Source organism: Netta rufina (genome assembly GCF_964035555.1).
Source record: "Netta rufina genome assembly, chromosome: 24".
Taxonomy (NCBI): Eukaryota; Metazoa; Chordata; class Aves; order Anseriformes; family Anatidae; genus Netta; species Netta rufina.
Genome location: NC_140148.1, coordinates 4,912,692 through 4,982,595, shown reverse-complemented (window position 1 = coordinate 4,982,595; position 69,904 = coordinate 4,912,692). Strand labels below are relative to the sequence as shown.

At 49.6% G+C, this 69,904-nt stretch overlaps 8 protein-coding genes and 1 pseudogene across 10 annotated transcripts in view; 4 read left to right on the top strand and 5 right to left on the bottom strand.

Moving 5' to 3' along the window:
* The window catches only part of GOSR2 (golgi SNAP receptor complex member 2), a 15,563-nt gene extending 12,841 nt beyond the window's left edge, over positions 1 to 2,722 (top strand). For both annotated transcript variants that reach the window (XM_084301312.1, XM_084301313.1), the window contains one exon: positions 1 to 2,722. This exon is cut by the window's left edge and continues 450 nt beyond it. The gene's annotated coding sequence lies outside the window, so the exon portion shown is untranslated.
* Positions 2,723 to 13,007: 10,285 nt separating this feature from the next.
* On the bottom strand, positions 13,008 to 22,752 carry GTSF1 (gametocyte specific factor 1; the record flags this gene model as incomplete). Its single annotated transcript, XM_084301146.1, has 7 exons — positions 13,008 to 13,045; positions 15,215 to 15,303; positions 16,277 to 16,337; positions 16,798 to 16,884; positions 17,829 to 17,955; positions 20,343 to 20,440; positions 22,731 to 22,752. 7 exons carry the CDS (start codon positions 22,750 to 22,752, stop codon positions 13,008 to 13,010), a joined length of 522 nt encoding a protein of 173 aa, XP_084157272.1.
* A 4,765-nt stretch (positions 22,753 to 27,517) lies between these two features.
* On the bottom strand, positions 27,518 to 27,832 carry LOC311218462 (feather keratin 1-like; the record flags this gene model as incomplete). Its single annotated transcript, XM_084301145.1, has 1 exon — positions 27,518 to 27,832. The coding sequence occupies one exon, from the start codon at positions 27,830 to 27,832 to the stop codon at positions 27,518 to 27,520; it is 315 nt and encodes a 104-aa protein (XP_084157271.1).
* A 3,909-nt stretch (positions 27,833 to 31,741) lies between these two features.
* On the bottom strand, positions 31,742 to 43,565 carry LOC311218460 (uncharacterized protein; the record flags this gene model as incomplete). The annotated part of the gene is given in 5 exon segments (XM_084301143.1): positions 31,742 to 32,077; positions 39,905 to 39,940; positions 39,942 to 40,037; positions 40,247 to 40,368; positions 43,406 to 43,565. Coding segments are annotated over 5 exon segments (750 nt in total).
* LOC311218292 (feather keratin Cos1-2-like) lies at positions 32,975 to 34,977 on the top strand (annotated as a pseudogene). Its single transcript has 4 exons — positions 32,975 to 33,041; positions 33,661 to 33,722; positions 34,155 to 34,286; positions 34,642 to 34,977. The product of its transcript is annotated as a feather keratin Cos1-2-like (transcript).
* A 6,794-nt stretch (positions 43,566 to 50,359) lies between the features above and the next one.
* On the bottom strand, positions 50,360 to 50,674 carry LOC311218459 (feather keratin 1-like; the record flags this gene model as incomplete). Its single annotated transcript, XM_084301142.1, has 1 exon — positions 50,360 to 50,674. One exon carries the CDS (start codon positions 50,672 to 50,674, stop codon positions 50,360 to 50,362), a length of 315 nt encoding a protein of 104 aa, XP_084157268.1.
* Positions 50,675 to 52,660: 1,986 nt separating this feature from the next.
* On the top strand, positions 52,661 to 53,602 carry LOC311218458 (feather keratin 1-like; the record flags this gene model as incomplete). The annotated part of the gene is made up of 3 exons (XM_084301141.1): positions 52,661 to 52,668; positions 52,785 to 52,884; positions 53,267 to 53,602. The coding sequence occupies 3 exons, from the start codon at positions 52,661 to 52,663 to the stop codon at positions 53,600 to 53,602; spliced, it is 444 nt and encodes a 147-aa protein (XP_084157267.1).
* Positions 53,603 to 63,120: 9,518 nt separating this feature from the next.
* Positions 63,121 to 63,435, bottom strand: LOC311218397 (feather keratin 1-like; the record flags this gene model as incomplete). The annotated part of the gene is made up of 1 exon (XM_084301075.1): positions 63,121 to 63,435. The coding sequence occupies one exon, from the start codon at positions 63,433 to 63,435 to the stop codon at positions 63,121 to 63,123; it is 315 nt and encodes a 104-aa protein (XP_084157201.1).
* Positions 63,436 to 66,498: 3,063 nt separating this feature from the next.
* Positions 66,499 to 66,813, top strand: LOC311218400 (feather keratin 1-like; the record flags this gene model as incomplete). Its single annotated transcript, XM_084301078.1, has 1 exon — positions 66,499 to 66,813. One exon carries the CDS (start codon positions 66,499 to 66,501, stop codon positions 66,811 to 66,813), a length of 315 nt encoding a protein of 104 aa, XP_084157204.1.
* Between the last annotated feature and the right edge of the window lie 3,091 nt (positions 66,814 to 69,904).

Genomic DNA, 69,904 nt, shown 5'->3' with positions numbered 1-69,904 from the left:
CAGCTGTTAGCAAGTCAGGAGTGTTGGGTAGATAGGGGAGAACAGGATACAAAGGCACAACATAAGATGAAGTGAGCCTTTCCTGTGATAGCTAGAAATGACCCTGGTGAGTGTATTTCCTTTTGAAAAAATGCCACTGTGGAGAATTCTGCAGTGTCTGTGGGCACGCTCCTACAGATTGTGCAAAAAGAGGAAGTGAAGGGTTCCCATTTGCAAATGTACTCTTCTGCTTGGAGGGAGAAGGACTTGTGGGGAAGGGTCTTAACTCTAAAAGCATGGTCATAACCTCTGCTACTTTTTTGTATACTCATACGGTTTTACCCAGCAATCTTCAGTTTAGACTGAAATGCTTCTCATCTTATCTGAAATAAGTTTTGGTATCTTTTTATGTCCGGCTGCTTCCCAGTGGAAGCTGAATGCTGTACTCCTCCCTGCTTCCAGTCAAGTGCAGATCAGTGAGTGCAGATCAGAGATCACTGCACCCAATACCAAATTCAGCCTCCAGAAAACTGGGAGCATTTTTGGTGCTAGTGCACATCGTGTTATAGTGAATTGTATTCATTATCTGAGGTGGTTGGTTGGGGTTTTCTGATCCATAGCTGGTATTTTTGAATTCAGTGAAGCAGGCACGTTCTTGCGGTGTTCAAACTGAAACTCGTGATATTTGTGTTTATAGAGCTGGAATGGGCTCTCTTTTTTTTTTTTTTTTTTTAACATTCAAAATAGCAGTGTGATCATCAGAAGAAGAAGAGTTCCCTTAACTTAGTGCCTTGGGATGGTAAACATGTCCCTTGTCCTTGAGAAGGGTATTTGCATTATTCTCTCTACCTGTGAATTTACTGTGAAAGACATTCTCATACAAATCATCTCACAGAGATGATAGCTTAGATTTTATATCTTCTTGGCTGTAGATATTTATCCACATTTAAACATACACAGTTAAGAAATGCCTCCTATGGTACACATTTCCCTGAAGATTGTGGGAATTCTGTTGGAATGGCCATCATGCAGTTTCAAACAGCCTTCCATTTCAAACATTATCCATTTCAGTCAGCCTTCAGATACATTCTCATTTTGTGTACAAGTCAGGAGCATTTCCAAATATCTGACAGTGTCACGTTCAGATAATGTGGCATTCTGTTGGGTGTTTGTTTTTTTTTCTTTTTTTTTCTCTCTGGAAAGGTTATGGGTCTTTTAATTAGTAACAGTTTACAAATCCTGCATTTCTTTGCTCCAATATGTTTTGTTTTTATAATTACATAGCTTGTTGCAGACTTTTTCTTTTCAGTTACTAATACCATTTCTTCAATTTCAGCTAATATGGGCAATATAAACAGGCTTCAGCAGTGCTTGTTTACATTTGCATGTTTAAAGTATTGACTGATCCATGTGCTGTGGCATAACTTTAAAGCCCAGAATGAGACTCCCCAGTTTGATCAGCTGTCACTATCCAGTCAGCTTTGTGTTTGGAATCCAGGGCAAGTAAAATGTCAGTAGTCAGAGCACTAGCTGCCGCCCTGCAGTGGAAGAGGCCAAGATGCTGTCAGTGCCTAAACAATCCTCTCAGGGGGTTCAGCAGGAGAAAGTGGAAAAGTGTCAGTGGTTGTTGAATATCCTATGTGCTGCACGCCTTCTGGCTGGCTGTTTTGTTCTTAATGTGTTTGATGTTTCCCAGGTATTTAAAGCTCTTTGTTTTCCTCAATCTGCTGCACTTTCTCAAGAAAACATGTTAGCAGACCATGTGCAGAATCACTTTGCATGTCAGCCACAAGGACTAAGGAATCAGAAAGTTGGTTATGAGAGATCATGTGTCTTACTTTATCTTTAATCTAAATTTAGCTTGAATTTATTTTAAATCTGAAATTTATCATGATAAATTTTAGCACAGAATGCACTTGTTAAAACACTTCCTATTAGATCAGTTAGGCACCTTGTGAGGATCCCTGGCAAATCTTCTGTCCTGATCCAACTCTACCTTGATTTTACAACTTTATTGTTTAAAGTTTATATAGTTGTGACTTGGTGTAGCAGGAATCGTCTTATACCAAGGTAAGGACTCTAGTCAATCTGTTTTCCTCTGTTCAGCTTGTGGTATGAGCCATAAAATAAAATTAATGGAACTGGATTTTCTCTGTTTTGGGACTAGACTAACATTTTTATTCATGTTTCTCTGTCCGCTTATTTTTGTCCTTTTAGAGTCTTCCTTGTGTAGGCTAATTTCCCTGTTGTATGCAATGTCCTTGCTATTCATTATTTGGACTTGGGATGTGGGCTTGAAGGGAAGCACTTAGATGACTGGATTTGATGACGTGTAACTTCAAACAAATTTGTACTAGATATTAAGTCCAAAATGACTTACAGGAGCACCTGTGTTATCTCAGATGGCTAATGTAAAACCCTCAAAACTTCTGTCATTAGTGTGGCACAGTAAAAGTACAGGTAGGATCAACGATCAACGTCCCTGCTACCATGGAATGACAGAGCTGAAACCCTGGTGGCTTGTCACGTGTTGCTGCTGCAGCTGCTGTCTCTGAAGTTTTCTTTCTTAAGACTGCTTCTTTCAGTGGAGCTGTTTGCCTGTGAACTTCTGTGGAACAGCAAGTGTTCCAGCTGTCGAGTGGAGTGCTCTCATGAGAGGGCGCTGTGGAAACTAACTAGTCTCTGGAAAAAAAAAAAAAAAACAACACACTTTTAACCAGTATTTTATACATAAGGGGACAAGGGTGGGACATGATGTGATTCATCTGTTGTGTTATGTAAATAAAGATTTTTTCAACTAGAAGTTTTTCTTTTTTATCTTGCCTAATGTTTGAAATGCCCAATTACTTAAGCTGGACAAATAACTTCTTCTGGACACAGGCAGGTGAGGCACTAGGTTTGCTTGGTTGAATGGGGAACCCGTGCCTGAGCTCATGTAAAACAGAAGTTCACGGAAAGTGCAAATGGGTGGCCTGCTCAGGAGGAATGGGTAAATGTTACTCAAGTGTTCAGGGATGGAGCAGCAAAGTCAATTTGAAATTGGCATTGAAACTAGTGAGATAAGGGTTTATATGAATGCACTGCTAGCAAGAGGAAGGTTATGGAAACCAGCCATGAACAGGGCAGGCGTATTTCAGGAAGTATCTGGGTCATGGTGTTTCCTCCTGCAGCCTCTGGGGCTGTTTGCCCACACAGGCAGGAGTGTGTTGGCAGGTTCCGTGAGGGCTGAAGCCACAGGAAGCACACAAGAACAACCCAGAAAAGTCCTACGTATGGAGGGTTGTGGTGCTTCCATCGTGATGGATGGCTACACTCCACCACATCCGCTTTCTCACTCCGTGCTCATCGAAAGAGGCGGGAGAAAAAGTATGATATGAAAGCAAGTAACTCACATGATGAGGTAAGGATAATTTAATTAAAAAAGCAAAGGTTGCAAAGAGAGAAAACAATTCTCAATTATTCATCAAGTGATGTTCAGCCATGTGTTGGGAAGCCAGGTCTCAATACACTTAGTATTCAGGACAGATGTCTTCATAATGGGAGCTTTCCCTTCTCCTCCCCCACCTTCCCAGCTTCTATTGCTGAGTGTAATGACACATCTGTTAACTGAAATGCTTCCTTTGATGTGTTGCCCCACATGATGATGCCATCAATGTATCACCCTGCAAGTGAAAGAAAACTGTGGCCTGCTCACTGCTGCCAAAGGGGTCATGAAAAATGCATTAGCAATATTGATGGTGTGTCGTGGTTCCGCTCGAGTGGGCAGCCAAGCTCCACCACAGCCGCTCTCTCACTCCCCCTCCTCAAAGAGGAATGGGGAGAAAATATGTGAAAAGGGCTCAAAGGTTGAGATAAGGATGAGAAAATCACTCAGTAATTATTGTAACGGGCAAAACAGACTCGGCATAAGGAGATAGTAAGATTTATTGCCTATTACTAACAAGCTAGAGAAGTGAGAAACAAAGGAAAGAAACCAAAAGCACCTTCCCCCCCATCCACCCTCTTCCACTTCCTCCCCCCCGAGCGGCACAGGGGAATGGGGGACTGGGGGTTATGGTCAGTCTACAGCGCTTCTCTGCCGCTCCTTCTTGGTCACTCTCGTCCCCTGTGCTGTGGGGTCCCACCCACGGGATACAGCCCTTGATGAACTGATCCAGCATGGGCTTCCCACAGGCAGCAGCTCTTCCAGAGCTGCTCCAGATATGGGTCCGTACCACGGGGTCCATCCCTCAGGAGGAAACTGCTCCAACCTGGCTCCCCCACGGGCAGCAGCTCCTGCCAGGTCACCTGCTCCTGTGTGGTCTCCTCTCCACAGGCTACAGGTCTGGCCCGGAATCTGCTCCGGCAGGGGTCTTCCACAGGCAGCAGCCTCCGTCGGTGCAGGGCCACCTGCTCCACCGTGGTCTCCTCCACGGGCTGCAGCATGGAACCCTGCTCCACCGTGGTACTCCATGGGCTGCAGGGGGACATCCTGCTTCACCATGGTCCTCACCACAGGCCGCAGGGGACTTCTGTTCCGGCGCCTGGAGCACCTCTCCTCCTCCTTCTACACTGACCTTGGTGCCTGCAAGGTCGTTCCTCACTCCTTTCACTCTCCCAGCTGCTGTGTGGCACAGTGTTTTTTTCCCTGTCTTAAATATGCTCTCACAGAGGCGCAAAACAACATCACTTATTGGCTCAGCTCTGGAAAACAATGGGACCCTTACCAAACATGGGGCAGCTTCTAGATCCTTCTCACAGAAACCACCCCTATGGCCCCCTGCTACCAAAACCTTGCCACGTAAACCCACTACACGGTGGCATACCACTTGGTTGCCTTTGACTCTAGTTCGTACTGAAGTTCTAGCATGTCCGGCACCACAGCACACAGTGGTGTTGTGACTTCATTCAGGCCGTGATAGTCCACTGTCGCCGTTAGACGTTTGCACTAGCCATATGGGACTACTAAGGGTGAGTGAGTCTTGCTGATCACTCCTTGGCTCTCCAGTCAACAAATCAGCAGCTTATGGATAGGACTCAGGGAATCTCAGTCAGTGCAATATTGCTGCTGGTGCACTGTTGAGGTAGTGATTGGCACCTGCTGTTCTTCGACCCTCAGCAACCCCACAACAGAAGGGTCTTCTGAGAGACTGGGCATGGTAGACAACTGTTTAATGTTCTTTATCTCCAAGACAGCTATGCCAAAAGCCATTTTGGGTCCCTGAAATACCCTCTCCTAACGTAGTCTATGCCAAGGATGCATGCAGCCTCTGGGCCAGTCACAATGGAGTGCTTTTGCCACTCATTCCCAGTCAGGCTCACTTTAGCCACCAATACAATTAGCTGTTGTGATCCCCCTGTCAAGCCAGAAATACAGATGGGTTCTGCCCCTGCATAGCTTGGTGGCATTAGAGTACACAGCAATGGTGCTCACTAGAGCCTTGCACTCCTGTGGGTCCTGTGGACCTGATTGATAATACAAAGTTTTCCTTGAGGGGATGCCTTTCCTTCATTCCTGACAGAGGTCACCTAGAGGTGGAGGACTGGTGCCCCTTTTCCCAGTTGCTTTGTCAATGATCCTTTCCCTAGAGAAAGATCCATCTTCTTGGCTTCTTTGCCTTCTAATTCCTGGATACTGGTGCTGGTATTCCAGCATTGGAGCAGGCAGGTGGCAACGTGCTCACCTGGGTGATGATTGAAATGCTTTCCTAGATCTTGCAACTCACTCAGGGATAAGGATCAGGTGGTTTCTGCCTTATGATTTCTCTCTCGTCTTCCTCCTGTTTATGTGACAGCCCTGCTCCAGAGCGGCCTGCCTCTTCCACTTCCTGCTCTGGAACCTCTTAGTGGAGCTACTTCTTCCCTTACTAAACAAGCTGACATCTGCGTCCATTGTTTTGTGTTAACTACAGGGGCCACTGATTCCATTGACAGTTGGCCCTCTGTTTTAGCTACTGTCTCTCTTATTTGCTTGTCAGATCCAGAGGCCTTGTCTTCCCCTTGCAGGTGCTGAATAGTGCTGACTATTGAATGATAAGTGCAGGCCAGGCCCCAGCACAGTGCAGCAAGCTGGAGTTCGCCAGCATTGCCAGGGTCAGGGCATATGTCTTTTAAACATTCTACCATTTTGTTTTAGGATTGCACTTGCTCAGAGGTGAAGTTTAAAACCACTGGCAGAGAGAACCATGACAGGTACCTGCCTGTATCTTCCCACACACCTTGCCACCCATCAACACACTGCCTAGGGGCAGATTCCTGGGTGGTATGCTTAATTAATTGTTTAACCTTAGGAGAAAAAAAAAAAAAAAAAAAAAAAGAAAAACAGAAACATTCTGGAAACCTAGCAATAGGACTATGTTGGTTACCTAACGATATTCAAAGTACTGGAAAGCTATTGTAATTAGCTCACAGGGAAAGGAGGAGGAGGCACCATTCCTGATATCCAATTCACTCCCAGAGGAGAAAAAGAGTGCAGTAGAGTGCAGTTGTTAAAATTCTCCAACAGATGGTTCCCAGTGTACAGAGATGACAACAATGCAGGGCCTGAACAGCAGATTAGGCTCAAGACCAGTGATTTACAGTACAGCAAACTGAAAAGAAAAAGAAAAACAAACAAGCAAACACAGCCTTTAAAAAGCTCTCAGATCTAACATATAGAGAGAGAACATGGCATAGATCACATACAGCAGAATGACATAGAACAATATCAAGAGCAAATCAGTCAGTATCATGACCAGCAACTGTTAGACAAATACACTAATTGTAAGTTCCCTCTGAAGTGCTCTGGTCAAATCTATAGTTATCTCAACCCTTCACCCCCTATGTCGGGCACCAAAAAAGGACTGTGGTGGTTTCACACTGATGGACTGCTAAACTCCACCACACTGGTCTCTAACTCCCCTCCTCAAAGGGAAAGAAGGGGGAGAAAACATGATGGAAAGAGGCTCATGGGTTTACGTAAGAATAAATTAAAGGAAAAAGAAAAGGAAAAACAAGCAAAGGCTGCATGGACGAGAAAAAAGTGTTATTCTCTCCTTTCCACCAGCAAGCAATGTTCAGCCATGTGTTGGGAAGCTGGGCCTCAATAAGCATAGCAGTTGTTCAGGAAGACAGATGTTTTCATAACGAGACCACCCCTTCCCCTTTTGCAGGTTTTATTGCTGGGTGTGATGATACATGGTGTGGAATAGCTCATTGGTTGGTTTAGCTCAGCTGCCTTGGCCATGTCCCCTCCCCACCTCTCGCCCACCCCCTGCCTCCTGCCCTTGGGGGGCTTGGACAGAGTCTTGATGCTGTGCCAGCACTGCTCCGCAACAGACCCAACATTGGTACGATGGCAATGCTGTTCTAGCTCCAAGTGCAGAGCACAGCACTCTAGGGGCTGCTGTGGGGAATGTTAACTCCATCCCAGGCAGCCTGAAGTACAGGGGTGAAAGTGTGTACTCAGGCTAGAGGGAAAACATGGGGTGCATTTTCTTTCTAATTCACTGATTGTGGATGGAAAACAGAGACGGGTTCTGTGGAGAAGAAGACAGCATCAGAGAAAGGCTCACAGGGGTGCTGAAGGGTAACACTGACTTTCAGCAGGAAGTTGGTCCCACTGCAGCATGTGGGAATGTGCATGTGCAGGCTGCAGGCCAGGTATCTACTGTGATGGATCTTGGTGGTGATACAGCAAATTCATATGGCACTGAAACTGGTGGTGGCTCAGAAGGGTGGAAGAAATGGTGTGGTCTCTGCTGGCTCCATGGTAGAAGAGGTGAGTGGGAGCTATGCTGTGGAGGAAGACACCCAGAACCTCCGCATGCTCTGCCTTACTCCTGGTTTGGCTCTGCAGTAGGGTCAGGCCTTCCCCTCTCATCTGCTACCAGCTAGTAATGCAGGTGGTGAGGTCTGGAATCCTGGTCTTCTGCTAACCCCTCCTTCCTGGCTCTCATTAAGGAGAGTAAAGGAACAACTTGGAGGGCAAAATGTATTAGATTATCTTTTTCTTGAAATTTGTTTTGTTTTGCAGTAATTCAAGTTTCCCACATTAACAAAACAATCGTTAAATCAGAAAATATCTAGCAAAGAATGGAAAAAAATAAAAATTGCATCTAATGAAGCAGATATAAACTAGATACATCAGATAGCCCTCTGGCAGTCTTCGTTAAAGCTTTGGAAAAAGAATTTTTAAAGGCATTTAATAACCTAAATGCTGAGACACGTTTTCATGGTTTATCTTCCAGGGTGGTCCCCTAAAAGATTTCAGTATGATAAGAGGTAGCTCAAGACTAGAAATAGTATTGTTGATTCAGCTGTCCTTTAAGGTGGTAAGTGTATGTGTAGGAGAAATCTAGGAGGGTATAAAACAGGTAAAAGTTTTGAAACAAAAGATACTAAGTGCAGTCAGTATTTCAGTAGTTAAAAGGAGAGTGAACTGTGCATAAGGTATTTGCAGCCTGGAGGCGAGCTAATGAATGACTGTATGTTTACAGAATCACAGAATCATCTAGGTTGGAAGAGACCTCCAAGATCACCAAGTCCAACCTTTGACCTAACACTAACAAGTCCTCCACTAAACCATATCACTAAGCTTTACATCTAAATGTCTTTTAAAGACCTCCAGGGATAGTGACTCAACCACTTCCCTGGGCAGCCCATTCCAATGCCTAACAACTATTTCAGTAAAGAAGTTGTTCCTAATATCCAACCTAAACCTCCCCTGGCACAACCTTAACCCATTCCCCCTCGTCCCGTAACCAGGCAGATGGGAGAACAGACCAACCCTCACCTTGCTACAGCCTCCTTTAAGGTATCTATAGAGTGCATTAGATGGGGTGGAATTAATTTAGAAGGAAGACAGTACAGGTAAGTACTAGAGGCTATTTATACTTGTCTGGTAACCAAAGCTTAAGCACTATGCCTATATATGTGTACTGTTTCCAAAGGTTAACCCTATGTATGATTACAACTGATAAGTGTTAGAAATCAACACCTGCTTTACAGTAAAACAAAAACAATGATAACATTACACATGACCATAGTAACAATATTGAATGTTTCAACCATAAAAGAGAAATAATTATCTTTGTAAGCTGTAATATTCCAAAGATAATAGCACGTTTTCACAATAACACCATGTAAATATAGCACTTTCAATAGCTGCTGTACAGAGGGTGCTCTTGCTTCACTCTGCTCTGCCTTGCCCCAGGGTCTGTGGGTATTCAAGCCCTTCCCTGTTCCCCAGCAGTTTCTTCTGCTTTCTGCTTTGTAGTGATGGCAGAGCCAAGACCCACCCCAAAACTTACCTGTCAGCAGTTTTCTCCTCCCTATCTCCCACGTACTCATTTGGTGTGGAAAGGATGGTCCAGACAGATTTAGCTTGATATGCTGTTATTGGTGCTTTTTCAGTTGAGATTGTGCTATCTCTACAGACCCTCGGCCCAATTCCAGCTCCCCCTGGACCTAGCAAACCAAAAACTGCTGCACACTCAGGTGGATTCCTGACAGCAACTTGCCCTCTCCCTCCCCTGGCAATCATTTGGCATTTATTCTTCCACTACTCTTCAGTTTCTTTGCACCATGATTTATGGAGGTGAAGAGCTAGGAGCAAAAGAGAGGGAGCAGAGGATAATAGAACAGTGACAGGGGACCAGAGCAGAACACTAAGTGATATCAATAGTCTAGAAATGGGCTGTAGAAACGACAATTGGGATGAACTTCAGATAATATCAGACTGGCAAAATCCAGGGCAGTTATATTGTCAGAGACATACAGCTATCCTGGCCAGAGTGAAGGCATGCTGCTGCCCTTGGCCATCCTAATATTTCACAAGTAACTCAGGTTCTGGCTCAGTGCTTCCCCTCTTTACTCAGAAGGAAGGAAGGGTGCCAGGCTGGCCAGCAGCAGGTGAGAAGAGCCCAGCAGAAAACTGCAGGGAGTTTGTCTGCAGAGCCTGGGATCCCACCTGGTTTGGTGACAGGGCTCCAGGATGAACACTCCTGCTATCCCAGTAGCTGACAGCAGCCTTCTTAGAAGAGGGACATCACAGCAGCAAGATGGGACACAGCCACTGTCCTTCTCACTGTCACCTATGCATTCCAAGGAAATAGGACAGCTGCCACATGGCAGTGAGACACTGTCAGGGCTGGGAGCTCCACGTAGGATGGCGCTTCCAAGACACTGCAGAGGAAGTCAATTGGCTCTTTCAATTTACCTGCTCTGGAACACGCACGTCAGGCCTGCACAACGAGACACCTCGTCTGCATGGTTTGGCTAACTCTTCAAAAGAAATGCTCAGCTCTGTGACTGCAGCCAATGTGTGGGCAGGCCAGGCAATCATTGCTTTGATTTTCAGCCTATTGCTGAGTCAGCAGTTAGAAAAGACCTACAAGTTGAGCTCGTGCTTTTGGTTTTATGGGTTATAACCTTGACTAAAAGCTGGGAAAGGGGAAACAACTTCTTGAATGTGGTTTTGTTTTAAAGTTGAGATCTGGGGCCAGAGCCTCATCTGCCAGAACAAGGAGACTCTGTGCTGCCTTCAGTAACCCCAGGCACTCTTACCTGCTGGAACTTGAAGCTTGGAAGCAGGTGTTAGTTCTCTACAGAGTTAAACAGGGACCAACAAATCAACGTAACCTCAGGTGACCTGCTGCTGCACAGCTGGGCTATACCTGGAGTGTGAGGGCTGTGATCTCTGGAGAGATTCCCTGGACAGCCTGGTCCCCACCACCACCTAGCCCTTTCTCCTCCAGGCTTCCTGACCACAGCACAGACAAAGGAGCTGGATACAGAAATCTGTAGGCAAAACAATACCAGGAGCTTGCTCACCTTCCAGAAGGCATAGAGGGACATTTTTTGCAGCCGGTGTTTCCCATTCTATTCTCCCTCCTACATCCAGCAATTCATTTGATTATTAGAGGACATGTGATGGAGAACTTTCCTCATCTTCCTCTCTTTTTCTCACCCTCTAGCTTCTACACTTGGTATGGGCCAACATAGTTCAAGACCCTGTATTTGTATGATGATTAGGTTACAACAGTGACTAAGCAGGATTTAACTGATCAGATTCAAAGCTTCTTTATTCACATGAACAAAGATCCCTGCACCTTTTGATGTGCATGTGTGACACTGGACATTGCTGTTCTCCTGGGCATCAGCTAGTAGCTAACACAACTACCTCAAATCCCCATTAGCCGAATATAGACCTGAGGAAAGCAATCATAATCTGAACTGGTGGGAGGGAGAGGAAGGAGATTGTGTTTTCCAGAGCTATGATGATTAATGTGAACTGTGGACGTGAACCATGCACATGGACACTTGTAATTGTGAATACATCTCTGTGGGGCTGTAGGCAGCAAGTATACATCTTGACTATAGCGAAAGTGGAATGGGACAGAAGGATAAAGAGGTATCACACGCTGTAAACGAAGACTGCATAGACTTCTAGGGTCTTCTAGTGCCACAAATAAAAAGCCCAGAGAACTAGGTAGTACAAACTGCTGAGTGCCAGAAGGACAGGTGCAGTAACTGAAGTCACCCCATCCAGACCTTGACCCTGAAAAGACGTGTAGCCGAAGGCAGAGCCCTCCTGCCTATGAAGTTAAAAAAAACAACACAAGTTCGCCTCCAAGTCTGCCTTGAGCCATTGGACTAGGGAGGAAAACACCTCCACAATGCTCTGGAGCTGAAGAGAGGAGGTGGAAGACTGGAGAAAGGACATTTTCCCTGTGCCAGTGTAGTTCTACTGAGGGAAAGCACGTGCTAAGTTCTGCAGATGAGAACAACAGGGACAAAGTGGGAAGTAGCAGAAAGAGCTGCTCATGGCATCCCTGCTCCAGCTGCAGTCTGTGGCCAAGAGGAGAGGAGCTGGGCATCCCAGCCCAGACCACCAAGGTGTGGAGAAGGGTCTTACTCTGCAGGATGCAGCAAGCAAGAGTCCCCACAAGGGGATGTGCAGGAATCTGGCTGACTTGATCACAGCCCATAGGGAACACAGAACCGGTAAGCAGACTGGCTCCCCGCTGATCCATGTAGGCCTGTGCTTCGTGCTGTGCTCCCATTACTGTGTAATGCATAGGTCCAGCCAGCGGGGTACAAAAATAGCACACGGCCATCCTGCAGTGCAGGCTCAACCCTTCAGTGGAAGAAAGGCTGGGCAGAACTGTAGGGAATGACAGGGATAGAGCAGAGATTTGGCGATCTGCTGGTATTGGAGCTGCACCAACAGCATGGGTATACCTTAACACTGAGCAGCTACACATCTGTGTCTGGGTGCTAATGAGGGGGTGGCGAGACCCATCAGACACCACACGGGCCCATGGGCACCAGGATGAATGGAAAGGAGCTCCCACATGTCCAGGCTCCCCAGCAGAGAAGAACTTGTGCCTAAAGGTAAATGCTACCTCCTCTCCTCCCTCCTGAGTCACCTGTGACAACTGCAAACACAACCATTTGTATCCCAAATTTCCATACGGATTTCTAGTCAGACTAGTTCTATTGCCCCAGAGCTGGTAGCTCAGGTAAGGCAGAAATGGCCCAGCAAGGAAGGTGTACACGTGCGAGTCCTCATGGAGTGAGTTTAACAGCATCTGTGCCACCAAGAAACTCGTGTTAGAGGAGAGTCACCCAGGCATACGCTCAGAAACCCTTCCTAGTGGGCCAAAATGTGCTATTTCTCTACATCCCATCAGCTTCTCTTGTGCAAGGAACACATCCAGCCTCCAGGAAAGTGGGAGAAAGCCCCAGCACTGCACAGCCCACCCATCATAAGAGAGACTAAGGACTTAAAGGATTAAGTGGCTGCAACCACAGTGATAGTCACAAGAAAGTCCTCTGCCACTTTGGAGAAGGTATCATTTGGCACGCTTATTCTTTAAATTATTCCTTGCTCTGTGGTAAATACAAAGTAGTCAGAGGGAGCTTTATCCCAACACCCCAACCATAAACGACATGGAGTTTTAAATAATCATTGCGCTGGAGGGAGGGTTATCTTTGTTTTACAACCATACAGCCAGTTAATCTTGCATTCCCGAATCACGATACGGAACAGAGAAACGATGGGTTTCTCACTCTTCACAGGCGGTGGCATGCTTGAGGAAGTTGCCTAGAAGGATACGGGATTTTAGATCTCAGAGCTATGTCATGCACCTAGGTGATGAGGCAAACCCACTTCTCGTGGTCCCTATGCCCTGATTACTGAGGCCAGGGGATATTTTGGAGTTGCAGCCATGACCTTCCAGGCTGTTTGCTTGTGGCCCTTTCCAGAAAGGCAGGCCTACTGAAGAACAGTGCTCTCCTCACCCTGAGGAAGAACAGGGTCCTAGAATAACGTGATTCCTCAGAGCAAGTACACCCAAAGCTCACCTCCTCTACTGCAGTCAAGTCACAAACGATCGAAAGCTGACATTTGTCACAGCTTCATTCATTTAAAAGAACAAAAAATAAAAATAAAATGAAGTGGAGATCTTACTTAGTAGCCATTTAGTTATTCAACAGAACAAGAACGTAACAAATAACTCCATTTGCCTTTTAGAAATATAACATAGGTCCAAGGCTATTCACAATCTTTTTATTGTAAATTGCCATTTTGAACAAGAACTTTGACAGAATCAAACTTTAAAATAATCTTAATTTTGCACGTGCTTGTCAACATGCCTTATTTTACATTGGTAGTCATACAAATTGTAAGAATCCATTGTTTTGAGGAGCACTTTTCAAAATGCCAATGACATTAATTTCTTCCTAGAGAAATACCCTATGCTGCTTCTTAATTGTGTCTGTGTATTTAGACCTCATTTTGTACTTTCAGTCATTTTTAAGATGCAAATCTGCTTAATCCAAACATTTACACAGCCCTAGATGTATATGATAGTGATCTAAACTCTTTCCCAGACTCAGGAAAAAAACATTACATCAGTGCTCTCCAACAGGTTTTAAGTGTTAGTAAACTTTTCTTTAAACGGGAACTACAAAACCCGAATGGGAACTAGAAAAGTAACTAAGCTTACTGTTTAAATTTAACCCGTGTACATGCATATAGTATGGATTACATATTGTAAGGAATTCACAGAGGATTCCCCATTATTAGATAAATCAAACGAACTGAAGCACCATGCACCAACACGACAAAGCGAAGGCTTAAGGCTTGAAGCTGTAAAGGCATGATCACGATGCTTTCTAGAAAGAAGACAGAAGTACCTATAAATTACAATGTACTAGCAAACCAAAGCTATCTACTTTACATATCTGAAGTGGACAAACTCAGATGCTGAAAAGATAAACAGCAAAAAGTACATGCATAGAAAAATACTACGTTTGGCTGGTCAAGATGATCTTTATTAATCCTTATGCAGGGATGCAGTAGGAAGTCTCAGCCTCCCTAAAGGCTGGAGAAACTCCCACATTGTATTTTATGCTCTGCAGGCTGTAATAGGCCCTTAAATATGACTTCACTAACTACAGATGACTACAGGCTGACTACTAACTACCTAACCACAGGTTGCTATAGAGTAAGTTTTCTGTACCTCTACAGCACACAGCCAAGAATTTTCCCAGGTATCCACTAAACTTCCACAGAGATCATTTCAGACACCTTATAATCCAGCTGTTTTGCAGGTACATGGCATATGCTTATGATACGTGGTAGAAATTCCTGGAAATTACGCTGTGGTTCCTGACTTCTACTGAAATGGGACTACAAACATTTCTGTTACATCAAGGCCTGAATTCACACAAAGCTGTAGTTTATGGAGGGCATTTCTACATCCCCCAGGATAACTTCATCCCTTCATTTATAGCTAGCACCAAACATTATTATTGTAAGTACACAACTCTGAGCGGGCCTCTTTTGCAAACGCACACACCTGTTTTAAAGCAACAATCTAAGGTACAAGATTTCAGTGGTACTTGCAATCCCCCCCTGTTGTTGTTTCCTATTATTTCTCCTCCTGTCCTCTCCTTGAACTTCTGACGCCTATGAAGTGTACAGAAGTTGTTTCATGTGCCAAGGACATTATACTTGCCACAATTTCTCAGAAGACTGGTCTGCTAATCAGTGTATACCTCAAAGAGGTTGAGAAGCACAGCTTGGAGCTCTGAAAAGGAACTCAGTCTATTAGATTCCTTAGGAAGCTGCTTTCCAGGAGGACCATGTTATACAGTTCCTCTCCTGTCCATTCAGTCGTTGCCGTAAGGCACTGCTCCAGCTAGAAGTTTCAGTAACTGTCACTATCTACAGAAGTTTTGGCATCAAAACCACATGTACACTACTTACAGCCTTTCCATGATACAGCATACGGGAAGGACTCAGGCGCACGTACACTTGAAGGTAGGTAATTCTTTTGTCCAAAGGTGGTACTGGAACTGAAAGACTACAGTCACTTCTCATGACAAAAGCACTTGATTAAGTTTATGCACTTTACTATATCATGAAGCAGAGTGTGGACACAAGGAGATGGTACTTTGCTGCCTGGCAATGGTGACATTTACAATAAGTACATGTGCTCTAAACACTATAAAGTGTTTCAGAAAGCATAACAAATGAAGCCAGATAGCACCGTTGACACCCCTTACAGAAGGAAGACTATCTTTTGAGCCCATACAAAACTGTAGAGCAGTCAGCTGCAAGACTACTTCTACATATGGGCTTAAACAAACCTTAAAACATGCTTTAGCAACCCTGGTGCTGCCACCACACCTCATGTATAGCCTGCAATAACAGTCTACTGTTGAATCACTGAAGCCAGGCAATTCAGCTCCATCAAATTCACAGCTCCTACTATACTACTCCTTCCCCACTTGTCCCTTGTAAAATGTAATCACAGTTTGGGGATTTTTGCTAACACAGGGCCCTACTGCCAGTGAATCTCTCAAGAAAAAAGTGACAGGAGGTCACAATGGACTACTAGCTAATTATTAGTTTCACAGGAGGTAGCTCTCTCAAAAGGCTCCAGAGGGAAGTATCTGGCCACATTTCCTAAGCCAGCATAATGGCTGAGCACCTCTCACATAGCGGCTCAGCACCTCCCTTCCCTGCACACTGGCCAGAATTGCAGCAGAAACTGAACACTGCACAGCAGCAGGGAGAGCACTCTGCCACAGACATACGAGAGCACAGAATAACTGAATTCTTGCAGCCCAAGGGTCTCCTTCTCTTTTAAGGGCGAGTCATGAGAAAGCAAGTAACAATGAACCAGCACCATAAAAACATTCACTGTTAGTGTACAGTTCCTGGGAGGAGGGAAACATCAGCAAAGCCAACCATCAAGGCTGGGCTGGGAGAAGGCTAGAATATTCCTTTATACCTGTGGTAAGGTATCAAACTTGCACTCTCTACCTGTTTATGCCAGAATTGGTCATGCCCCAAAGAAAAGGGGAATTTGGCTGCTCCAACAACTCTGCAAAAGGAAACAAATGACATGGCTCAAAACTAAGAAACACCAGCAAAGATAAACAAAGATCAGGAGTGTCTTTGTCATTATTTCTACGTGTTCAAGAGCAAATAGAAATTGATCCTGATGAATGTGTCTGCTTCACTGTCATTTACCTAAGGAACGCAGAAGTTACCATGCTTCTGATTTCATCATTGCATAGGAAGTATAACAGCTTTTATGTAAAGGAGCAGATGTTTTGAAATATATTTCCATACCAATTACAGCAGGCATGTTGAATAATTCTTCATGTCCAGAAAAGCCTGCTAAGCCGGGCTATGCGTACTTTCAGGAAAGAACATAAGCAGGGTGTCCTACATATGAGACCTAAATGAATGGCATCTCTGGACTCACACTATCCTAAGTGGAATTGTAAGACAGGACCAGAGAGAAGTCAGCAGTGTTGCAGAAGGGGGAAGTTCCTTACCAGTTTCCCAGTCTTCATCACATGGAGGCGCCTGCCAAGTGCTCACAGCATTCACCTGCTCTCTCTGGAAGCCAGAAGACTGGTTCACTTCAGGATGACAGAAAAATCAGTGACTGTAGTTTGTCCTGCTTCAGAAGCATTAAGTACTTTGGATCAAGTTGCAAAACAGTTTTTTGCTTTAGAGGAATGCCCCCCCCACAATGTAAACTGGTTAGGTACACACAGGAGCCAAGCATAGATCAGAAATCAAGCAACCATAAATAACTTTTTCAGTGAACAGCAAATGACTCTGTCCCCTGGGACCTGGCAAAGGAACGCTCAAGTGGAGAGGAAGCCTGCTAACACAAATGCAAGCATGACCGCTAGCATCAGTGCAACTCAACAGAAGATGGAAAGCCACCAGCTCTGTAGTGTGGCAATAGCTTTAGAGACAATGAGGAGAACTAAAGAGACACTACATAGCACAGGATGCTTTTCTAAATAATTTGGGGGTTTTGTCTCACTGGGCAGGAGACAGGAATCTTAGTTGTATTGCAGACAAAGCGAGTTCAGCAGCAGAGAAGTCTGCAAAAGGAGCTGACCAATCTCTCATCAGGAGTGAGCTATTCAGGTTTCCCCAGCAGCAGGGATTTTCATAGCTTAGACACCTATTTGACTTTTCACACGGCACCAGTGGTCAAGCCTCAATGAAGGGAGATCATCTCTGTGAAAAGAAGATCTTGTCTTTCTGGTCATTAAAGCACCAGATCTCCTGCTGGAGGCATTTCAATATGCACTGGCTTGGGTACAACCTTTTTATTCAAAAATCCTGGGAATAAAATATGTGCAAAGGCTATCAGGAGCATCTAATGAGCCTACTCAATAAACCAAAGCAATCAGGACTCAAGTTTTTGAAGGCTGTTGTGTCACACAAAACTATAGACAATAATTTGACTCCCACTTTTTCGGTTATAATGGGAGCTATCCTGACAAACAGGGGACCTCAGTCCCTAGGGTGCAGTTGCATCTTAGAGCACAGGTGGTTCTCTTACCTATATCTTGCTCAATGAACCCTTTGTCATTGCATTTCGATATGTGATCACTGAGGTCAGCTTGAGGAACAAGATGGCGAGCATTGAAGGGGCACGTGGCCAATTCCTTCGCAACATGAGGGTAGCTCTAGAGAAGAGAAAACCAAAATCACGTGCCATGCTTCTCAAGTTCATTTTTCCTTATGTTTTTTTACAGGATTAACAAGAGATATTTGTGATATTGCTTTAAAAGACAAAGCAAGGAATGGCAAAATACTGCTCAGACACTACAATTGCAAAGCGAAACTATGAAACTGACTGTTCTTTGAAACCAAGTTCACTAAAAAATTACTCAGCTCAGGGGTGGCTCAAATGAAACATACCCTCAGCTAACCTCCCTGCTGCAACACTGGCAATATAGCTACATGGTGTAAAGCACATATGAAGCTATTTTAAAAACAATAGAGGACAGATGGTAGGCAAATCTAAACTATGCAGGTATTTTTACACAGGCAGGCACAAAGACAGAGAAATTCTTTAACCCTTTCAGAACAGCTAGGGAGCTGGAAGCATTCCACCCGCAAACTTTGGTGCTTCTTCACATAGACACTGGTTCTACTCACAGTGCTCAGCAATTACTATGATAAATTAGTTCACCCCCTGCTTTATTGGGAAAAAAAATCACAACTTTGCCACTGTCCCAGTACCTGCCTGGCTTTGGCTGGCACAACTCCGCTTGTCAGGGATCACATTTGCACCCAAGACAGATATAGAAGCAAGAGTGCCTGGTACAGATGCTGCTTGAGGCAGTGAGCCCTCTACTACCAGTGATGCACAGCTGCAGTGCAGGCTCCAAGGCATCTGTCATTACCTACACCTATGAAGCTGTAGACACAGTTCTGGCCTTAACAGGTCTGTACAGCTAGGTTGCTGTGTCCTCACATGTCCATTAATTGCTTCAACCAGCTTCAGCAAGCTGCTCTGGCAGGATCAATGTAAATTCTGCAAATTACTTACAGACACCAACTGTATCTGTGTATTGGGTTTGTGTGTTCAGGTTTGGGGGGGGGTGGGGGGGGAGGAGGGCAGGAGTGGCCTCTGATAGAGGTCAGGAGCTGCCCCGTGCTGGTTCTGGGAAAAAGCTCAAAGAGGAAGGAGCGGCAGAGAAAAAAACATTTTGAACTGACTGCAGCCCCAGTCCCCTGCGCCTGCTGGGGAGAGAAGGGAAGAGGCAGAAGAACTGAGACTGGAGTTGAGGATGGGAAGAAGGGTGCTAGAAAGAAGGTGTTTTTAATTTTGTTTTCAGTCCTCACTGTCCTACTCTGTTATTAATTGGTAATAAATTAATCTTCCCCAAGCAAAGTCTGTTTTGCCTATGATGGTAAATGGTGAGTGATTTCCCTGTCCTTATCTCAACCCACATTTTTTTCTCCCTCTCTCCTGCTGAAGAGGTGGAATGAGAGAGTGGCTTGGTGGGCACCTGGTGACCAGGCAACTTTAACCCATCAATGTGACAGGTGATCATTATTATAACTCAACCCTCCAATTAGGAAATCTTGCAAAAACTGACTGGTTAACAGTTATGCAATGCAAGGACAAAAACAATAAGGTTAACATTTACTTGCTGATATTGTTCACCTGGCTCACATGCACATTCTTGCCAAAATTTGCAGGGAGTGAACAAGGAAAATTCTCTTGAGTACTACAAAAATAGATGTACTTGCTGCTCTGCCCACCACTTTCACTTGTTACTTAATATTTTTTAAACCACTAGTTTCACCAAAATTAATTGTTTGTAAGTACTGTTATCAGTGCATACACCCTCCAGCTGCATCTTTACTGAAAGGCACAGCACTGCTACACTATTTTGAAAAACATATTGGTAAGCTGACAGAGGAACAATTGGTTTTTAGGAAGTCTCAGCAAAAACCCAAAGCTTGGTCAGTCACCTGCATGCGACAGTTTAAAAAACAGACCTTAAGGATACAGAGGAGAACTGAGGTTGGAATGCTTCCAATTAGATGATTTGTATTCAAATTCTGGATGAAAGATTGAGGTAAAAAAATCCACCTCTCCCACGTGTGCTGAATACAGGATGTGCAGTTTCTGCCACTAAATACTTATTAGCAACATTAAAAAAAAAAAAAAAGCAGCTATGCATTTCTGTCACTTAAAGAACAAATTACAACATCAAACCATTTCTACTCTGACTAGCCAGAGGTGGTACACATCACTCAGGCTGAGTTCTCTTCAGCTTAAAGTAGAAAAGTTTATCTGATCTCCACGTGAGATGCTTGAAGAGACTGAGATTTCATCCTTGACCTAACCATGAAGAGCCACACCAGTCTTAGGTGAGCTAACGTGTCCTTGAACCTGTTACTACACAGGTCATAAAAACATATGAAATAAAGGATAAATGGGGCTATTTGTCAGGAACTTACTCAAGCCAGTCAGAAAACAGTATGAGAATATGCACATTGAATTTACAGACGCGCACAACCCCCATTCAGTGCCTTGTTTGGCTGTTCTGCTTACCTTCTTGCACTTTACAAGGTGATACGGAAACCTACAGGCTCTGATTTGATGGTGCTTATTATACGGACATTGTATCAATCTCTCTGGATCCAAAACATCTAGAATGGAAGAATTGGGGCAGGGGAGGGGAACTAGTTAGAAAGACAAGATCAAACATCACTAACACAGTGAAGTGGAACAAACACACCACCACAAAAGGGCTGTGATTTTAGGAAGTTAAACCAGTTGTTTTTACTTTGAAACCCATCATTGAGGCAGGAGCCTGCTTTACATAACCAAACAAATTCACTTTGAAGTTTGAGCTGACACAGACATTAGTCAAAATAGACAGAGAATAGTAAGTAGCACTGCATAATAACACTTTAAGGTAGCATATTAACTAGATCACCACAGTTACTCAAAATGAATGAGGAGAGTAGTACTTTTCGAACTATTTTGGATGAGAATCACTGGGGTGATGATACATCCACCAGGGCCCTCGAGAGCTTTATCACTGTGAACCAAGTCTTTTCTGATCATCAGCTAGTTTTGCTGGAGGAAAGATGCCAGCCAATTTAACTTAATTTCTGAGGAAACAGCATGCCTAACATGGTTTATGTAATTTAAGTGAAGTTTCTCCCAAGTCATGCAATTATTTAGGAGCTAAGGAGTTATTAAAACACCTAAGAAGCCAGGCAATTAACAGGGAAGCAGTACGAATGTGTACCTCTGTGATATATAATCACTTTCATATTCTCAGTGAGGAAAAAGAATGGCAGCCAGAAAGAGGTATAGGGGACCACTGCTACCTGCAGATCTCTCTGTTGTGTACTCACTAGGGAGCGAGACCAGGCTTCTTTCATCATTTCTTCCCTGCTGGTCTTTTTCCCAGGCTTTTAATGCATTTTTTTTTTTAAGCTGCTTTGTAATCAAATCCTAAACACAGGCTGCAGTTTGTTTAGCCTCTCCCCTGCTATCACAACCGCTTCTTCGTGTCCAAAGAAGGGCAACGAAGCTGGTGAAGGGTCTGAAGAACAAGCCTTATGAGGAACACCTGAGGAAATTGTGGTTGTTTAGCTTGTAGAAAAGAAGGCTTAGGGAAGACCTTATTGTACTTTACCGTTACCTTAAAGGAGGTTGTAATGAGGTGAGGATCAGGCTCTTCTCCTAAGCACTAAGTGATAAGACAAGGGGAAATTGCCTCAAGTTGCACCAGGGGAGGCTCAGGTTTTTTATTTATTTTTGTTGTTGTTGTTGTTTTTTCTTGGAGAAATTCCTTCACTGAAAGGGATGTGCAGCTTTGAAACACACTGGCCAGGGAAGTGGTTGAGATCCCTGGAAGTCTTCAAGCAATGTGTTGACGTGGGACTTCGTAGCATGGTTTAGGGGTGAACGTGTCAGTACCAGGTTAAAGGTTGGACTAGATGATCTTAGAGGCCTTTTCTAACCTGAATGATTCCATGATTATACATAAATTGGTGCTCAGTTGTCTCAACAGCCAGTGCAGGGAGCTATCTTGGCCCACAGGCTGGCAGCTAGTTAAGGTGCAGTTCCTCAAGTCACACTGAGCTGAGTTCATGTTCCAAGCCACTAGGAATGCTGTACATAATCCTTCTTTCCATCCCAGCTGCACTACACTGCCACTGCCAGCTTTGCTACTTGTGAGCACCTCTCACCTCCATTAGCCAGTCTAGGCCATTACAACAGCTGAAAACCAAAGACTTCTTCATTATTACGATGGATTAACTAGCTTTCTACTGTTTCAGCTGTCCCTGTAATAACAATTTGAAGTGGCTTCTCTCTCTAAACTGTCTCAACAGATGGAAAAAACTACGTGGCCAGTACAAGGAAGAAGGCAAGAATGAGTACCTGATGGAGAGGAAAGGGAGCCCTTAGTGCTACACAAAGCAGCAAAAGCAGAAGCGCCAGGAGCTGGCTTGATCAGGTCAACAGATGCAGTAATCAGGCAAAATGCTGCAGCGAGCAAGGCCTCTGGAGCACCAAAGCAACATCAACACGCAGGTGAGATCCCCAGCCCTTAGCAGTACAGCTCGCAAAATCAACCCCCAAACAATTCCACCGCCACCAGAAATCACCTGAAAAACCTCCAGGCAGGCACAACTCCTGCACCAGAGGCAGCGGCTCCATTTGAACGCTGCCCAAGGGCCAGACCCCACCCATGCCCCATCCAGTAACCACAAGCAGCACAGACCTAGGTGAGACGCCCAGCTCACCGCTTCCTTCACGGCTCAGTCACAGAGACAGCACCAGACCCACCGCCTGCAACACCCCCCCCAGCCACCTCCCCCCCACGCTGTATCTGCTTCGTGACGGCAAAGACGATCCGGGAGGGAAACACACAGAGAGGGGAGCGAAGCCACCTCCGCCTTCCACCCGCCCGAGGCTCACCGAAGTCATCCTCCACCTCCATGTCGGACAGAGGCTTCGGGGCCGGGAGGGTCCTCGGCACCGTGCCACGGGCGGGGGCCGCGTGCAGCGCCTGCCCCTGGCGCCTGCGCGGCTGCCTCCTAGCAACCACCCCTGCCCCGCGCGGGGCCCCACCCGCCGTGGGGCAGTTGCCGGGGCAACGCCTTGTCCTTGTTCTCCGGCGGGCGCCATTTTCTCCAAGCCTGGCCGTGCTGGAGAGCCCGGCGCCCCCCCCCCACCCCGAGCTCCCACCGCCCTCCCTGCTCCCAGTGCTTCACGTAATGTCCCCGGCGTGTCCTTCTCGCCATCGGTGCCCGAAACGGGTCCAAAAACTCGGAAGGAGAGCGTGGCCCCGCTCTGAGAACCTTGTAGGAGGCTTGTGCTGAGATGGAGCTGGAAGATGGGTGAGGGCACAGCAAAGCTGTGTGGTGTGCAGCCCTGGTGGGTAGCTGATCCACTGGGCCATTTCCTGCTGTTTTGAAGCAAGCTGAGTTGGTCATCCCACTTGATTTCAGCCCTCCACTGGTTTCCTGTCTCAAAGACTCTGAGGAAAAAGGCAGCTTTGAACAAAAGCTGTGTTTCACCTGCTCTTGGACACGTGCAGTGTGGGAGGAAAGAAACCTCGTGTTTTACTCTGCGTCCCCTCCCCACATTGCTGAGTTCAAAACCAATCACTTTTGCTAAATGATTACCTCATTTTGCAACTAAAATATAAGTGTTGAGTAGACATGAGATGAATGGAGAGATACTTTTTCTAAGCAGATGGCTGGTATTGCAGGGGCCTGGGTTCTGCAAACACATTTTTAACCGTAAAACAGCTCAGCATAGGCTAATCCTGAGTTTCCATAGGAAACTGATAGGATCACCAGGATTAGAAACACTTCCGATTTTATGTTGCCCAAGGGTTTATACACAGGTATAACCCTTTTTATCCCAATTTACAGAACATTCTTGAGTCAGGGAATAATTGAAAAGTGACTTGGATGCCTGTCCTGTGCTGTGTGTTAGGCTGCAGAACCTGAAGCAACCATTGCTGATACAATAATGAGCTGTGCTTCCGTCTCAAAGCAACTGAGCAAATAGGCAGGAAAATGTCTCTTTGTGGTCACAGGTCACTCAGTTACAGAACATGTGAGACTTCTGCAAAACTTACCCTAAGCAGCAACATGCCTTGCCTCGTCCCCTTCATGTTTTCACATTTAAAGTAGACCTTTGGCCTGAGCACTGCAGTTCCAGTCTGGGAGCTAGCAGTTGGTTCCTACCTTCATCCTCAGGCATGTGGCTCTTCTTTGACACTCAGGTCTGGTATTTAAAATAGAATTCAGTTGGAAGGTACCTTCAGATCATCTAGTTCAACTGCCTGACCATATCATGGCTTAACAAAAGATAAAGCGTATTTTTGAATGGCATTATCCAGATGCCTCTGGAACATTGACAGGCATGGGAGCATCAACCACCTCCCTAGGAAGCCTCTTCCAGTGTTTGACCACCTTCATGGTAAAGAATTTTTTCGTGATACCTTGTCTTAACCTTCCCTTTTGCAGCTTTGTGCCATTTCCCTACATACTATCATTGGTTACCAAGGAGAAGAGATTGGCTTCTCCTTCTTCACTTCCCCTGAGGAAGTAGTAGAGAGCATTAAGGTCACCTCTTAGCCTTCTTCTCTCCAGACTAAACCGACCAAGTGTCTGCAGCCTCTCCTCATAGGATGTCTTCCAGCCCATTTATCAGCATTGTTGCCCTCCTCTGGACACAGTCAAGTAACTATCTTAATATACTTTCTATCTTGTGGAGCCCAGAACCACACACAATATTGAAGGTAAGGCCATGCCAACACTGTGTCGAGTGGGAGAATCACCTCTTTGGACTGGCTGGCTATGCTGTGTTTAATGCAGCCCAAAATGCAGTTTGCCCTCTTGGCTTCCAGGGCACACTGTTGACACATTACTCTGTCCCAAGTATAGAGCCCAGACTTCAACTTTGTTGAACTTTCATGCCATTGCTGATTGTCCAGTGCTCCAACTTTTCTATCAATTTTCTACCTCTTCTCAGCGAGGTGGGGGAGAAAATTGGGAAACAAACAAACAAACAAACAAAAAACGTGGGTTGAAATAAAGACAGTTTAATTGGATGGAAAAGGAAGGGAAAATAATGATAAAAGAATGTACAAAGCAAGTGATGAATAATGCAGTTGCTCACCACTTGCTAATCAATGCCAATCCAGACTGCAAGCAGCAGCACCTCTCCCACCCAACACCCCCCATTTTTATTTTTCAGCATGACATCATATAGTATGAAATACCCCTTTGGCCAGTTTGGGTCAGCTGTCCTAGTTGTGTCCTGTCACAGCTTCTTGTGCACCCCCCAGCCTCCTTCCTGGCAGGGCACCACCAGAAACTGAAATGTCCTTGACTCTGTAAGCAGTGCTTTGCAACAGTGTTGTGGTTTAACTGGCCAGCAGCTAAACACCACACAGCCTTTCGCTCACCATCCCCCCTCCCTCTCTGGGATGAAGGAGAGAAATGGGAAAGTGAAGCCCGTGAATTGAGATAAAGACAGTTTATTAAGACAGGAAAATAATAATAACAATAATATTAATAACAATAATGATGATAATAGAACTAAGAATAATAACATGTACAAAACAAGTGATGCGCAATGCAATTGCTCACCACCCACTGACCAATGCCCAGCCTAACCCTGAGCAGTCCGGCACCCCCACCCTGGCTAGCCACCCCTACATATTGTTTAGCATGACCCCAGATGGTGTGGAATACCCCTTTGGCCAGTTTGGGTCAGCTGTCCTGGGTCTGTCCCCTCCCAGCTCCTGCTGCACCCCCAGCCTGCCTGTTGGCAGGACAGAGTGAGAAGCTGTAGCGTCCTTGGCTTGGTGTAAGCATTGCTCTGCAACAATTAAAACATCAGCGTGTTATCAGCACTCTTCTCATCCGAAGCCAAAACATAGCACCCTACCAGATTCTAGGAAGAAAATTAACTCTGTCCTAACTGAAACCAGGACAAACAACTAAAACATCAATGTGTTACCAATATTATTCTCATCCTAAATCCAAAACACAGCAGCATACCAGCTTCTTGGAAAAAAATGAACTCTATCTCTGCTGAAACTAGAACACATAGAAGGAGATCAAAGTACCAACACAGGACTTTCCCTTCATGAACCCATGTTGTTTATGCCTGATAACAGCTTTGTTCTTTAAATGCCTTTTGGTAGCACCCAAGATAATCTCCATAACTTTTCCAGGGACTGAGGTTAGACCATCTGGTCAGTAGCTTCCTACATGCTCTCTTGTGCCCGTCTTGAAGATTGGTATAACATTTGCTAGCTTTCAGTCAGCAGGGACCTTCCCAGACTCCCAAGACCTTAGGCAAATTGAGAGGGGTTTTCCTTTGACCTTCTCTTGCTGTTGGCATACTTTAAATACATGTTTTTTGTTGTCTGTCTATGCTAGCCAGTGTCAATGTGAGTTGCTTGATTTGCACCTCTTCTTTTTTTCTTGAATAGATGAACAGAAGGAAAAGCACCTACTTGCTTGCTGACAGTGTATACCAACAAGCCTTGAAGTGTTGAGTAGCATGTGCTGCCCTCCAGACACAGGGATAGTGATGAGACTCTCCCAGACTCAGGGGTATGTGTAGCTGTGAGTTCAGACGAGTCATGAACACTGCCAGCTGCTTTGGCAAGGAAACTGAACCACATGTGTCAGTTCTTTCTTAGACTGATTAGCACCCACACCACATCAGGCCTCACTCCAGTAGAGTACATATCTATATAGATGGAGTTGTCCAGCAAAACATCTTTTCCAAACCTGCTTTTGCTTCCAAGGGAATTGAAGATGTTTAGGGAGAAAGTTTGTTGTCCCTCAGCTACATAGCCAGCTGCTGATTAGGGCTCTGAGTGGTCCTACATCATCATACTCAGGAATGCCCTGAAGCAACTCTGCAGTTCCCCTTCCTCAGCTGCAATCCTCTATCTCATTTATCCTGCTAAATGAAAACACTGCTTTGGAGAGCTCCCAGACTCCACTTAGTCCACAAGTCTAACCGCACCAACTGGCCGTACTCCCCTGCCACTATTCTTGTAATTAGTGTCTTTCCAGAACCTTTCCTCAGGAAACCCTTGGCACTTGACGTAGATCTTAGTAGGTGGGCAACATGCACTATGAGCCCATTCATTCCCATTTCTACTGTTCTCTGGGGACATTTTCTGCATAAGAATACCTCCTGGCAAACACAGCAGCATCCAGAGGATAATAAACATACTTTCTTCCCCTTTACAAGTGTTTGCGGAGCTGTTGCCTTCAAGGGCCTCTGGCAGCTCTGGCTCCTCACAGGAGGCCAGCAGTCTAAACATCACTTCTGCAGGATGTGCATTGAGGACAAAATAGCATGACAGTACAAAGGAAGCAAAGCTTGGCCTTTGTGGCCAGAGGCTGATGGCAGGACTTGTGTACATCTCTTATGTGTGAATGAGAGTGCTTTTAAGGAGACACACTGCAAATTTTTGCACCCTGCCTGCCCTTTTGGAAAAAGGCAAAGGCTGCTATCTGCAAAAGTATTTACAGAAGACATAAGGGGAAAAGACTTCCTCCAGTCACCAGGTGTCTGGAATGACCATAAGGGAAAGAAAAATGCAGAGGCACAGAATAGGATGCAGCAGAATTTTAATAATCCAGAAGGAAACAAGGTCCCTCCAAGAGGAATCAGCAGTGCAAGAAGCACTGGAGGAAGATGAGCGTCTGTCTTGGGCTTTAGCAGGGGAAGCACCTCCTGCCGCAGTAGCCGCTGCCCAAGCCGGAGAGCCCAAAGCCCCCGGAGGAGATGGGCACTCCCTGAGAGCTGAGGATGCTGCCAACGGCAGCGGAGGTGGAGGATCCCACGGCGGTGTTCTGCGGGAAGGAGCTGAGGATGGGGCCGGGCAGGGTCACCACCACGGGAGAGGGCTGGATGAAGACGTTGGAGTCCTGGCACTGCCTGACACAGGGCTCATTGCAGCTGTTGGCCAGTGGAGTTGGGCCACAGGGTCCGCATGGCAGGCACGGCAGGCACTGGTTGTAGCAGGACATGTCTCGGGGCAGGAGGTGTACCTGGTAAGAGAGAGGGCCCAGAGGAGAACGGTGGTGAGAGAGGAACAGTCTGCCATCCCGCCACAGGAAAGCCATATCAAATGGTGTTTTGTGACCTGTCAGCTGTGTAAGGAGGCCCATGGGCTTAACTTTGGACACAAGAGCTCGGCCAGGACTGTCCATTCTGATGAAGCTCCCCACCTAGCCCATAGCCGCGGAGAAATTCAGCCAAGCTGCAGGTTCTCTCCATGACACGTGTGCTGCTCTTTTCCCTCTCCCATGACTAGCACTCCCAAGATGCAGGAGAATATGAAGAGGCAGGCATGTTTAAGAAATCCCCAGGGAAGAAGAGGAGAAGAAAAGGACTCACCTTGTTCTCAGACAGATGGAGGTAAGAGGAGTGGATGAAGAGAGTGAGGAGATGGGGTCTCTTTTATACCTCTCCTACACCGCCCCGGGCCCACAGTCATTCTATACGGGCTGTAATTTTCCAGCAGAGTCACCTCAAATGCAAAATAACCTTCCCAATGGCACAGAATGTATTTTGTTTACCTGCCATTTCATTTCCTCATTTCTTACCTGCCAACTTGGCCATAGAGGCTCCTTTCAAGTAGAAGGAAAATAGGTGCAAGGATTTTCCCTGGCACAAACATGTAATTAGGGGCAGAAGATAAGACTCAAGAATTGGAGCTGTCCTGTGCAGATGTGGGACATGGGTCTCTGGAAAGGTGTTGAATCACTTTGGAACCCTCTTTGCAAAAAGGTGCACATGTCATTCTGCCTATGCAGTGCCCTTCTGGATGATCAAAGGCTCCTTTTCCCAAGGGCAAGGAGCATCCCTCTGCCCAGCCTGGCTCCCAGCCTGCTCCACCAGTCACAGCTCATTGCCTGCATAGGCAGATGGGCTGTGCTGCAGTTTTGAAATGAACTGGCAGAAGGCAGCTCCTTCTAGGGTAACATGTTGTCTGCTTGTTTGGCCTTGTTTCCTCTTGTGGCTGTCTCCTGTGCTCTTCAGGCAAGCCATGTTGTCAGCTGCTGTGAGGAAGGCAAAGGTTGATCTCCTGAGTGCAATGATGCCCAGCAAATCCTGGGGAATCAGGTCCCTTCACTACTAGAGGTTTGAGTTGTTCACCAGGACAGTGTCTTGCTCCACCACTCTCCTTTCCGTACCATGCACTTTGGCCGGACACATTCTGTGACCAGCAGTAAAACCAAAGACCTGCCTTCTTGTGCAAAAGATGCTGACCATCCTGTGAGCTGCCTGAGGTATGAGAGTTCTGGTCAGAAGGTCATGCTGCAGGGTAAAGGCTGTTGGGGCTGCCTGGAGGGTGGCACAGCTCGAGCTCAGGCTCAGACAGACCTGCCTGACCAGAGGGAGATTTGGCATGCATGGTGCTCAGGCCTGCAGACAGCAGGCACTATGGCTTGGCCTCACGCCAAAAGTGTGGCACGTGGCCAATCCCAAATTGGAGCATGACTCGTCCTGGGCAGGGAGAGTCTCTCTCAGGAAGTTTACCTGCTGAAGGCATTCCCTTGCCCTCCTGGGGTGTGTCCCAGCTGCCTCCCATGTCTGCAGGGCAGGGAAGTGCTTTGTTCATGCAGCAGGGATGCATTGCCTCCTTGATGGAGTCTGGGAGGTGTTTCTGTAGCCAGGGCCCTTGTGAGCAAGTCCCCTCGCTGAGCATGCCCAGCCGCGTGGCAGTGCCCATTCCTGCCAGCAATCGCTTGTTGAGAGGCAGCTTCCTTGTCCCCCCAGTGGTGCTGGCTTGTTCTGTTGCCTGAGGAGGGCTTTGGGACATGGCAGAGGATGTGTGCTGAAGCTCTAATGCTAGGAGAAGACGTATTGCCTGGGACCCAGAGACGAGTCCCAGCAAGGGGGAAGATGTTTTCTGCAAGCCTTTCTTTCCCTCCAGAAAGCACTCAGGAGAGCTCCTACACACAGCCCCATCTCTTTGGCCAGGAGGGTGAGGCCTGTGTGTCCCTTGCCTTCCACCGTTCATGTCTGACTCTACCCTGGGGGCAGACCTACTCAGAGGAGGTCCAGGGGACGCAGGATCAGAGGGTAGTTCAGTCCCCAGTCTGCAGTGCTGCAAGAGTTTGTTCCCCATCCTGTGCAGGACCTGCCTTTTGTCCTTCTAGATTGCCTTGAGGTTCCTGAGGGCCCATTCCCGCAGGCTGTCTAGGTCTCCCCTTGTGGCAGCCCTGCACCAGAGTGCACCAGCGGGCCCCCAGTTGCTGTCTCCTCCCAAGTTAGTGGAAGTGGTAATGGCATCAAGGCAGACAGCTGAAAGCATTGGCACAGCCTGGATGCCTGGGGAGACAAACACCAGTGACCACTGGATGTAATAGAAAGCAGAGGACCTGAGAGTGATGTAAATGGTATGAAATAAGGGGTGGATATTGTCATGGTTTTGGCTGGGATACAGTTAATTTTCTTCATAGCGGCTGTTACATGCCACGTATTGGCTTTGGGAAAAAAAATAATACCAATAACACAATTATATTTTCAATGTAAGCACATGGTCTCGTCTCTTTAGCCATGCACTGGTACACCGTTGAGCCTGGTTCTGTCTTCTTCAGGACCTCAGGGTAGCTACTCCAAAGGTGCTCTTTGGTCTCCAACCAAAACCTGATCTTCTACACACTAAGGAAAGCCTGTACCCCCAGATTCTCCTCATTACCCAATTGCTGTGGCTACCTGACAATCCTGGACAACATCAGCAAAACTCATTCTACTTGAACAATGTATTTCTTGAAACAGAGCCCAAAACTGGACGCAGTGCTTCAGCTGCATTTGGACATTTGGAGGAGTGCTGAGCAGAGTGGGATTGTCACCTCCCTTCACCTCCTGGCTAAGCTTCTGCTCATGCAGCCCAGGATGTCCTTGGTGTCCTCGATGTCTCAGAACACTGCTGGGAGTCACTTCTCTTTGTATGGGATTACCACCCAAGTAACTTTTTCTGGGCCAGCTTTTAACCTGCTGCCATCGAAAGGCTGCAAGATAGGCGATGTGGCATGAGGGCGGGCTGGCAGGAAGGCATTTGCCAAACTGGGCTTTGGGTGCTGTGTTTAGGAGCTCATGGATGGACCTTGGAGACACTCTTCTCTTCCCCTCAGTCTCTTCCTACCTCCCTCTTCCCCACAAACTGTTCCAGGAAGCTCTGGGAACAGATGGAAAGAGTAGGAGATGGAGGACATGCACTCCTTGTGAGCCTGTGTGGTGGGCAGACCCCAGCAAACATTTAAGAACCCACCAACTACTCACTCACACTACAGCCACAGCAGGGTAGGGGAGACAGCTGGAAGACCAAGAGTGAGAAAAACTCCTGGGTCAACATAAAGATAGCTGCTGCCCTCCCGGGGCCTCCTGCAGCTCTGGCTCCTCACTGGAGGCCAGCAGTGGCCACATGCCACCTTCAGCAGGCTGTGCACTGAGGCCAATATGGCACGCCAGGACAGAGAGGCAGCAAAGCTGGGCCTGATGGCCAGGGCCCTGCAGGGCTCATGGGCACCTCCCTCACGTGTGGGTGACAGTGCTTTCCCAAGAGGCTCTACTGTACACAGCCTCACCCTTGGGAAATGTGAATGGTCCCCATGTGTCCCACATGGCCCCCTGACATCCCCAGAGAAACAGCATTGGTCCTGACAGCTGGTGTCTGGAGTGTCTGCAGGAGAAGGACAACTCAGAGGCGCAGGCTGAGATGCAGCAGAACTTTAATATTAGGGTCAAAAGAGGGAAAAGAGGTTGCTCCAAGAGGAAGCCCTAGTTCAGGAAGCACCAGGAGCAGATGAGAGCGTGCACCATGGCTGACCCCATCCTTCCTATAAGGGGTGTTGGGGTTGTTTGGTCCCTCTGAACAAAAGAAGCCAATGCTCTGTGCCCACTCTGCTCTGAATTTCTGTGGTCCTTTAGCAGGGGAAGCACCTCCTGCCGCAGTAGCCGCTGCCCAAGCCGGAGAGCCCAAAGCCCCCGGAGGAGATGGGCACTCCCTGAGAGCTGAGGATGCTGCCAACGGCAGCGGAGGTGGAGGATCCCACGGCGGTGTTCTGCGGGAAGGAGCTGAGGATGGGGCCGGGCAGGGTCACCACCACGGGAGAGGGCTGGATGAAGACGTTGGAGTCCTGGCACTGCTGGACACAGGGCTCATTGCAGCTGTTGGCCAGTGGGGTTGGGCCACAGGGTCCGCATGGCAGGCACGGCAGGCACTGGTTGTAGCAGGACATGTCTCGGGGCAGGACGTGCACCTGATGGGAGGGAGGGCGCAAAGGGGCACAAGGGTGAGAGAGGAGCAGTCTGCCAGCCCACCACTGGACAGCAGCAGCACATGCTGTTTGGGGAGCTGGCAGCTGTGAAAGGAGGCCCACAGCCTTCTCCTTCCCCTGGGCACCAATGTCCTTGAACAGAATATCCCAGCCCAGGAAGCTCCCCACTTAGCCCATAGCTTCAGATACACCTCAGCCAGGACCCAGCTTCACTCCACACACCACTTCACTCCACACTTCACATCTACTGTTCCCTTCCCTCTCCCATTTCTAGCTTTCCCAAGACCCAAGAGAAGATGAAGAGGCAGGCATGTGCTAAGAAATTTCCCAGGATGAAGTTGAGGAGAAAGGGCTTCAGACTCACCTTGATCCCAAGGAGATGGAGGTAACAGGAGTGGATGAGGGAGTGAGGAAATGGGGCTGCTTTTATACCTCTCCTGCACTTCCCCAGGCCCACAGTCACTCTATGCGGGCCGTAATTTTCTAGCAGACTCACCTCAAATGCAAAATATCTTAGCTAATGGCACAGGTTGTGCTTTGGTTTCTGTCAACTCTGCCATTTCATTTCCTCGTTTCTGACCTGACCATTTGGCCACAAAGGCTCCTTTCAAGTACAAGGATAACAGGTCAAGCACTTCCCCTGGCAGGAACACATCAGTAGGGACAGTATATTAGTCCTAAGTTCTGGAGAGCATGGTACCTGTCTCTGTGGAAGTGCATTCACCTCTTAAATAGAAAGCGCACATATCCTCTCACATCTTTGGTGTGCCCTTCTAAATGCCCAAAGGCTCCTTCACCAAGGGACAAGGAGCATCCTTCTCCTGCTGGCCTGGCTCCCAGCCTACTCCACCAGTCACAGCTCATTGCCTGCATAGGCAGATGGCCTGTACTGCAGCTTTGAAATGCCCAAGTTGTGAGAGTACTCGCCAAAAGGTCATGCTGCAGGGTAATGGCTGTTGGGGCTGCCTGGAGGGTGGCACAGCTCGAGCTTGGACCTCAGACAGAGCTGCTTGGATGGAGGAGGATTTGGCATGCATGGTGCTCAGGCCTGCAGACAGCAGGCACTATGGCTTGGCCTCATGCCAAAAGTGTGGCACGTGGCCAATCCCAAATTGGAGCATGACTCGTCCTGGGCAGGGAGAGTCTCTCTCAGGAAGTTTGCCTGCTGAAGGCATTCCCTTGCCCTCCTGGGGTGTGTCCCAGCTGCCTCCCATGTCTGCAGGGCAGGGAAGTGCTTTGATCATGCAGCAGGGATGCATTGCCTCCTTGATGGAGTCTGGGAGGTGTTTCTGTAGCCAGGGCCCTTGTGAGCAAGTCCCCTCCCTGAGCATGCCCAGCCACGTGGCAGTGCCAGCTCCTGCCAGCCATTGATGGCAGGAGTAGGGCAGACCTACTCAGAGGAGGTCCAGGGGATGCAGGATCAGAGGGTAGTTCAGTCCCCAGTCTGCAGTGCTGCAAGAGTTTGTTCCCCATCCTGTGCAGGACCTGCCTTTTGTCCTTCTAGATTGCCTTGAGGTTCCTGAGGGCCCATTCCTGCAGGCTGTCTAGGTCTCCCCTTGTGGCAGCCCTGCACCAGAGTGCACCAGCGGGCCCCCAGTTGCTGTCTCCTCCCAAGTTAGTGGAAGTGGTAATGGCATCAAGGCAGACAGCTGAAAGCATTGGCACAGCCTGGATGCCTGGGGAGGCAAAGACCAGTGACCGTTGGATGGAGCCATGAGGGAGGGAGGAGAGAGAAGCTTGTGGTGCATCCTTAAGGAATAGGAGCCTCTGCTGAGGACTGCAGCTCCAGGAGGAGCAGGGCCTCTTCCTGCAAAACACATCACCGGCCATTCCCTGAAGTGCACAAAGGCATGTCCTGTCCTCTGCCTGAATGCAACCACTCTCTTGCACTTTTCTGCCCATACTGATATGATCCTGCTGGGGTATTCCTTTGAACTCTGATACCAGAAAGTAGCCTGTATGGTACAATAGGCATGTCAGAAATGAGGAAATGAAATGGTAGAGCTGATGGAAACCAAAATACAACCTGTGCTATTAGCTAAAATATTTTGCATTTAAGGAGTGTCTACTGGAAAATTATGGCTTCCGTAGAGTGACTGTGGGCCTGGGGCAGTGCAGAGAGGTATAAAAGTGGCCCAGTCTCCTCACACTCTTCATCCACTGCTCTTGCCTCCATCTCCCTGGGAACGAGGTGAGTCTGAAGGCCTTTCATCTCCTCTTCTTCCCTGGGGATTTCTTAAACATGCCTGCCTCTTCATATTCTCCTGCATCTTGGGAGTGCTAGTCATGGGAGAGGGAAAAGAACAGCACACGTGTCATGGAGAGAACCTGCAGCTTGGCTGAATTTCTCCGTGGCTATGGGCTAGGTGGGGAGCTTCGTCAGACTGGACAGTCCTGGCCGAGCTCTTGTGTCCAAAGTTAAGCCCATGGGGCTCCTTACACAGCTGACAGGTCAAAAAACAGAATGTACCATGGCTTTCCTGCGGTGGTCTGGCACATTTCTCCTCTCTCATAGAAGTTCTCCTCTGGGCCCTCTCTCTTACCAGGTACACCTCCTGCCCCGAGACATGTCCTGCTACAACCAGTGCCTGCCGTGCCTGCCATGCGGACCCTGTGGCCCAACTCCGCTGGCCAACAGCTGCAATGAGCCCTGTGTCAGGCAGTGCCAGGACTCCAACGTCTTCATCCAGCCCTCTCCTGTGGTGGTGACCCTGCCCGGCCCCATCCTCAGCTCCTTCCCGCAGAACACCGCCGTGGGATCCTCCACCTCCGCTGCCGTTGGCAGCATCCTCAGCTCTCAGGGAGTGCCCATCTCCTCCGGGGGCTTTGGGCTCTCTGGCTTGGGCAGCGGCTACTGCGGCAGGAGGTGCTTCCCCTGCTAAAGCTGCTGGTGATGGCCCTAGAGAAAGACCCCCAGGGACCCAGAAGTTGGTAGCGGACAGAGCACTGGCTTCTTGCACTGAGGTGCCAAACACTCCCAGCACCATTGCAAATGGATGGGGCCAGCCTGGCCTCTTGGAAAGCACAGCCCATGTCTGCCTTTCCTCACCTTCACTCTCTCCTTTCCCACCTGTGTCCTTGTTACTCACTGCAGCTCCACTGGGCTCAAAGTCCGACAGTGACATCCTAGTGTGGACCTTCTGTCCCTTCTCCCTCAGTGGAGTGGGCAGATGGACAGGTGGTGGGATGCCCTCCATGGCCACACAGTGCACGCTCTCGTCTGCCCCTGGAGCTTTCTGCACTGGGGCATCCTCTTGGTGTGACCTCGGTTCCCTCTTTTGACTCTAACATTAAAGTTCTTCTGCATCCCAGCCTGTGCCTCTGAGTTGTCTTTCCCCTGCAGCAGCTTTTCCAGGATGCCTGGGGAGAGAGGTGTTGCTCACGGGTAGTTCTGGGAGCGGGTGGCTGCTGATGATCATGTTTTGCGATCATTAACACAGGCTTGCATTCAGAATGCTTCTTCATGTATCAGGTCACCCTCTGGATTCTAAATATGTGGTTACTTAGAGCTGGATGGAATTATCCAACATAGTTGATTGGCTTCTATGCATTTTGGTGTGCACACTGTTTCTTCTCTTCCTTGACAAGGTGGAGGGCATAGCTGCCCAAGAGAAGACAGGAGATCCCTTCCTAACAACAACACTGCAGAACTTGCTGTGCTTGGTCAGTCTTTCTTACTACACAGCCCCAAACTGGGCACAGTGTTCCAGATGCGTTTGGAGGAGTGCCGAGCAGAGTGGGATTGTCACTGCCCTCAATGACACCAAGCTGAGTGGTGCAGCTGATAGAAAAGAAGGAAGAGATGCCATTCAAAGGGACCTCCTCAGGCTGGGGAAGTGGGTCTATGTGAACTGCATGAGGTTCAACAAGTCCAACTGCAAGGTGCTGCACCTGGCTCAGGGCAATCCCAGACAGGAGTACAGACAGGGAGAAGAACTCATCGAGAGCAGCCCTGCCAGAGAAGGACTTGGGGGTTGTGGTGGACAAAATTCTTGACACAAGCCAGCCATGTGCGCTTTCAGCCCATAAGGCCAACTGCATGCTCGTCTGCATCAAAAGAGGTGTGACCGGCAGGTCGAGGGAGGTGATTGTCCCCCTCTACTCTGCCCTCATGAGTACTCAGAGTACTGCATCCCCATCCGGGGCCCCCGGCACAAGAAAGATGTGGGCCTGTTAGAGCAAGTCCAGAGTAGGGTGATGTCATGGTTTAACCCGGCCGGCAGTTAAACACCACGCAGCCGTTCGCTCACCCTCCCCCCTCCCTCTCTGGGACGGGGGAGAGAAATGGAAAGTGAAGCCCGTGAGTTGAGATAAAGACAGTTTAATAAGACAGGAAAATAGTAATAACAATAATAATAATAATACAATGATGATAATAGTACTACTACTACTAACATGTACAAACAAGTGATGCACAATGCAATTGCTCACCACCCGCTGACCGATGCCCAGCCTAACCCCGAGCAGTCCGGCCCCCCTCCCCCCGGCTAGCCACCGGCTATTGTTTAGCATGACGTCAGATGGTATGGAATACCCCTTTGGCTAGTTTGGGTCACCTGTCCTGGGTCTGTCCCCTCCCAGCTTTTACTTCATCCCCAGCCTGCCTGTTGGCAGGACAGAGCAAAAGGCTGAGATGTCCTTGGCTTGGTATAAGCACTGCTCTGCAACAGTTAAAACATCGGGGTGTTATCAGCACTCTTCTCATCCTAAGCCAAAACACAGCATTCCACCAGCTACTAGGAAGAAAATTAATTCTGTTCTAACTGAAACCAGGACAGGTGAAAAAAGATTGGACGGCTGGAGCACCTCTCCTCTGAAGAAAGGCTGAGAGAGCTCAAGAAGTTCAGCCTGGAGAAAGGAAGGCTCTGCGGAAACCTCATTGTAACCTTTTAGTACTTAAAGAGGTCTCAGGAAAAAAACAAACAAACAAACAAACAAACAAACAAACAAAAAGATTGAGAAGGACTCTTAACTTGGGTAGAGAATGATAGGGCAAAGGGTAATGGTCTTAAACTAAAAGAGGACAGATTTAGACTAGACCTTAAGAGGAAATCTTCACTGTAAGGGTAGTGAGGCACTGGACCAGGTTGCCAAGAGAAGCTGTGGATGCCCCATCCCTGGAGGTGTTCAAGGCCGTTCTGGATGGGGCCTTGGCCAATCTGATACAGCAAGTGGCATCCCTGTCTGTGGCAGGGGGCTTAGAGTTAGATGATCATTAAGGTCTCTTCCAACCTGAGTCCATGATTCTATAATTCTATCCTTCCATGATTCTGTAATTCTATGATTCTTGAGCTCCTGACTATGCTTCTGCTCGTACAGCCCAGGATGTCATTGGTGTCCTCGGTGTCTCGGAGCACTGCTGGGAGTCACTTCTCTTTGGGTGGGTTTACCACCCAAGTAACTTTTCCTGGACCAGCTTTGGGTCTGCAACCATAGAGGGGCTTTAAGATAGATGATGTGGCATGAGGGCAGGCTGGCAGGAAGTCATCTGCCAGACTGGGCTCTGGGTGACTGCGGTGATGCTTTGGAGAGCTCATGGATGGCCCTTAGAGACACTCAGAAAGCACCCGCTGTCTCTCCTCCTGCCCTCAGTCTTTCCCTGCCTCCCTCTTCCCCACAAAGTTTTGCAGACAGCCCAGGGAACAGATGGAAGGAGTAGGGGGAGGACTCTGTGGTGGGCTGACCCCGGCAAGCATCTAAGCACCCACCACACACTCGCTCATACCGCAGCCGCAGCAGGACAGGGGAGACAGTTGGAAGTCAAAGAGACAGAAAAACTCCCCGGTTTATATAAAGACATTTTAAAGAGGGAATGGGAAACAAGAGAGAAAAAGCAAGTGATGCAAAGGCTGTGCCTCATCACCTCCCACCAGAAGACCGATGTCCAGCAAGTGTCTGCAGGATGGCTACTTAGGCAGAACTGTCCCGCTGTTTTGTTGCCGGGCGTGATGCTCTATCGTATGCAATATCCCTTTGGTCGATTTGGGTCAGCTGTCCTAACTGTGTCCCCTCCTGAAAACTTCCCCGCCCGTAGCCTGCTCTGTGAGGGTGCAGAGGGGGAAACATAGAAGGCCTTGACGCTGAGCTCAATCGTTGGAGTGTCACCTCCGCTGTTTTAGCCACACAATCAGAACACAGCACCATATTGCCTATGGTGAAGACAATTGCCTCCATCACAGCCAGAGCCAGTACAGCCTGCTTCCCCCACTCCCTCTCCTGGTCTGCTCCGGGGCCATTTTCTGCATGAGCCTCCCCCCCCAGAACAGCTGCCCCTGGAGCAGAAGGAATTGCCACCCCTCCTCTTGCCTCTCTCCCTCTCCCCTGCTGCCCCCTTCCCAGGAACCTGTGTGGCTGCTGCCCTCCCGGGGCCGTATGCAGCCCTGGCTCCTCACTGGAGGCCAGCAGTGGCCACATGCCACCTTCAGCAGGCTGTGCACTGAGGCCAATATGGCACGCCAGGACAGAGAGGCAGCAAAGCTGGGCCTGATGGCCAGAGGCCCTGCAGAACTCATGGGCACCTCCCTCACGTGTGAGTGACAGTGCTTTCCAAGGGGCCCTACTGCACACGGCCTCATCCTTGGAAACGTGAATGGTCCCCATTTGTCCCACATGCCCCCTGACGTCCCCAGATGGTGTCTCGCAGCTGGTGTCTGGAGTGTCTGCAGGGGAAGGACGACTCAGAGGTGCAGGCTGGGATGCAGAAGAACTTTAATATTAGAGTCAAAAGAGGGAAACGAGGTCACACCAAGAGGGTGCCCCAGTGTAGGAAGCACCAGGGGCAGACGAGAGCATGCGCTGTGTGGCCACGGAGAGCATCCCGCCACCTGTCCATCTGCCCACTCCACTGAGGGAAAAGGGACAGAAGGTCCACACTAGGCTGATGTGGTGGGACTCAGAACTCAGTGCAGCTGCAGTGAGTAACAAGGACACAGGTGGGAAAGGAGAGAATGGAGGAGGAGTAAGGCAGACATGGGCCGTGCTCTCCGAGAGTCCCATGCTCTTCCAGGGGGTGTTGGGGAGGTTTGGCCACCCTGAACACAAGAAGCCTATGCTCTGTGCCCAGTCCGCTACCAACATCTGGGTCCGTGGGCGTCTTTCTCCCGGGCCATCACCAGCAGCTTTAGCAGGGGAAGCACCTCCTGCCGCAGTAGCCGCTGCCCAAGCCAGAGAGCCCAAAGCCCCCAGAGGAGATGGGCACTCCCTGAGAGCTGAGGATGCTGCCAACGGCAGCGGAGGTGGAGGATCCCACGGCGGTGTTCTGCGGGAAGGAGCTGAGGATGGGGCCGGGCAGGGTCACCACCACAGGAGAGGGCTGGATGAAGACGTTGGAGTCCTGGCACTGCCTGACACAGGGCTCATTGCAGCTGTTGGCCAGCGGAGTTGGGCCACAGGGTCCGCATGGCAGGCACTGGTTGTAGCAGGACATGTTTCGGGGCAGGAGGTGTACCTGGTAAGAGAGAGGACTCAGAGGAGAACTGTGGTGACAGAGGACCAGTCTGCCAGTCCAACCTAGAACAGCCATGGGACATGCTTTTTGGGGAGCTAGCAACAGTGTAAGAAGGCCCACAGCATTCTCCTTCCCTTTTTTCCCAGCAGCCTTGCAAGAACGTCCAGGCCAAAGCAGATCCCAACCAAGCCCTTATCTCGGGATTTATGTCAGCCAAGCCACTGCTTCACTTCATGACACACCTCCTGTCCCCTTCCCTCGCCCATGACTAGCAACCCCAAGACCCAACAGAGGAGGAAGGTGCAGACATGTAATGAGAAATCCCCAGGGAAGAAGAGGAGAAGAAAGGCCTTCAGACTCACCTCGTTCCCAGGGAGATGGAGGCGAGAGCAGTGGATGAAGAGAGTGAGGAGATTGGGCCTCTTTTATACCTCTCCTGCACTGCCCCAGGCCCACAGTCACTCTACGCAGGCCGTAATTTTCTGGCAGACTCACCTGAAATGCAAAATAGCCTTCCTAATGGCACAGGTTGTGCTTTGGTTTCTGTCAATTCTGCCATTTCATTTCCTCATTTCTGATTTGCCCATTTGGCATCAGAATCTCCTTTTAAGTAACAAGATGAGAGGTCAAGCATTTCCCTGAGCGGAAACACGTCAGTAGGGCAGCAGATGAGTCCTAAGTGCTAGAGGGTTTATTGGGTTTACATGGAAAGGTTCTGCAGGGGTGGCCTCTGTGAGAGGTGTCTGGAAGCTGTCCATGACCTCCCATGAGCTGCCCCCTGACCCCCTCTGAGGAGGTCTGACCTCAGAATACAGGCAGACATGGACTGTGGGAGGCAAGGGATACACAAGTTTCACCATGTTAATCAAAGACATGGGACTATGTGAAGGATCTATCCTAATCACTTTTTCAAGGGGAACAAGGGTTACAGGAAAACATCTTCCCCCTTGCTGGGACCTGTCTCTGGGTCCCAGGCAATATGTCCTAGCACGAGAGCTTCAGCACACCTCCTCTGCCATGTCAAAGCCCTCCTCAGGCAAGAGAACAAGCCGGCACCACTGGGGGGACAAGGAAGCTCCCACTCAACAAGAGAGGGCTGGCAGGAACGGGCACTGTCATGCAGCTGGGCATGCTCAGCGAGGGGACTTGCTCACAAGGGCCCTGGCTGCAGAAACACCTCCCAGACTCCATCAAGGAGGCAATGCATCCCTGCTGCATGATCAAAGCACTTCCCTGCCCTGCAGACATGGGAGGCAGCTGGGACACACCCCAGGAGGGCAAGGGAATGCCTTCAGCAGGCAAACTTCCTGAGAGAGACTCTCCCTGCCCAGGACGAGTCATGCTCCAATTTGGGACTGGCCACGTGCCACACTTTTGGCATGAGGCCAAGCCATAGTGCCTGCTGTCTGCAGGCCTGAGCACCATGCTTGCCAAATCCCCCTCTGTCCAGGCAGCTCCATCTGAGCCTGAGCTCGAGCTGTGCCACCCTCCAGGCAGCCCCAACAGCCTTTACCCTGCAGCATGACCTTCTGACCAGAACTCTCATTACTCCAGAAGATCACAGGATGGTCAGCATCTTTTGCACAAGAAGGCAGGTCTTTGGTTTTACTGCTGGTCATAGAATATGTCTGGCCAAAGTGCATGGTATGGCAAGGGGAGTGGTGGAGCAAGACACTGTCCTGGTGAATAACTCAAACCTCTGGTAGTGAAGGGACCTGATTCCCCAGGACTTGCTGGGCATCATTGTGCTCAGGAAAGCAACCTTTGCCTTCCTCACAGCAGCTGACAACATGGCTTGCCTGAAGAGCCCAGGAGACAGCCACAAGAGGGAACAAGGCCAAGGATAGAGAAAACATGTCATTAAAAAGGAGCTGTCTTGTGCCAGGGCATTTCAAAACTGCAGCACAGCCCATCTGCCTATGCAGGTAATGAGCTGGTGGAGCAGGCTGGGAGCCAGGCCAAGTTGTAGAAGGATGTGCTGTGTCCTCAGGTGAGGGAGGCTTTGGTCATCAAGGAAGGCTCTGCATAGACAGAAGGATATGCAGGACCCCTCCAGCACCTGGGACTCATCTTCTACCCCTTCTGACCTACTCTATGGTGGTTTTACTCAGCAGGGCAGCTGAGCTGCATCACAACCACTCTCTAATTCCCCTGCCTTAAAGGGAAGGGGGAGGAAATATGATGGAATAGTGGCGTCCCCCAGGGCTCGGTGCTGGGGCCGGTCCTCTTTAATATCTTCATCGATGATCTGGACGAGGGCATCGAGTGCACCCTCAGTAAGTTCGCAGATGACACCAAGTTAGGTGCGTGTGTCAATCTGCTTGAGGGTAGGAAAGCTCTGCAGGAGGATCTGGATAGGCTGCACCGATGGGCTGAGGTCAACTGCATGAAGTTCAACAAGGCCAAGTGGCGGGTCCTGCACCTGGGGCGCAATAACCCCAAGCAGAGCTACAGGCTGGGAGAGGAATGGTTGGAGAGCTGCCAGGCAGAGAAGGACCTGGGAGTGATGGTGGATAGTCGGCTGAATATGAGCCAGCAGTGTGCTCAGGTGGCCAAGAAGGCCAACGGCATCCTGGCTTGTATCAGGAACAGTGTGACCAGCAGGGCTAGGGAGGTGATCGTCCCCCTGTACTCAGCTCTGGTGAGGCCGCACCTCGAGTACTGTGTTCAGTTTTGGGCCCCTCGCTACAAGAAGGACATGGAGGTGCTTGAGCGGGTCCAGAGAAGGGCAACGAAGCTGGTGAGGGGCCTGGAGAACAAGTCCTACGAGGAGCAGCTGAGGGAGCTGGGCTTGTTCAGCCTGGAGAAGAGGAGGCTCAGGGGCGACCTTATCGCTCTCTATGGGTACCTCAAGGGAGGCTGTAGCGAGGTGGGGGTTGGCCTGTTCTCCCACGTGCCTGGTGACAGGACGAGGGGGAATGGGCTTAAGTTGAGCCAGGGGAGTTTTAGGTTAGATGTTAGGAAGAACTTCTTCACTGAAAGTGTTGTGAGGCACTGGAACAGGCTGCCCAGGGAAGTGGTGGAGTCACCATCCCTGGAAGTCTTCAAAAGACGTTTAGATGTAGAGCTTAGGGAAATGGTTTAGTGGGGACTGTTAGCGTTAGGTCAGAGGTTGGACTCGATGATCTTGAGGTCTCTTCCAACCTAGAAAATTCTGTGATTCTGTGATTCTGTGAAAACAGATGAAGATAAGGACAGAGAGATCTATCACCAGTTATAGTCACGGACAAGACAGACTCAGAATAGGGAGATTAATGTAACTTATTACCTATTACTAAATAAAATATAAAGCTATAGAACTAAACATACTATATAACCTACTATAAAACTATATATATATATATACATGTATATATAAACTATATATATAACATACTGAAAAACTAAAAATACCTTTCCCCCATACACCCACTTCTACGTTCTTCCCCTCAGAAGGTACACTGGCAACATGCAGGGGGAGCTGTGGTCAGTCCGTAACATTTCGACTCCGCCCCTCCTTCACAGTAACTCTCTGCCCTTGTTCCAATGTGGGGTCCCTCCCACAGGATTTAGTCCCTCTTGAATTGATCCTGAGTGGGCTTCTCATAAGCAGCAGCTCTTCAAGAACTGCTGCAAATATGGGTCCGTACCACAGGGTCCATCCATCAGGAAGAAACAGCTCCAGCATGGGTTCCCCCACGGGCGGCAGCTCCCCCCAGAACCCCTGCTCCTGCGTGGGGTCCTGTCCATGGGCTGCAGCTCTGGCCCAGGGCCTGCTCCACTGTGGTCCTCTCCATGGGCCACAGCCTCCTTCAGGCAAGGACCACCTGCTCCACTGGGGCATCCTCCATGAGCTAGTGTGGAGATGTGCTGCGCCATGGTACCCATGGGCTGCAGGGGGACAGCCTGCTCCACCAGAGGCCTCTCCACGGGCCACAGGGGAACTTCTGACTGAATGGAGTCAAATCCAGCTGTTGACAAGTGGTGCTCCCCAGGGTTTTTGGTGTTGGGGCCATCGTCTTTAATGTCTTTGTTTAAAGACATCATAGCCCTGGAGTGTGTCCAGAGAAGGGTTACAAAGCTGTGAAGGGTCTGGAGCGCAAGTCCTGTGAGGAGCAGCTGTGGAAACTGGGGTTGTTTAGTCTGGAGAAGAGGAGGCTCAGGGGAGATGTTACTGCCCTCTACAACTACCTGAAAGGAGCTGGGGGTTGGCCTCTTCTCACAGATAACTCGTGGCAGGACTAGAGGGAATGGCCTCAGGTTGCACCAGGGGAAGTTCAGGTTGGAAATGAGGAGAAATTTATTCTCAGAAAGAATAGTCAGACATTGGAAGGGGCTGTCCTGGGGCGGTGGTGGAGCGACCATCCCAGGGGGTGTTTAAAGAAAGGTTGGCTGTGGTACTTGGGGACATGCTTTAGTGGATGATATTGGTTGTGAGGAATGTTTTAACAATTCGTGTCCATAAAGAACAATTCTGTTTGAATCCTGTCTGCCTCTGGGCCCTGCACTGGCAATTTAATTCTTGAACCACAGATGCAGTGTGTCCCAGTCTCCCCCTCATTCTAGTCAATTTATCACTTCTTAAATTTATGAACCTGTTTGCTTTTGTCATTCCGGACTTCTATTTCTAACACTGCTATAGATGTGTCTGTGAATGGCTGGGGAAGAATGTTTTAATTACTTGTGTGTCTGGGAGTTTCAGAACAACTGATAACAACTAGTGACTGTTATGGGATACTATGTGGATCTTTGGTATCTGGTTAGGGGGGGCCGAGAGATAAAGAGGAAGGAGAAAGAAGCTGAAGGGCGGCTGGGAGACAAGACTTGAAGAAGATGTTCCGTAAACTTGGGATGGTGCCCAGTAAGTACAAAGGGGGAGAGGAAGACTGCGAGCCTTCAGCATGGAAGACCCCTAGAGACCCCCAGAAGAGACCCCAGAGGAGACTGCGCATGCTCCAGTAGGAGGGACTGCACCCCGGAAGCTAATTTTAATGATATATTGTTTTTAGAAGTAGTAATGAATATGTATTAGTCTAGGAGCATAAAAATCAGCTGCTTGATGTAACTGGTGTGCGTCCTGGTGGAGCGGAGACTCCTGGTGCACCCAGCGCTGTTTGCTTACCTCTATTCCTTTATATTCTTTCAATAAATCCTATTTTTTAATTTAATCCTAATTTGAATCCTGAGCCATTTATAACATTGGTGATAGGAGGTGCTTGGACCAGATGATCTTGGAGGTCTTTTCCAACCTTAATGATTCCATGATTCTATGAGTCCGCTTTAGGACCTGGAGCACCTCCTCCCTCTCCTTCTTCACTGAGCTTGGTGTCTGCAGGGCTGTTTCTCACTCCTTGCTGTCCCAGCTGCTGTTGTACCAGAGTAGTTTTCCTTTTCTTAATTCTGCTCTCACACAGCCAAAAAAACATTGCATATTGGCTTGGCTCTGGACAGCAGCAGGCCAGTTTGGAGCCACCTGAAACTGGCTCTTATGTAACATGGGTCAGCTTCGGGATATCTCTCACAGAGGCCACCCCTGCAAAACCCTATTACCAAAACTTTGCCACATAAATCCAATAAACTCTCTAGCAGTTAGTACACATCTGCTGCCCCTACTGACGTGTTTCCGCTCAGGGAAATGCTTGACCTCTCATCTTGTTACTTAAAAGGAGATTCTGATGCCAAATGGGCAAATCAGAAATGAGGAAATGAAATGGCAGAATTGACAGAAACCAAAGCACAACCTGTGCCATTAGGAAGGCTATTTTGCATTTCAGGTGAGTCTGCCAGAAAATTACGGCCTGCGTAGAGTGACTGTGGGCCTGGGGCAGTGCAGGAGAGGTATAAAAGAGGCCCAATCTCCTCACTCTCTTCATCCACTGCTCTCGCCTCCATCTCCCTGGGAACGAGGTGAGTCTGAAGGCCTTTCTTCTCCTCTTCTTCCCTGGGGATTTCTCATTACATGTCTGCACCTTCCTCCTCTGTTGGGTCTTGGGGTTGCTAGTCATGGGCGAGGGAAGGGGACAGGAGGTGTGTCATGAAGTGAAGCAGTGGCTTGGCTGACATAAATCCCGAGATAAGGGCTTGGTTGGGATCTGCTTTGGCCTGGACGTTCTTGCAAGGCTGCTGGGAAAAAAGGGAAGGAGAAGGCTGTGGGCCTTCTTACACTGTTGCTAGCTCCCCAAAAAGCATGTCCCATGGCTGTTCTAGGTTGGACTGGCAGACTGGTCCTCTGTCACCACAGTTCTCCTCTGAGTCCTCTCTCTTACCAGGTACACCTCCTGCCCCGAAACATGTCCTGCTACAACCAGTGCCTGCCATGCGGACCCTGTGGCCCAACTCCGCTGGCCAACAGCTGCAATGAGCCCTGTGTCAGGCAGTGCCAGGACTCCAACGTCTTCATCCAGCCCTCTCCTGTGGTGGTGACCCTGCCCGGCCCCATCCTCAGCTCCTTCCCGCAGAACACCGCCGTGGGATCCTCCACCTCCGCTGCCGTTGGCAGCATCCTCAGCTCTCAGGGAGTGCCCATCTCCTCTGGGGGCTTTGGGCTCTCTGGCTTGGGCAGCGGCTACTGCGGCAGGAGGTGCTTCCCCTGCTAAAGCTGCTGGTGATGGCCCGGGAGAAAGACGCCCACGGACCCAGATGTTGGTAGCGGACTGGGCACAGAGCATAGGCTTCTTGTGTTCAGGGTGGCCAAACCTCCCCAACACCCCCTGGAAGAGCATGGGACTCTCGGAGAGCACGGCCCATGTCTGCCTTACTCCTCCTCCATTCTCTCCTTTCCCACCTGTGTCCTTGTTACTCACTGCAGCTGCACTGAGTTCTGAGTCCCACCACATCAGCCTAGTGTGGACCTTCTGTCCCTTTTCCCTCAGTGGAGTGGGCAGATGGACAGGTGGCGGGATGCTCTCCGTGGCCACACAGCGCATGCTCTCGTCTGCCCCTGGTGCTTCCTACACTGGGGCACCCTCTTGGTGTGACCTCGTTTCCCTCTTTTGACTCTAATATTAAAGTTCTTCTGCATCCCAGCCTGCACCTCTGAGTCGTCCTTCCCCTGCAGACACTCCAGACACCAGCTGCGAGACACCATCTGGGGACGTCAGGGGGCATGTGGGACAAATGGGGACCATTCACGTTTCCAAGGATGAGGCCGTGTGCAGTAGGGCCCCTTGGAAAGCACTGTCACTCACACGTGAGGGAGGTGCCCATGAGTTCTGCAGGGCCTCTGGCCATCAGGCCCAGCTTTGCTGCCTCTCTGTCCTGGCGTGCCATATTGGCCTCAGTGCACAGCCTGCTGAAGGTGGCATGTGGCCACTGCTGGCCTCCAGTGAGGAGCCAGGGCTGCATACGGCCCCGGGAGGGCAGCAGCCACACAGGTTCCTGGGAAGGGGGCAGCAGGGGAGAGGGAGAGAGGCAAGAGGAGGGGTGGCAATTCCTTCTGCTCCAGGGGCAGCTGTTCTGGGGGGGGAGGCTCATGCAGAAAATGGCCCTGGAGCCGGCCAGGAGAGGGAGTGGGGGAAGCAGGCTGTACTGGCTCTGGCTGTGATGGAGGCAATTGTCTTCACCATAGGCAATATGGTGCTGTGTTCTGATTGTGTGGCTAAAACAGCGGAGGTGACACTCCAACGATTGAGCTCAGCGTCAAGGCCTTCTATGTTTCCCCCTCTGCACCCTCACAGAGCAGGCTAGGGGCGGGGAAGTTTTCAGGAGGGGACACAGTTAGGACAGCTGACCCAAATCGACCAAAGGGATATTGCATACGATAGAGCATCACGCCCGGCAACAAAACAGCGGGACAGTTCTGCCTAAGTAGCCATCCTGCAGACACTTGCTGGACATCGGTCTTCTGGTGGGAGGTGATGAGGCACAGCCTTTGCATCACTTGCTTTTTCTCTCTTGTTTCCCATTCCCTCTTTAAAATGTCTTTATATAAACCGGGGAGTTTTTCTGTCTCTTTGACTTCCAACTGTCTCCCCTGTCCTGCTGCGGCTGCGGTATGAGCGAGTGTGTGGTGGGTGCTTAGATGCTTGCCGGGGTCAGCCCACCACAGAGTCCTCCCCCTACTCCTTCCATCTGTTCCCTGGGCTGTCTGCAAAACTTTGTGGGGAAGAGGGAGGCAGGGAAAGACTGAGGGCAGGAGGAGAGACAGCGGGTGCTTTCTGAGTGTCTCTAAGGGCCATCCATGAGCTCTCCAAAGCATCACCGCAGTCACCCAGAGCCCAGTCTGGCAGATGACTTCCTGCCAGCCTGCCCTCATACCACATCATCTATCTTAAAGCCCCTCTATGGTTGCAGACCCAAAGCCGGTCCAGGAAAAGTTACTTGGGTGGTAAACCCACCCAAAGAGAAGTGACTCCCAGCAGTGCTCCGAGACACCGAGGACACCAATGACATCCTGGGCTGTACGAGCAGAAGCATAGTCAGGAGCTCAAGAATCATAGAATTACAGAATCATGGAAGGATAGAATTATAGAATCATGGACTCAGGTTGGAAGAGACCTTAATGATCATCTAACTCTAAGCCCCCTGCCACAGACAGGGATGCCACTTGCTGTATCAGATTGGCCAAGGCCCCATCCAGAACGGCCTTGAACACCTCCAGGGATGGGGCATCCACAGCTTCTCTTGGCAACCTGGTCCAGTGCCTCACTACCCTTACAGTGAAGATTTCCTCTTAAGGTCTAGTCTAAATCTGTCCTCTTTTAGTTTAAGACCATTACCCTTTGCCCTATCATTCTCTACCCAAGTTAAGAGTCCTTCTCAATCTTTTTTTTTGTTTGTTTGTTTGTTTGTTTGTTTGTTTGTTTTTTTCCTGAGACCTCTTTAAGTACTAAAAGGTTACAATGAGGTTTCCGCAGAGCCTTCCTTTCTCCAGGCTGAACTTCTTGAGCTCTCTCAGCCTTTCTTCAGAGGAGAGGTGCTCCAGCCGTCCAATCTTTTTTCACCTGTCCTGGTTTCAGTTAGAACAGAATTAATTTTCTTCCTAGTAGCTGGTGGAATGCTGTGTTTTGGCTTAGGATGAGAAGAGTGCTGATAACACCCCGATGTTTTAACTGTTGCAGAGCAGTGCTTATACCAAGCCAAGGACATCTCAGCCTTTTGCTCTGTCCTGCCAACAGGCAGGCTGGGGATGCAGTAAGAGCTGGGAGGGGACAGACCCAGGACAGGTGACCCAAACTAGCCAAAGGGGTATTCCATACCATCTGACGTCATGCTAAACAATAGCCGGTGGCTAGCCGGGGGGAGGGGGGCCGGACTGCTCGGGGTTAGGCTGGGCATCGGTCAGCGGGTGGTGAGCAATTGCATTGTGCATCACTTGTTTGTACATGTTAGTAGTAGTAGTACTATTATCATCATTGTATTATTATTATTATTGTTATTACTATTTTCCTGTCTTATTAAACTGTCTTTATCTCAACTCACGGGCTTCACTTTCCATTTCTCTCCCCCGTCCCAGAGAGGGAGGGGGGAGGGTGAGCGAACGGCTGCGTGGTGTTTAACTGCCGGCCGGGTTAAACCATGACATCACCCTACTCTGGACTTGCTCTAACAGGCCCACATCTTTCTTGTGCCGGGGGCCCCGGATGGGGATGCAGTACTCTGAGTACTCATGAGGGCAGAGTAGAGGGGGACAATCACCTCCCTCGACCTGCCGGTCACACCTCTTTTGATGCAGACGAGCATGCAGTTGGCCTTATGGGCTGAAAGCGCACATGGCTGGCTCGTGTCAAGAATTTTGTCCACCACAACCCCCAAGTCCTTCTCTGGCAGGGCTGCTCTCGATGAGTTCTTCTCCCTGTCTGTACTCCTGTCTGGGATTGCCCTGAGCCAGGTGCAGCACCTTGCAGTTGGACTTGTTGAACCTCATGCAGTTCACATAGACCCACTTCCCCAGCCTGAGGAGGTCCCTTTGAATGGCATCTCTTCCTTCTTTTCTATCAGCTGCACCACTCAGCTTGGTGTCATTGAGGGCAGTGACAATCCCACTCTGCTCGGCACTCCTCCAAACGCATCTGGAACACTGTGCCCAGTTTGGGGCTGTGTAGCAAGACAGACTGACCAAGCACAGCAAGTTCTGCAGTGTTGTTGTTAGGAAGGGATTTCCTGTCTTCTCTTGGGCAGCTATGCCCTCCACCTTGTCAAGGAAGAGAAGAAACAGTGTGCACTCCAAAATGCATAGAAGCCAATCAACTATGTTGGATAATTCCATCCAGCTCTAAGTAACCACATATTTAGAATCCAGAGGGTGACCTGATACATGAAGAAGCATTCTGAATGCAAGCCTGTGTTAATGATCGCAAAACATGATCATCAGCAGCCACCCGCTCCCAGAACTACCCGTGAGCAACACCTCTCTCCCCAGGCATCCTGGAAAAGCTGCTGCAGGGGAAAGACAACTCAGAGGCACAGGCTGGGATGCAGAAGAACTTTAATGTTAGAGTCAAAAGAGGGAACCGAGGTCACACCAAGAGGATGCCCCAGTGCAGAAAGCTCCAGGGGCAGACGAGAGCGTGCACTGTGTGGCCATGGAGGGCATCCCACCACCTGTCCATCTGCCCACTCCACTGAGGGAGAAGGGACAGAAGGTCCACACTAGGATGTCACTGTCGGACTTTGGGCCCAGTGGAGCTGCAGTGAGTGACAAGGACACAGGTGGGAAAGGAGAGAGTGAAGGTGAGGAAAGGCAGACATGGGCTGTGCTTTCCAAGAGGCCAGGCTGGCCCCATCCATTTGCAATGGTGCTGGGAGTGTTTGGCACCTCAGTGCAAGAAGCCAGTGCTCTGTCCGCTACCAACTTCTGGGTCCCTGGGGGTCTTTCTCTAGGGCCATCACCAGCAGCTTTAGCAGGGGAAGCACCTCCTGCCGCAGTAGCCGCTGCCCAAGCCAGAGAGCCCAAAGCCCCCGGAGGAGATGGGCACTCCCTGAGAGCTGAGGATGCTGCCAACGGCAGCGGAGGTGGAGGATCCCACGGCGGTGTTCTGCGGGAAGGAGCTGAGGATGGGGCCGGGCAGGGTCACCACCACGGGAGAGGGCTGGATGAAGACGTTGGAGTCCTGGCACTGCTGGACACAGGGCTCATTGCAGCTGTTGGCCAGTGGGGTTGGGCCACAGGGTCCGCATGGCAGGCACGGCAGGCACTGGTTGTAGCAGGACATGTCTCGGGGCAGGAGGTGTACCTGGTAAGAGAGAGGGCCCAGAGGAGAACTTCTATGAGAGAGGAGAAATGTGCCAGACCACCGCAGGAAAGCCATGGTACATTCTGTTTTTTGACCTGTCAGCTGTGTAAGGAGCCCCATGGGCTTAACTTTGGACACAAGAGCTCGGCCAGGACTGTCCAGTCTGACGAAGCTCCCCACCTAGCCCATAGCCACGGAGAAATTCAGCCAAGCTGCAGGTTCTCTCCATGACACGTGTGCTGTTCTTTTCCCTCTCCCATGACTAGCACTCCCAAGATGCAGGAGAATATGAAGAGGCAGGCATGTTTAAGAAATCCCCAGGGAAGAAGAGGAGATGAAAGGCCTTCAGACTCACCTCGTTCCCAGGGAGATGGAGGCAAGAGCAGTGGATGAAGAGTGTGAGGAGACTGGGCCACTTTTATACCTCTTTGCACTGCCCCAGGCCCACAGTCACTCTACGGAAGCCATAATTTTCCAGTAGACACTCCTTAAATGCAAAATATTTTAGCTAATAGCACAGGTTGTATTTTGGTTTCCATCAGCTCTACCATTTCATTTCCTCATTTCTGACATGCCTATTGTACCATACAGGCTACTTTCTGGTATCAGAGTTCAAAGGAATACCCCAGCAGGATCATATCAGTATGGGCAGAAAAGTGCAAGAGAGTGGTTGCATTCAGGCAGAGGACAGGACATGGCTTTGTGCACTTCAGGGAATGGCCGGTGATGTGTTTTGCAGGAAGAGGCCCCGCTCCTCCTGGACCTGCAATCCTCAGCAGAACACCGAAGGTCCTGTTCATTAAGGATGCACCATAAGCTTCTCTCTTGTCCCTCCCTCATGGCTCCATCCAATGGCCACTGGTCTTTGCCTCCCCAGGCATCCAGGCTGTGCCAATGCTTTCAGCTGTCTGCCTTGATGCCATTACCACTTCCACTAACTTGGGAGGAGACAGCAACTGGGGGCCCGCTGGTGCACTCTGGTGCAGGGCTGCCACAAGGGGAGACCTAGACAGCCTGCAGGAATGGGCCCTCAGGAACCTCAAGGCAATCTAGAAGGACAAAAGGCAGGTCCTGCACAGGATGGGGAACAAACTCTTGCAGCACTGCAGACTGGGGACTGAACTACCCTCTGATCCTGCATCCCCTGGACCTCCTCTGAGTAGGTCTGCCCTACTCCTGCCATCAATGGCTGGCAGGAGCTGGCACTGCCACGCGGCTGGGCATGCTCAGGGAGGGGACTTGCTCACAAGGGCCCTGGCTACAGAAACACCTCCCAGACTCCATCAAGGAGGCAATGCATCCCTGCTGCATGATCAAAGCACTTCCCTGCCCTGCAGACATGGGAGGCAGCTGGGACACACCCCAGGAGGGCAAGGGAATGCCTTCAGCAGGCAAACTTCCTGAGAGAGACTCTCCCTGCCCAGGACGAGTCATGCTCCAATTTGGGATTGGCCACGTGCCACACTTTTGGCATGAGGCCAAGCCATAGTGCCTGCTGTCTGCAGGCCTGAGCACCATGCATGCCAAATCCTCCTCCATCCAAGCAGCTCTGTCTGAGGTCCAAGCTCGAGCTGTGCCACCCTCCAGGCAGCCCCAACAGCCATTACCCTGCAGCATGACCTTTTGGCGAGTACTCTCACAACTTGGGCATTTCAAAGCTGCAGTACAGGCCATCTGCCTATGCAGGCAATGAGCTGTGACTGGTGGAGTAGGCTGGGAGCCAGGCCAGCAGGAGAAGGATGCTCCTTGTCCCTTGGTGAAGGAGCCTTTGGGCATTTAGAAGGGCACACCAAAGATGTGAGAGGATATGTGCGCTTTCTATTTAAGAGGTGAATGCACTTCCACAGAGACAGGTACCATGCTCTCCAGAACTTAGGACTAATATACTGTCCCTACTGATGTGTTCCTGCCAGGGGAAATGCTTGACCTGTTATCCTTGTACTTGAAAGGAGCCTTTGTGGCCAAATGGTCAGGTCAGAAACGAGGAAATGAAATGGCAGAGTTGACAGAAACCAAAGCACAACCTGTGCCATTAGCTAAGATATTTTGCATTTGAGGTGAGTCTGCTAGAAAATTACGGCCCGCATAGAGTGACTGTGGGCCTGGGGCAGTGCAGGAGAGGTATAAAAGCAGCCCCATTTCCTCACTCCCTCATCCACTCCTGTTACCTCCATCTCCTTGGGATCAAGGTGAGTCTGAAGCCCTTTCTCCTCAACTTCATCCTGGGAAATTTCTTAGCACATGCCTGCCTCTTCATCTTCTCTTGGGTCTTGGGAAAGCTAGAAATGGGAGAGGGAAGGGAACAGTAGATGTGAAGTGTGGAGTGAAGTGGTGTGTGGAGTGAAGCTGGGTCCTGGCTGAGGTGTATCTGAAGCTATGGGCTAAGTGGGGAGCTTCCTGGGCTGGGATATTCTGTTCAAGGACATTGGTGCCCAGGGGAAGGAGAAGGCTGTGGGCCTCCTTTCACAGCTGCCAGCTCCCCAAACAGCATGTGCTGCTGCTGTCCAGTGGTGGGCTGGCAGACTGCTCCTCTCTCACCCTTGTGCCCCTTTGCGCCCTCCCTCCCATCAGGTGCACGTCCTGCCCCGAGACATGTCCTGCTACAACCAGTGCCTGCCGTGCCTGCCATGCGGACCCTGTGGCCCAACCCCACTGGCCAACAGCTGCAATGAGCCCTGTGTCCAGCAGTGCCAGGACTCCAACGTCTTCATCCAGCCCTCTCCCGTGGTGGTGACCCTGCCCGGCCCCATCCTCAGCTCCTTCCCGCAGAACACCGCCGTGGGATCCTCCACCTCCGCTGCCGTTGGCAGCATCCTCAGCTCTCAGGGAGTGCCCATCTCCTCCGGGGGCTTTGGGCTCTCCGGCTTGGGCAGCGGCTACTGCGGCAGGAGGTGCTTCCCCTGCTAAAGGACCACAGAAATTCAGAGCAGAGTGGGCACAGAGCATTGGCTTCTTTTGTTCAGAGGGACCAAACAACCCCAACACCCCTTATAGGAAGGATGGGGTCAGCCATGGTGCACGCTCTCATCTGCTCCTGGTGCTTCCTGAACTAGGGCTTCCTCTTGGAGCAACCTCTTTTCCCTCTTTTGACCCTAATATTAAAGTTCTGCTGCATCTCAGCCTGCGCCTCTGAGTTGTCCTTCTCCTGCAGACACTCCAGACACCAGCTGTCAGGACCAATGCTGTTTCTCTGGGGATGTCAGGGGGCCATGTGGGACACATGGGGACCATTCACATTTCCCAAGGGTGAGGCTGTGTACAGTAGAGCCTCTTGGGAAAGCACTGTCACCCACACGTGAGGGAGGTGCCCATGAGCCCTGCAGGGCCCTGGCCATCAGGCCCAGCTTTGCTGCCTCTCTGTCCTGGCGTGCCATATTGGCCTCAGTGCACAGCCTGCTGAAGGTGGCATGTGGCCACTGCTGGCCTCCAGTGAGGAGCCAGAGCTGCAGGAGGCCCCGGGAGGGCAGCAGCTATCTTTATGTTGACCCAGGAGTTTTTCTCACTCTTGGTCTTCCAGCTGTCTCCCCTACCCTGCTGTGGCTGTAGTGTGAGTGAGTAGTTGGTGGGTTCTTAAATGTTTGCTGGGGTCTGCCCACCACACAGGCTCACAAGGAGTGCATGTCCTCCATCTCCTACTCTTTCCATCTGTTCCCAGAGCTTCCTGGAACAGTTTGTGGGGAAGAGGGAGGTAGGAAGAGACTGAGGGGAAGAGAAGAGTGTCTCCAAGGTCCATCCATGAGCTCCTAAACACAGCACCCAAAGCCCAGTTTGGCAAATGCCTTCCTGCCAGCCCGCCCTCATGCCACATCGCCTATCTTGCAGCCTTTCGATGGCAGCAGGTTAAAAGCTGGCCCAGAAAAAGTTACTTGGGTGGTAATCCCATACAAAGAGAAGTGACTCCCAGCAGTGTTCTGAGACATCGAGGACACCAAGGACATCCTGGGCTGCATGAGCAGAAGCTTAGCCAGGAGGTGAAGGGAGGTGACAATCCCACTCTGCTCAGCACTCCTCCAAATGTCCAAATGCAGCTGAAGCACTGCGTCCAGTTTTGGGCTCTGTTTCAAGAAATACATTGTTCAAGTAGAATGAGTTTTGCTGATGTTGTCCAGGATTGTCAGGTAGCCACAGCAATTGGGTAATGAGGAGAATCTGGGGGTACAGGCTTTCCTTAGTGTGTAGAAGATCAGGTTTTGGTTGGAGACCAAAGAGCACCTTTGGAGTAGCTACCCTGAGGTCCTGAAGAAGACAGAACCAGGCTCAACGGTGTACCAGTGCATGGCTAAAGAGACGAGACCATGTGCTTACATTGAAAATATAATTGTGTTATTGGTATTATTTTTTTTCCCAAAGCCAATACGTGGCATGTAACAGCCGCTATGAAGAAAATTAACTCTATCCCAGCCAAAACCATGACAATATCCACCCCTTATTTCATACCATTTACATCACTCTCAGGTCCTCTGCTTTCTATTACATCCTATTTAATTACCACCTCTATTGTCTTTTGATATTTACACACTGATATTACTCCCATAGCCTGTGGACCATCCTTCTAATGTGTCTGTTTTTATGTAGTTCATGACTTTGGGCTCTATCTTTCATGAGTGTCTTTTGGGGCAGAAGAGATGGTGTATGGGTATGAATTGATGCATGTAGAGGCCAGCTCTGATTTCATCACTGCTGCGCTTGTCTGGTTCTATCGCTGATGTACTTCATTTGGTTCCATCAACATTCATTCTTCTGGATGACTCTTCCTGTAATACCATTGATGTGACTTATAGTGAGTATAGTAGCAATGTCATACAGCATATAATACTATATAATACTATAAAAATTAAAATAATACAATTCAAATAATTGGCTATTCTCACCCCAAATTAAATCTGTTTGAGGGTATGCGTTGGACTTCCACATCCTTCCACTTTACTCACCAAATGCACCCAGAGCCTTGAGCAAAAGCAATCCCATGGTTGGATTTCCATTTGCCTGTGGCACGAATAACTCAGACTGTCTTCTCCAGCATGTTATTTATGGGGACTTTATCTCCTTCAGTATGTAACAGTTTTGATTGGGCAGGGCCAGCTTGGTTGGCAGATTGCCTAGTGTTGACTAACCAGGAGGCCTTTGTTAAGTGTGGGACATCCCGATGTTGGAATGTCCCAGCACCTATTGCTCTTAGTGAAGTCTTTAACAGTCCATTGCATCATTTGATTTTCCTAGAGGTTGGTGCATGAGAGGGGATGTGATATACCCAATCAATGCCGTGCTCTTTGGCTCAGGTGTCTGTGAGGTTGTTTCAGAAATGAATCCTGTTGTCCAACTTACTTCTTTCTGGGGTGCCATGTCACCATTAGACTTGCTTTTCAAGGCCCTTCAGCAGTTTCTGCAACTTGCTGTATAGGACTCCATAAAGCAGACTTCCACCTCCAATACTTTTCAACAATTCAACAGGACCCACCAGTGAACAGAGCATATTGCTTCTCATTTTCTGGTAGTTTATTATACAGATGGGCCTGTTCAGCGTGCATCACTTCCTCTTCTGGTGATATTCTGAAGTCCCTGTGGAGCACATCTCCACACTGGAGCCCACAGTGGAGCAGGTGGATATGGCCTGAAGGAGGCTGTGGCCCATAGAGAACCCCTGTAGGAGCAGGCCCCACTCTGGAGCTGAAACCCCTGGACAGAAGCCCATACAGGAGCAGGGAATCTGGGGGGAGCTGCTGCCTGTGGGGGACCCAGGTTGAAACAGTTTGCTTGTGATAGATGGACCCCTTGGTACAGAGCCATATATGGAGCAGTTCTTGTAGAGCTGCTGCCTGTAGGCAGCCCATGCAGGATCAGTCTGGCAAGGATGGCATCGTATGGGGGGGGGACCCTATGCTGGAGCAGGGGCAGAGTCACCTTGAAAGAGAGGCAGAGACGAAGTGTTATGGACTGACCAGAGCCTCCATTCCCCATTCCCATGCACTGCTTGAGGGAAGGATGTAGAAGAGGGTGGGTGGGTGGGTGGGTGGGGAAGGTGTTTTTAATTTGTTTTTGGTTTCTCACTGTTCTACTCTGCTAGTGATAGGTAGTAAATTACTTTAATCTGCCTACTCTGATGAGTCTGTTTTGCCCATGATGAGACTTGGTGAGTGATCTCTCTGTCCTCATTTTAACCCTTGAGCCCTTTCCATCATATTTTCTCCTTCTTTTCCTTTGAGGAGGGGGAATGAGAAAGCAGTTGTGGTGTTTAGCTGTCCAGCAGGCTAAAATCACCACAGTGACATACAGCATCTTCCTGGAAGGAATCTCTTTCCCTCATGCCTGACAGGAGTAGCCTTCAGAGACTGAAGGGTCATGCCCCCTTTCTAATCACTTTGTAAATTCCCCTTTCCCTAGAGGGATCCCAGCTGCTTGGCTTTCCTGTCCTCCAATTCCAGGCTACTGGCCCCAGTATCCCAGCATTGGAGCAGCCAGCTGGCAATGTGCTCACCTGGATGATGACTGAAGTCTTTTTGCATATTTTACAGATCACCCAGGGATAGAGATCTGGTGGTTACTGGTGCTTTTACGACATTTTCCTCTTCCTGTTCCTGTGATGGTCCTGCTTTGGAGAAGCCTGCCTCATCTGGCTTGGCCAGCTCCTCTGCCAGTTCCCTCAGTACCCTTGAGTGGATCCCATCCGGCCCCATCGACTTGTGCACATCTAAGTGCCGTAGCAGGTCACCAACCAGTTCTTCATGGATAATGAGGGCCACATCCTGCTCCCCATCGCCTTCCACCAGCTCAGGGTACTGAGTATCCAGAGAACATCCGGTATTGCCGCTAAAGACTGAGGCAAAGAAGGCATTGAGCACCTCCGCCTTTTCCTCATCTCTTGTAACTAAGTTTCCCCCCGCATCCAGTAAAGGATGGAGATTCTCCTTAGTCCTCCTTTTTGTGTTGATGTATTTATAGAAACGTTTTTTGTTATCTTTAACGGCAGTAGCCAGATTGAGCTCCAGATGAGCTTTGGCCTTCCTAATTTTGTCCCTGCACAGCCTCGCTACTTCTTTAAAGTCCTCCTTAGTGGCCTGCCCACTTTTCCAAAGCTTATAAACCCTCTTTTTCCTCCTAAGATCAAGCCACAATTCTCTGTTGAGCCAGGCCGGTCTTCTTCCCCGCCAGCTCGTCTTTGGGCACGTGGGGACAGACCGTTCCTGCGCCATTAAGACTTCCCTCTTGAAGAGCGCCCAGCCTTCCTGGACCCCTCTGCCCTTCAGAACCACCTCCCAAGGGACTCCACCAACCAGTGTCCTGAGCAGCTCAAAGTCAGCCCTTCGAAAGTCCAATACAGCGGTTTTACTGGTCCCCTTCCTGGCCTCGCCAAGAATAGTGAACTCCACCATTGCGTGGTCACTCTGCCCAAGACAGCTCCCGACGATCACGTCCTCCACCAGTCCTTCTCTGTTTGTGAAGAGAAGGTCTAGCGGGGCACCACCCCTGGTAGGTTCACTAACCAGCTGCGTCAGGAAGCTATCTTCCACGCTCTCCAGAAACCTCCTAGACTGCTTTCTCAGGGCTGTGTTGTGCTTCCAGGATATGTCAGGGAAGTTGAAGTCCCCCACGAGTACAAGAGCTGATGATTTAGCAACCTCTGTCAGCTGCCTGTAGAATTCCTCATCCGTCTCCTCATCCTGGTTCGGCGGTCTATAGCAGACCCCGACCAGGACACTAGCCTTGTTGTCCCTGCCGATCCTAACCCAAAGGGACTCGACCTTGTCATTCCCAACCTCGAGTTCTACAACCTCGAAAGACTCTCTAATATAGAGAGCCACACCACCACCCCTTCTATGCTGCCTGTCCCTTCTATAGAGCTTATAGCCAGGCATTGCAGCACTCCAGTCATGAGAGTGGTCCCACCACGTCTCCGTGATGGCAACCAAGTCGTAGCCTGCCTGCCGCACGATGGCTTCCAGCTCCTCCTGTTTGTTACCCATGCTGCGTGCATTGGTGTAGATGCACTTCAGCTGGGCCATAGCCTTATCCTCCAGCCTTGCCATTGTTCCCCCTGGCACAGCCCCAACAATCCTAGCCTCAGCCCCATCCCCCTTCCTACCTAGTTTAAAGCCCTCTCAATGAGCCCTGCCAGTTCCTGGCCCAGGATCCTTTTTCCCCTAAAAGATAGGGACCCGTCTGCGGCCATCAGGCCAGGTGCTGAGTAAAGTGCCCCATGATCAAAAAACCCAAGATTTCTGCGTTGGCACCAGTCCCGGAGCCACGTGTTTAACAGGTGAGCTTTCCGTGTCCTCTCTGAACCCCTCCCTGCCACCATAGGGATGGACGAAAACACCACCTGCACTCCCGCTCCATCCACTAACCGACCCAGTCCCCTAAAGTCCCTTTTGATAGCCTTGAGGCTTCTCTCTTCGATGTTATCACTGCCCGCCTGGACTATCAAAAGGGGGTAATAGTCAGAGGGGCGTACCAGGTTAGGAAGCTTCCTGGCAACGTCCCTGACCCTGGCCCCAGGGAGACAGCAGACTTCCCTACGGGTAGGGTCAGGCCGACAAATAGGGCCCTCTGTTCCCCTAAGAATCGAGTCACCAACAACAATAACCCTCCTGTCTTTCTTGGTGGAGGCAGTCCTGAGGCGCGGAGTCGACCTCCTCGCCCCAGGCATCCTCCTGGGAACATTTGCTACCTCTTCCTCACACACCGGCCTCTCAATCTCTAGGGCCTCAAACCTGTTGTGTAAGGGCACCTGGGAGGGTGGGGCCGGAAGGGGAGGGGATCGCCTGCGATGTTGAGCAGGGACTTGTTTCCATTCCTCCTCAGCTCCCAGATCCCCTCCCTCTGCCCGACGGGGACAGGGCAGGGGGTCCGCCCCCATTTGAGGAGTCTCACCTCGGTACCTCCCCTTGAGGCCCTGCAGGGAGTTACTCCAGAAGTCTATCTCCCGCTCACACTCCCTGATGGCCCTCAACCTCTCCACCTCCTCCTTGAGCTCCGCCACCATGCGGAGCAGATCATCCACCTGCTCGCACCTCACGCACGCAGTTTCTCTGCCTCCCGCCGATACATATAGAGGCGACTGATGCCAGCACAGTTTGATTCTCTTGTTCAGCTGCAGGGCCTGTCACGAGGGTTGGAGTGGCAGTTGGAGTAGCTGCAGAGACTGCTGCAGGGACTGGATCAGATCCAGAGAGATCTTCTTCCCTTTGAAAGTTCTGAATAGTATTGGATATTGTTTGATAGGCACAGGCCAGACCCCAGCACAGTGCAGCAAGCTGTAAATCTCTGGCATTTCCAGGATCGGGGCATACCATTTTAAAACATTTTATCATCTTTTTAGGATGCTGAATTTGTTCAGGGGTGAATTCCAAAACCACTGGAGGTGACAATCGTGATAAATACCTTCCCATATCCTCCCACATACCTTGCCACCCATAGCCATCCTGCCTCAGGGCAGATCTCTGGGTGGGAATTTTTAAATAGTTGTCTAGCTACAGACATGTGGAAACACGTGTAGGAGACATAGCAATAGGATCCTGCTAGTTTAAACATGCCCAGAATATTCAAAATTTTCAAAAAACATTTTAACTCACCTGGAGTAAAGGGTATGCTTGTTAATAGTTTCTACAGTCAGGCTTCTGAAGTGCTAAACTGATGGCCATACTGAGTACAAATTCTGGATTAAGTTCACAGTCAGTGTACTATGAGCACATGCTATATACAAACTGGCAGAACCATAAACAAACTTAGGCCAGGACCAGAGATAATAAACAAAAAGAAAGGAATTAATAACCTTGGAAGCACATAAATCAACATTGTGAAAAACAAACAAAAAATCAACATTGTAACCACCAACTATTAAACTAATATCATGTTTATAACAAATACTGTTTTAACACAGTTTGGTCAGATCTGTCATTATCTGCGCTTAACCTGTCATTATCTTTGCACTCCTGTTGCAGTTTAAACTGGCAGAATGCTAAACACCAATGAGTCATTCACTCACTTCCTACCCTGCCCAGTAGGATGGGGGAGAGAATCAGAAGGAAAACAAATAAAAACTCATGGGTTGAGCTAAATAGAGTTTAATAGGATAGAAATGGAAGGGAAAATAAAGATAATAATAATGATAACTATATATATAAGTGTATAAAAGAAGTGATTTATAATTTTTCACCACCTACCATCCAATGCCCAGCCAGTCCCTGAGCAACTGTGTCCCCCCAGCCAGCCAACCTATACAGTTTTTATTGTCCATCATGACATCATATAGTATGAAACATCTCTTTGGCCAGTTTGGGTCAACTGTTCTGGCTGTAGCTCCTCTCAGCTTCTTCTACATCCCCACCCTTTTCAAGAAGGGCAAGAAAGAAGATCCTGGCAATTAAAGGCCTGTCAGTCTCACTTCAGTGCCTGGTAAAAGTATGGAGATGATTAGTCTGGGAGTTACTGAAAAATGTCTAAAGGACAACACAGTTATTGGTTAGAGCTGACACAGGTTCACTAGGGGAAGGTCATGTCTAACAAACTTAATTTCCTTCTATGACAAAATCACTCAGCTAGTTGACCAAGGGAAGCCAGTCTATGTAATGACCAGAATACAGTAAGATAAACGGTTAATAACATGGGTGAACAGTTGTCTGATGGGTCAGGCCAAGAGGGCTCTTGTAAAGGGAGTTACATTAGGCTGGCGACCTGCCACCAGTGGGGTTCCCCAGGGCTCCATTTTAGGACCAGCCCTCTTCAATGTTTTCATAAGCAATATGGATGAAGGAGTTGAAGGTTTTTTGAGCAAGTTTGTGGATAATACCAAATTGGCTGGAGATGTTGACTCTGTCAAGGGTGGTGAGGCCTTGCAGAGAAATCTGGACGAATTAGAGAACTGGACAATCACCAACAGCATGAACCACCAAAAAGAGCAAGTGCTGGATCCTGCACCTGGGAAGAGGCAACCCTGGTTATAAGTTCAGAGTGTGGGATGAGATGCTGGAGAGCAGCATTACAGGAAACAATTTGGGGGTTTTGATTGACAACAAGCTGAATGTTAGCCAGCAGTGTGCCTTGGCAGCCAGGAGGGCCAACCGTATTAGAGGGTGGTCAAGGAAAGTGATTGTCTTGCTCTACCCTATGCTGGTGTGGTGTCACCTGGAGTACTGTGTGCAGTTTTGGGCACCACAATACAAGAAAGGCATAAAGGTACTAGAGAGTGTCCAAAGGAGGACAACAAATTAGGTAAAAGGTCTAGAAGGGAAGACATAATGAGTGGAAGAGCAGGCTGAGGGGAGACCTCATTGCAGTCTACAGCTTCATTGTGAGGTGGAGTGGAGAGGCAGGTACTGATCTCTTCTTTCTGGTGACCAGCTATAGGGCCCAAGGGAATGGCTTGAAGTTGCAACAAGGGAAGTTCAGGATGGATATCAAGAAAAAGTTCTTCACCAAAAAATTGGTCTGACAATGGAACAGGCTCCCCAGGGAAGTGGTCATGGCACCGAGTCAGGCAGAGTTCAGGAAGCATTTGGACAACGCTCTTAGACACATGATCTGATTTTATTTTGTTTATTTATTTATTTTGGTGGTCCCCTGGGGACCTAGAATTGGACTGGATGATCCTTGCAGATCCCTTCCAACTCAGATATTCTATGATTCTGTGACTTCCCATTGGAAGGGCAGTATGAGAGGATGAAAAGTCTTTGACTCAGTATAATAACTGTCCTGCAAAAACTAAATCATCAGGGTGTTATCAACATTATTTGTCTCCTAAATCCAAAACATGGCACACAGCAGCTACTACAAAGAAAATTAGCTCTTTATCAGCTAAAACCAGGATACCATCCCTAAACGGATACATTTAGAAACTAGAAGGTAAAATGGTGCATCATGAAGCCTACACATAACAGGCCTCTATTAAGTATTGCTCAGCACAACTGCCAACAACCCCCCCCAGAGACCCACCACTGAGCAACATCTCTTTCGCAGGGAACTCTGGGAGATGGTCTTCAGGGAAAAGGATGATAAAGAGGCACAAGCTGGGATGCAGAAGAACTTTAATGAGTCAAAAGTGGGAAACAAAGTTGATGGGGGGGAGGCCCCAATGCAGGAAGCACAAGGGGCAGACGAGAACATTATCTGTGTGGCCATGGTGGGCATCCCACCATCTGCCCACTCCACTGAGGGAGAAGGGACAGAAGGTCCCCCCCTAGGATGATGTTGTCGGACTCAGAGCAGCACTGAGCAACAAGGACACAGGTGGAAAAGGAAAGCGTGGGAGAGTGGAGGAGGGGAAAGGCAGACATGGGCTGTGCTTTCTGAGAGCCCAGGCTGGACCCATCCTTTATAAAAGGGATGGTGGGGTGGTTTGGCCCTTTGAACACAGGAAGCCAATGGTCTGTGCCCAGTCCACTACCAATGTTTGGGTCCTTGGGGGTCTTTCTCTGCCATCACCAGCAGCTTTAGCACGGGAAGCACCTCCTGCCGCAGTAGCGGCTGCCAAGGCCGGAGAGCCCAAAGCCCCCGGAGGAGATGGGCACTCCCTGAGAGCTGAGGATGCTGCCAACGGCAGCGGAGGTGGAGGATCCCACGGCGGTGTTCTGCGGGAAGGAGCTGAGGATGGGGCCGGGCAGGGTCACCACCACGGGAGAGGGCTGGATGACGACAGTGGAGTCCTGGCACTGCCTGACACAGGGCTCATTGCAGCTGTTGGCCAGTGGGGTCGGGCCACAGGGTCCACATGGCAGGCACGGCAGGCACTGGTCGTAGCAGGACATGTTTCCAGGCTAGAGATGCACCTGGTGAGAGAGAGGGCCTGGAGAAGCACGGGTGTGAGAGAGGATAATCCTGCCAGTCCACCCCAGGAAAGCCATGGCACATGCTGTTCTGGGGCCTGGCGGATGTGAAAGGAGGCCCTCAGCCTTCTCCTTCCCTTTGGCCCCAATGTCCTTGGCAAGAATATCCAGTTTGACAAAGCTCTCCATCTAGACCATAGCTTCAGATACACCTCAACTGAGATCAAGCTTCTCTTCATTCCACACCTGCTGAGGATTTGCCTCTCCCAGAACTAGAGACCCAAATACCCAACAGACTATAAAGGTGCAGGCATGTTCAGTGAAATCCCCAGGGATGAAGAGGAAAAGAAAGATCTTGAGACTCACCTTAATCCCAGAGAGATGGAGGGAAGAGGAGTGGATGACAGAGTGAGGAGATGGGCCATCTTTTATACCTCTCCTCACCATCCCAGGCCCATCAATCACTCAGGCCGTATTTTTCCAGCATACTCACCTCAAATGCAAAGAATCTTAGCTAATGGCACAGGTTGTGCTTTGGTTTCCTGTCATTTAATTTCCTCATTTCTGGACTCACCAATAGGACACAGAAGCTCATTTCCAGTACAAAAATAAGAGGTGCAAGTATTTTTCATGGCAGGAACGCGTCATTAGGGGCATGATGAGTCTGAAGGGGACAGAAAGGGTCCTGTACATGCCAGGGACATCAGTCCATTGGATATGCATTGACCCCATTTGGATCCTCTTCGCAAGAAGACGCATATATTCTCTTACCTATGCAGTGCCCTTCTGGATGCTTGAAGGTGCTGTTGCCCAAGGACACAGCACGTCCTTCTCCCACCCAGTCTGTCTCCGATCCTGCTCCACCAGTTACAGCTCATTACCAACAAAGGCAGATGGGCTGCGGTGCACCTTAGAAATGCCCAAACTGTGAGAGTACTGGCCAGAAGGTCATGATGCAGCGTAATGGCTGTTGGTGCTGCCTGGAGCACAGCAGAGTCATGACCAGAGGATTGAGTTGTTCACCGGGACAGTGTCTTGCTCCACCACTCTCCTTGCCGTAACATGCACTTTGGCCGGATGCATTCCCTGAACAGCAGCACACCCAAAGACATGCCCTATTGTGCAAAACACACTGGAAATCCTGTGAGCTGCCTGAGTTATGAGAGTACTCACCAGAAGGTCATGCTGCAGGGTAATGGCTGTTGGGGCTGCCTGGAGCATGGCACAGCCTGAGATGCTTGGATGGAGGAGGATTTGGCATGCATGGTGCTCAGGCCTGCAGAGAGCAGGCACTCTGGCTTGGCTTCATGCCAAAAGTGTGGCACGTGGCCAATCCCAAATTAGAGCGTGACTCGTCCTGGGCAGGGAGAGTCTGTCCCAGAAAGCTTGCCTGCTGAAGGCATTCCCTTGCCTTCCTGGGGTGTGTCCCAGCTGCCTCCCATGTCTGCAGGGCAGGGAAGTGCTTTGTTCATGCAGCAGGGATGCATTGCCTCCTTGATGGAGTCTGGGAGGTGTTTCTGTAGCCAGGGCCCTTGTGAGCAAGTCCCCTCGCTGAGCATGCCCAGCTGCGTGGAGCTTCCTTGTCCCCCCAGTGGTGCTGGCTTGTTCTGTTGCCTGAGGAGGGCTTTGGGACATGGCAGAGGATGTGTGCTGAAGCTCTCATGCTAGGAGAAGACGTATTGCCTGGGACCCAGAGACAAGTCCCAGCAAGGGGGAAGATGTTTTCTGCAAGCCTTTCTTTCCCTCCAGAAAGCACTCAGGAGAGCTCCTACACACAGCCCCATCTCTTTGGCCAGGAGGGTGAGGCCTGTGTGTCCCTTGCCTTCCACCGTTCATGTCTGACTCTACCCTGGGGGCAGACCTACTCAGAGGAGGTCCAGGGGATGCAGGATCAGAGGGTAGTTCAGTCCCCAGTCTGCAGTGCTGCAAGAGTTTGTTCCCCATCCTGTGCAGGACCTGCCTTTTGTCCTTCTAGATTGCCTTGAGGTTCCTGAGGGCCCATTCCTGCAGGCTGTCTAGGTCTCCCCTTGTGGCAGCCCTGCACCAGAGTGCACCAGCGGGCCCCCAGTTGCTGTCTCCTCCCAAGTTAGTGGAAGTGGTAATGGCATCAAGGCAGACAGCTGAAAGCATTGGCACAGCCTGGATGCCTGGGGAGGCAAAGACCAGTGGCCATTGGATGGAGCCATGAGGGAGGGACAAGAGAGAAGCTTATGGTGCATCCTTAATGAACAGGACCTTCGGTGTTCTGCTGAGGATTGCAGGTCCAGGAGGAGCGGGGCCTCTTCCTGCAAAACACATCACCGGCCATTCCCTGAAGTGCACAAAGCCATGTCCTGTCCTCTGCCTGAATGCAACCACTCTCTTGCACTTTTCTGCCCATACTGATATGATCCTGCTGGGGCATTCCTTGGGTCTCTCATACCAGTAGTAGAAAATAGCCTGCATATCCTCAGAAATGAGGAAATGAAATGGCAGATTTGATGGAAACCAAAACACAACCTGTGGCATTAGCTAAGATATTTTGCATTTGAGGTGAGTCTGCTTGAAAATTATGGCCCATGTAGAGTGATTGTGGGCTTGGGGTGGTGCAGGAGACGTATAAAAGTGGCCTCATCTCCTCCCTCTCTCATCGAGTCTCCTCGCCTCCATCTCCCTGGGAAAAAGGTGAGTCTAAAGGCCTTACTCCACCTCCTTACCCTGGTGGGTTTCTTAACACATAACTCTGACTTGATCCTCTGTTGGGTCTTGGGGTCACTAGTCATAGGAGAGGTAAAGCAGGTGTGTCATAGAGAGAAATTGGGCTTTTCTGTGGTGTCTCTGAAACTATGGGCTAAGTTGGGATCTTCCTGGGCCTGGACATTCTAGCCAAGGCTGTTAAATGGAGAAACAGAAAGAGGATGCTGTGAGCCTTATTACACAGCTGCCAGCTCCCCAAAAACACAATTAGATATGGCTCTTCTCTGGTGGTCTTGCAGGATGCTACTCACTCACCGCAATGCTCCTCCTGTCCTTCTTTCCCACCAGGTGCACGTCCTGCCCCAAGACATGTCCTGCTACAACCAGTGCCTGCCGTGCCTGCCATGCGGACCCTGTGGCCCGACTCCATTGGCCAACAGCTGCAATGAGCCCTGTGTCCAGCAGTGCCAGGACTCCACCGTCGTCATCCAGCCCTCTCCCGTGGTGGTGACCCTGCCCGGCCCCATCCTCAGCTCCTTCCCGCAGAACACCGCCGTGGGATCCTCCACCTCCGCTGCCGTTGGCAGCATCCTCAGCTCTCAGGGAGTGCCCATCTCCTCTGGGGGCTTTGGGCTCTCCGGCTTGGGCAGCGGCTACTGTGGCACAAGGTGCTTCCCCTGCTAAAGCTGCTGGTGATGGTGCTGGAGAAAGCCTCCTGGGAATCTAGAAGTTGGTAGTGGACTGGGCACAGACCATTGGCTTGTTGCATTAAGAGGCACCAAACTACCACCCCTTTCATAGGGATGGGTCCAGCCTGGGCTCTCGGAATGCGCAGATCATTTACGCCTTTCCTCTCCTCTACTCTCTCCTTTCCCACCTATGTCCTTCTTGCTCGGCGCTGCTACACGAGGCTCTGAGTCTGACAACGTCATTGTAGAGAGAACCTTCCAGTCCTTCTCTACACCTCAGTCCACTCAGTTGAGTGGGTAGATGGACAGCTGGCGGTATGCCTGCCAGGGCCACACAGTGCACGCTCTTGTCTGCCCCTAGTGCTTCCTGCACTGGGGACCCCACTTGGAGTGATCTCTTTTGACTCTAATATTAAAGTTCTGCTGCATCCCAGACTGTGCCTCTGAGTTGTCCTTCCCCTGCAGCCGCTCTTCCAGGATGCCTGGGGGGAGAGGTGTTGCTCATGCGTAGTTCTGGGAGTGGGTGGTTGCTGATGCTTAGCAATCGTTAACACAGGCTTGCATTCAGAATGCTTCTTCATGTATCAGGTCACACTTTGGATTCTAAATATGTGGTTACTGAGAGATGGATGGAATTATCCAACACAGCTGATTGGCTTCTATGCATTTTGGTGTGCACACTGTTTCTTTTCCTCTGATTAGCACAATGGCATGAAGCAAGTAAGGAAGGAGGGATGACTAAGTCCTTGACAAGGTGGAGGGCATAGCTGCCCAAGAGGAGACAGGAAATCCTTTCCTAACAACAATACTACAGAATTTTCTGTGATTGATTAAAGTCTTTCTTGCTACACAGCCCCAAACTGGGTACAATGTTCTAGATGCATTTGGAGGAGTGCTGAGCAGAGTGGGATTTTCACTGCCCTTCAGCTCATGACTATGCTTCTGCTCATAAAGCCCAGGGTCCAATTGGTGTCCATGGTGTCTGGGAACACTGCTGGGAGTCACTTCTCTTTGGGTGGCTATACTACCCAAGCAACTTTTCCTGGGCCAGCTTTTGGTCTGCTGCCATAGAAGGGCTGCAAGATAGATGATGTGGCATGAGGACTGGCTGGCAGGAAAGCATGTGCGAGACTGCGCTCTGGGTGATCTAAGCACTGCTTTGGGAGCTTGTGTATGGCACTTGGAAACAGTCAGCCAGCACCTGTTGCCCCAGAAAGTTTTGCAGGAAGCCTTTGGAACAGATGGAAGGAGTAGAGGAAGGAAGACAAGTACTGCCTATGAACCCATGTGGTGGATTGACCCTGGCAAACATCTGAGCACTCACCACCCACTTGGTCACACCTCAGCCTCAGCAGGATAGAGGAGAGAGCTGGAAGACCCAGCGTGAGGAAAAACTTCCCAGTCAATATAAATCATAGACCCATAGAATATCCCGAGTTGGAAGGAACCCATAAGGATCATTGAGTCCAACCCCTGGCACCACACAGGTCTACACAAAATTTTAGACCATGTGACTAAGTGCACAGTCCAAATGCTTCTTAAATTCTAACAGGCTTGGTGCAGTGACTACTTCCCTGGGGAGCCTGTTCCAGTGTGCGACCACCCTCTTAGTGAAGGACCTCTTCCATGATGTCTAGCTTAAACCTCCCCTGCCTCAGCTTGACACCATTCCTGTGGGTCCTATCACTGGTGACTAAGGAGAATAGATCGGCATCTGCCCCTCCACCCTCCATTATTAAGAAGCTGTAGACCGCGATGAGGTCTCCCAGCAGCCTCCTCTTTTCTAGGCAAAACAGGCCAAGTGACCTCATACGTCTTCCCCTCTAGGCTCTTCACCATCTTTGTAGCCCTCATCTGGACACTCTCCAACAGTTTTACATCCTTTTTGTACTGTGATGCCCAGAATTGTACCTGATACTCGAGGTGAGGCTGCGGAGTAGAGCGGGACAATCACTTTCGTTGACCAACTAGCAATGCCATGCTTGATGCACTCCAGGATACAGTTGGCCCTCCTGGATGCCAGGGCACACTGCTGGCTCATATTCAACTTGCTGTCAACCACTACCCCTAAATCCTTCTCTGCAGGGCTGCTCTCCAGCATCTTGTCACCCAATCTCTATGTAAAGCCAGGGTTGCCCTGTCCCAGGTGCAGGACCCAGCACTTGCTCTTGTTAAACTTCATGCGTTTGGTGATTACCCAGCTCTCCAGTCTGTCCAGATCTCTCTGCAAGGCCTTTCCACCCTCACCCGAGTCCACAACTCCTCCAAGTTCAGTGTCATCAGTGAATTTGCTTAGAACAGCTTCTAGTCCTACATCCAAATCATTTATAAAAACATTGAAGAGGGCTGGCCCTAAAATGGAGCCTTGGGGGACCCTGCTAGTGACCATCCACCAGCCTGATGTGGCCCCATTTACCACAACCCTTTGAGCCCTGCCCGTCAGCCAATTGCTCACCCACTGGATGATGTTTTTGTTTAGCTGTATGCTGGACATTTTGTCCAGTAGGATCCTATGGGAAATCGTGTCAAAAGCTTTGCTGAAGTCCAGAAAGATCACATCAGCTGGTTTCCCTTGGTCAACTAGATGGGTGATCTTATCATAAAAGGAAATCAAATTTGTTAAGCAGGACCTACCCCTCATGGACCCATGCTGGCTGGGACCAATGACTGCATTGTCCCCTAGGTGCACTTCAATAACTTCAAGTATAATCTTCTCCATAATTTTACCAGGCACTGACGTGAGACTGACTGGCCTGTAATTATTAGGGTCTATTTTCTTGCCCTTCTTGAAAAGTGGTACATCTGCCAGCTTCCAGTCTATTGGGACGTCTCCAGATTCCCAAGACTGTTGAAAAATAATCGAGAGAGGTTCCGTGATGACGTCAGCAAGCTCTTTAAGCACCCTGGGATGAATCCCACCTGGACCCATGGACTTGTATGGATCCAGGCGGAGCAGCAAATCCCACACATGTTCAGGGTCTGTTGGGAGTTTCTCATTCCCACTGTCATGGTCCTCCAGCTCAGGGCATCCTAGGTCATGAAGCCCATCATCAGTGTTGAAGATGGAGGCAAAGAAAGCATTAAAC